The sequence below is a fragment of the Lolium rigidum genome, chromosome 4, assembly GCF_022539505.1.
Source record: "Lolium rigidum isolate FL_2022 chromosome 4, APGP_CSIRO_Lrig_0.1, whole genome shotgun sequence".
Taxonomy (NCBI): domain Eukaryota; kingdom Viridiplantae; phylum Streptophyta; class Magnoliopsida; order Poales; family Poaceae; genus Lolium; species Lolium rigidum.
Genome location: NC_061511.1, coordinates 176,195,434 through 176,266,176, shown reverse-complemented (window position 1 = coordinate 176,266,176; position 70,743 = coordinate 176,195,434). Strand labels below are relative to the sequence as shown.

Sequence of the window (70,743 nt, the reverse complement as noted above, 5' to 3'; positions counted from 1 at the left end):
GTCTTCAGAAAATATAGGCTCGAGAGAAGATGAAGAATCATGCGTACGTAAGGGATGGATTAACGAGCCCAGTTTTACTCGATAGATCGAGACTAGTTAACTACCGGAGCAAAACAACCTTACCCTACATAGATTCGAGTCCCCGGGCTCGAACCTGGATTGTTGGAACCTTCGGGTCCGTTTTTCCTTGGATGCTTTTTATCGATGAGGCTTCCATCTTTTAACCGAGTGCGCGGTCAGCGCTCCCGATGGGAGTAGCCCTCGAGCATGCGGATGACTCGTGAAGCGCGTCATGTATAGGGTGTAAATAGATGAGTGTATCGTAGATATCTTCGAGTTCCAAGAATATTCGGGTGCTCGTTACGGAGGAGCCGATGATTTCAATGACGTCATCAGCGGCGTGGCAAACGCTGCGGCGCAACTGACGGGATGTGACCTAGTGGGCCTGCCCACGTCTGCGCGGTTAGTTAGAAAATGACCGGTCCTTGTGCGTTGACCGAGGCGTTTCCTCGACTCTTGTGCGTAGTGGAGGTAGTGGACCGCCGGTTTCTCTTCCCGACGACACGTGTGGAGCCAGATCTTCATCCATTCTTAGCGGTGCTGATCTGACGGCCTGAATTTATGGTAGAATCTCCTTATAAACAAACCAAGGGTTAATCCGTCCCTTTCTCCGCTCATTGTTCATCTTTCTCCCTGCTTCTTGTTCGCCATTGCCATTGCGCCCCAAGCTTCCAAAGCAAGAAAGAGAGCCTCCAAGTGCCATGGGGAAGAAGAGGATCGATGTGTCCTCCAGCGATGCCGTGAGTGCCACCGGCCCAAAGGCGACCGGCGCCGCACAGAAGTCCTCCACCGCCGCCAAGGATCCCCAGTGTGACTGGACAAGATCCTCCATCACAAAGCGTGAAGAGAAGAAGATGCGCTGCCTAGGACTGATCCCCGACGACGAGAAGGACATCCGCTTCCCAGGTGCAGATTCTCGTCCTAAACCTCCCCTCGGATTCATCGCCATGTTCTCTGCTTTTATGTTCCGTGAGATGTCTCTCCCAGCCCATGAGTTCCTCTGCTGCCTTCTTTCTCCTATGGCATTCAGCTCTGGCAGCTGACGCCAAATTCGATCTTGCACCTCGCCATCTTCATCACTGTTTGTGAGGGATTCCTCGGCATTGAGCCGCATTGGGGCTTGTGGGAGAAAATCTTCTTCGTCAAGCGCCATAGCGGGAACAATTGACCCTACATCGTGGGAGGGTTAGGCTTCGTCGTTCGAAAGGAGGTGAACTACTTCAACTTCCCGATGAAAGAATCCATCTAAGGCTGGAGGAAAAAGTGGTTCTACCTCAGGGACCGACCAGGTTCGGGTCACCGCTCCGACCTACCAAAGTTCTCGGACGTTCTGGAGGTGACGCCTAAGAAGTCCTGTAAGAACATCTTGACTGCCAAAGAAAAGCCGGTAGCCGATAAGTTATATTAAAAGGTCCTAAAGCTGAAGAACTCCGGCGGTCAGACGATGATCGACACCGAGATTGCTGCTCTACTCTTGAAGCGCCGCATCCAGCCAGTGATGTCCAGAGTGCATCAGATGTGGTTGTATACCGGCGCCAAGGACGTGACCCGAATCTATGCCGCGGATCTCTCGAAGAAGGAGCTTCGGGATGAAGTCGAGCGTCTGACGCACTTTAGTGAGGACACCATTCCATTGGAAGCACTTCAAGACCCATACGAGTTTCGTCATCTTCCAGCCGAGGTAATTTTATTGTCTTGGCATTCCATACTCGATACGACGTTTGTACTCAATAATTTGTTTTAACTTTGAACGTCCTTTGTATTGTCAGGCCTCCACTGTTGCAAGGTGCTATCCTCTTGCACCCGAGACTAGCGAAGAATCCGAGGATGAAGAATCCGAAGAAAATGCTGAAGAGACAGTCGAGGTGGTTGAAGATAGCGACGTCACTGAAGCGCAAAATAAGAAGAAGAAGAAGAAGAAGAAGAAGAAGAAGAAGAAGAAGAAGAAGAAGAAGAAGAAGAAGAAGAAGAAGAAGAAGAAGAAGATGATGATGATGATGATGATGATGATGATGATGATGATGATGATGATGATGATGATGATGATGATGATGATGATGATGAAGAAGACGACGAAACCGAAGACGCCAAGGCCTTCACTGTCAAGCGTCGGAAGCCGGCTACCGATGAACTAGCCGATACAGCGGAGTCGATTCCTAGTGGCCAGTACGACGATGATGCTAATCATATTCCATTTGCCGATGTAGCTCCCGAAGCTTCGACTGCTCCACCGGCGAAGCGGGTGTCGGGTGTCTTCACCGATGAGGACAAACTGATGTTCGAATCGTAAGTGTATTTTCTCTCATGCGCCATTGAGTCAGTTAGTAGTTTCATATGTGTTGTTGATGTCGTCGAACTTGTTTAACCAGAGATGAAGGGAGGTCCATCCTCAAGCTCCGAAGAAGGCAAATGTCAGCTCCGAGAAGACGGTGACGACGGAAGTCGAAGTGCCAGTTCTGCCCAAAGAAGCGCCCGTTGTTCCTCCGCCGCCGAATAAACACTAAGGAAGATGAAGGAGACTGCCTCGACAGCTGCTCCCACGACTTCGACTCCCGAGGGACACGTAAGTCCCACGGACGGCGCCAACCGACGAGGTGGCTCCTTGGCACTCGCCCACCATGATGAGCTTAGGGTTGATAGAATCCCGCGAGTTGGCACGAGACATCGGATACATCGAATCATGCGGGTTAGCACGAGACATCGGGGCCCTCGATGAGGTAAAACCCTTTCTCCCGCTTGTCCGATCTTGATTACGGGTGAAAACGATTACAATGGGATAGCTGATGGACTGCGTGGTGGTGATCTCACCGGGAGGCAAGGTCTCTAGGGTTTAGTGCGTGCGTGGTTGTATGCGATTATGAGGGCAGGATCCGGCAGGCCCTCTCCTGGCCTTTATATAGGAGGCCAGCTCCCGAGAGTCCTGCACGGATTCGACTATGATACAATAAGATCTGATATCTCGTTTTCTTATTCGACGTCTCCTTGGCCCGTCCATCAAGAATCCATCACCTTCTATCTTTCCACCGTTGCAACCGACGTATTGGTTCATCTTGGGCTGCAGTGCTTCACATGGGCCCCTTGTAGGGTTAAAGGAGGTAGGCCAATGTCGGGTACACGAAGGGTAATGCCCACATCAAGGAGTTCCCACATGGGAGAGGCGCATGCCTAGTTCTGTCTCATTTCTTTCGTATCTCACATTTGAGGGGGTAGGTACCTATATATAGTCCAAGGCAAATGGCTAGCTAGGAGAGGATAAGGCCAAAATAGTGCACAACTCGAGAGATTTTGGTGGTGAGTTGGCGGGACCGACTCCACACCGACTCGGTCGTTGGCCACTAATCTAGGCACTAGGCTCCACCGACACTATACTCTGAAATTAGTAAGGTTCGGTTGGAAAGTCGGTGGACCGCGTTAGTGGTTTGGTGGGCTCCCGACAATGCTAAAACTCGAATGGACCGAGGTGGTCCAATCGACCATGTGTGTCTAGCGATGCCGCTGACCGCGAGACAATAATCCTCCAAGCATTGTAAAGTTTGGTCAATTATATAAAATAATATATTAATGTGTGTTGACTATCACTGTTGTTGATATAAATGCATGCCTACCAAACTAATGGACCTCACAACTTATAAATAAGCATTTTATTCTTCTACTACCTCCGTCCATAAATAAATATACGAGATTTGTCTACGGAGGGAGTAAAAGAGGTAGGCAAATCACACAATTTTCGCCCACTTGGGTTTTTTCTTTATTAACCGAAAACGTGCTTCCCCTGATGAGATGCATCTTTATGCTGTTTGCATGGATCAGAACGTGAAGGTTGGAGACGTGGCACATCAGAGGCATGAGCTGAGCATGAATCGTCATCGCCCGCAGGCCGCAGCAGCTTCCTATAAATAAACTTGTTGCAAACCCCCCACCATCTCCAACCAAGTCATTAGCGCAGAAACTGCAGCAAGAGCACCAGCAGCAATGGAGGGCGCCGCGCAGGACCCGACCGCCACCACCTTCTACTCCGCCGCCACCGGCCTCTACGCCAGCACCCACGCTCCCCTCCCGCTCCCCGCCGACCCCGCCCTCTCCCTCGTCCCGCACCTCTTCTCCCGCCTCCCTCTCCACCACCACGGCCAGCCTCATTCTCCCCCATGCTTCATCGATGCCGCAACCGGCGCCTCCCTCTCCCGCGCCGACCTCCGCCGCCTCGTCTCCTCCCTCGCGCACGGCTTCCGCCGAGACCACCACATCCGCGCGGGCGACGTCGTGCTCCTCGTGCTCCCGAACTCCATCGCCTTCCCCGTCGCCTTCCTCGCCGTCCTCGCCGCCGGCGGCGTCGCCACCACCATGAACCCCTCCAGCTCCCGCGCCGAGATCGCCGGACGCCTGCGGGACACCAGCCCATCCCTCATCCTCGCCTCCTCCGACAACGCGGCGAAGCTACCGCCCTCCGCGGCCCCGGTCCTCGTCGTGCCGGACACCTTTCCAGCCACGGAGGACGAGTACGCGCCCTTCCGTGCGCTCCTCGATTCTCCCGCCGCCGGCGCCGGCGCGACCGACGAGTTCCCGTCCGCGGAGGTGGGCCAGGACTCGGACGCCGCCTTCCTCTACTCCTCGGGGACCAGCGGCCGGAGCAAGGGCGTCGTGCTCACGCACCGCAACCTCATATCCATGGTCGAGCTCTTCGTGCGCTTCGAGGCGTCGCAGTACGCGCCACCTGCTTGTGACAATGTCTACCTGGCCGCTCTGCCCATGTTCCACGTCTACGGCCTCTCTCTCTTCGCCGTGGGCCTCCTCTCGCTCGGCACGCCGGTCGTCGTCATGAGGAGGTTTGACGTAGGCGAGGCCCTCAGGGCCATCCACAGGTACAAGGTCACGCACTTGCCGCTCGTGCCGCCGATCATGGCGGCGCTGCTCAGAGCCAAGTCCGCAGGCGCCGCCTTGTCATTGGACTCCTTGGTACAGGTCTCCAGCGGTGCAGCTCCGCTCGGCGGCAAACTCGTTCAAGACTTTCTTCAGTCTTTCCCACACGTCGATTTCATTCAGGTACAAAGATTTTTTAATTACAACTCTTTGCATAGTCTACTTTTCTGAGAAACAGAGGTAGGCTGTCCACTTGTCCATGCTCTGAGTATAACATACCGTATTCGTTAGATTGCCTTGTCCACATATGTGAGGAATATTCTATCTATCTACTAGTACTTCCACTCATGTATTCAGGGGCCTTCTCACCTTAATTATAAAGTTCATTCTGCCAATTTTATGCAATTAAAGTTGCAGTTGATCTGACTCTGTTACTTTGAATGGAGTAATCAAGTAGGGATTAACTGGTTTAAAACAAATTTTCCATATGGCAGTGTATCACGTTAGGTAAGCTCTTGGCTCAGTTAAGAAATTTATCCTTGCGTAATGGCGACATATGTATGTGCCACACAACAAATCATTGTGTAGGAGTATTACTGATTTTAAAACATGCTTTGCAAATGGTTAATACTTTTCCAATCAAGGACTGAAAGTTATTACTGCAAATTCATAATTTAGTTGCTTGCAATATGCTGAGTAAACTGCAAATTATTATGCAATTGAAGCACTCGAAGTAGGATACCTGTACTGCTTCATTTTTCTTTGTAGTTTTGCTCTTAGCTTTGCCCTGTTTTTTTATGCTCATTTTTGTCGGGCTTTTTTTTTTCTCTTTGTCTTGTACGGAGTAAGACCTGTGTCATCTTAATGCCTTCTTCTAATACAAAGCGACGCAAACGGCTTGCAGTATTCTGAAAGTCACTGCTCCGACCCCAACTGCTTGCAATATTTAACCCTGGCCGTCTATTGATTAATGGTATATTTGGCCGTATGAGCTCTCTACTAGTGGCAAGTTCTTAATTGCTTGTTATACAGGAAAATTTTAAATGGAAGTAATATATTCCATTTGTAAAGGAACACACCATTTTTATTTTACATACCGCATGAAACGGTTTAGCAGAATTATATTTCTTCTAGAACTATATGATCATTTTTTGTGTGGTGTGCATATCATGTTTTGTGAACTCTTGTCTCAAATAATAAATTTATCCTTGCATCGTAGGTATGTCACGCAATAAATCATATACATGTCCTAGTAGGAGCACTTGAAGTTAAGAAAAAAATGTATTTTCCATGCTTGAAATTAGCATATACTATATAAGTATCTGTTATTAATTTCATGAAAAATAAATTCATTTCTCTTTTTTTTTGTTCATTGATGGCCTATTACCTCCTGAGGGCCGATACTGTTATTACTGGTTGATCACATCAAAATTAAGTCCCACTAGTACTCCCTTAATTTCGCTAAGTAAACTTTCACACTTTGCACAGGGCTATGGCATGACAGAATCGACGGCTGTGGGAACTCGCGGATTTAATACTTCAAAGCATAAGAAGCATGCCTCTGTGGGTCTTCTAGCCCCAAACATGCATGCGAAAATACTTGATGTGGAAACGGGCTTCTGTTTACCTCCAGGCTCTTGTGGGGAGTTGTGGCTCCATGGGCCAGCTATAATGAAAGGTAGCATTTCATGAGCCCAACTGAATCATTTCAGCAAAAAAAAATATTTTCACGTTTGCACTCCGATGCAAACCCTTGTGCAGTTACAGACATATCACTCCAACAGATTTGTATATTTTTAAAGTAAAAATAAAACATGCATGTTACTAAACCTGACAAGCCTAATTTACTTAACTCACTGGTACCTGGTTATTAAGGTTCCTATGAAGACTTGACATGTATGCACTTTCTCTGCTATCCTATTTAGCTCCTTTAGGTAATAGAATGTTTCCTTGTACTTGCACCTGATTTCGTCGTCATCTTAATGGTTACCATCCCTTTGTGTATGTGACATGTGCACTGATTATCATTGTATTTGAATACAATAATTACCTAATTTGCTGCAAAAGGAATTATTTATACTGCACTGTATGGGAATTTTTGTTCCTTTGACAGTTAAACAGAGTTAGCTCTCGGATATAGTCTAGCATCATGTGGCTGCTATCTTTCCCACTTAAATTACACTATACGCGTTTTCTGAGGAGCAACATGAGACTTTCTTTTCCTCTGGCTAGAAAAGAAAGATGTTTCAGTTCGCCAGGTTGTCTCTTGCCTGCTCATGGATTCAGCAGACAGTTCAAAAGGTTGCAGACCAGGATAGCCTCAGATCAAAACCTAAATGTGCCAGGATCATAGAAGCAAGGGCAATAAGTATGATGTATTCCATATTTTGTCCCCTCATTTGTATTTGGGTTCTTGAATTTTCTTCGCAGGTTACTTGAATGATGAAGATACAGGCGCAAGAAGTGATGGCTGGTTGCAGACTGGCGATCTTGCTTACTTTGATTCATATGGGTACATTTACATAGTGGGCCGTTTGAAAGACACAATTAAGTACAAAGGATTTCAGGTATGGCTTTAGCAGTCCTTGAAAATACACTGTTTATCGTCTTATTTGTGACAAATTGTGAATAACAAATTACCATTCTGAATATCAGATAGCTCCGGCTGACCTTGAAGCTGTTTTGGTCCAGCACCCTGAAATTGTTGATGTTGCTGTAACATCGTAAGTTTGAAACCTTTTCGTTAATATGGCGGCAGTTGAATTTACGTGTTGTCATGCAATTGAGCCTTTTTTCTTTCCTTTTCCTTATTGTTCCATAGCGCTGAAGATGAAGAAGCTGGAGAGATACCAGTAGCTTTCGTGGTGAGGAAATCTGGAAGCACTCTGACATGTGTGCAAGTGATGGAGTATGTGGCCAAGCAGGTAAAAAGATGCTACAACACAGCGCATCACACTCTTCTGCTTCCTTCCTTGAAATTGCCGCGTCATACATCCGTTTTACTTGTAATATTGTCAGAACACTCGAACCTTACAAACATCCTGAGAATCTTGAGATATTAGTTGTTGTCAAACAGTATCCATGAGTGATTGCTGTGCATGCTCCCCACCTGTCCTGACCTGCTGTACGGATGGAAATGCATACTCACTAATATGAGGTCAGGTTGTTTGGCACACATACCATTCTTTACTCCAGACTTAGTGTCGTATAATAGGTCAGGCTGGCATGCACTCCTTACCTCCCTTTGTTGACCTATCAATTGGATCCATGATTCCTTCAAGAATGATGCACGGTGCTGAACAAAATAAAGTTGCTCAGCTGTTCCTGGTAGACATTTTCAGGCAGTCAGGAAGGAGGAGGTTCAAGAAAAGCTTGCGTCAAGAATTTGTTGTTTCTTGTTGACCATGTCTAAATAGCATATGATACGAGATATGATAGGACTACTTTATTATACATTGAAATACGATTGCAATTTGTGGACAGTAACAAGAGTTTTCGTCTGCTGAAGCTGCGAACTGATCTGATGATGGTGCGTGCAGGTGTCCCCGTATAAGAAAGTTCGGAAGGTAATATTCGTGGAGGCAATTCCCAAGTCAGCTGCTGGAAAGGTTCTGAGGAGGCTTCTCAAGGACTCTCTGCACCTTGATGCTGCTGCTGCTTCCAACAACAAGACCAATCCCAGTTCAAGGCTGTAGCAAGAGGCTAGCAGCTCCGCAAAATTGATTGAGTGCATGTGTTACTTATTGTGATTTTTCTTTTCTTTTTGTGATATATGGAGTATGTTGGTCCGCCAGGGATTGGGATTTCTGGTAGTTGTTGGATACACCATCATACCATACCACCGTAGGATGAATTCTCGAAAAAAGTACTATTTGATGTTAAGTCAAACAATGGAATGCACCTGTGCTACTCCATCCGTTCCAAATTACTTATACTGACAAAGTTGAGTTAAGTAATTTGGGACAAAGGGAATACTATACACAGAAAGAATTGTTGAAACAACATAATAGAGTATTTATTGATTCTTGTGATGGATGCATGATTTTTCCGGAGACAGTAACCATAGAGCTCTTTATCAAAAAAAGTAACCATGGAGCTACTAAAATGGAACTTGAGGAGTTTCATCATAGCAACAAAAGGAGAACTCTGGAAGAGAGAATATTTGAATGGAATGTGCTGCTGGCATTGTGATGCAATGCTTTGGAATAGAAGAAATGACACATCGGGTAGCTAGACTCATTGTCTATGGAGGTAGATATGTCCAACTAAATAGTTAAACACCAATCAACCAAGCAAGGAACTGCACGTATCCATAGTTCGACACACCTTTGTCTGATTAAATTAGGTAAGCATCTGTTTCGATCTATTCGCATATCTTCTGGAGAGAACATATAATAAATAAGCACTGAAAACAGGGACGCTGGCAGGAGATGGCCATGGAAAAGTCCAAGGACTTGTGAACTTCTGCTTGAATACGTCAGGCAGGTCTAATAAAACATAACAAAACATTTGTTTCATCAGTGTATACATTTATTCTCTCCTGAGATCGGGCTTACTACAATATAAGGGGTTGCATGAAAAAAATCACTGCATATGTTCACAATTGTACAATTTATTCTCTCTGGAAATCTGAATAATGAAGGATATACTACTAAGGAGTTGCATGGGAAAAAAATCACTGTGTTTACATTTTCCTTCGCTTGGCTTGTTTTGGGTCTGAGAGACGACGATCCTTGTGTCTCGTCATATCTTTCTCGTCTCCGGCGGTGCTGCACGCACAATTTACGCACATTGTCTAGTAGTTATTTGTCCTAGTTAATAACTGTAAGCAGGAATTGTGCCGGCTTGCTTCTTTTCCCTAACCAAGCTATGATCATATTGTCGCCCTGGGTCGAAAATGTAAGTGATACCTCCCGCCTTCTGCCCTCTAGGGTCACACAACCGCCAACAAAAGTCGACCCATTACAAGATGTGAAACCTTTATGGTTGAGCATTGGCACAAAGACAACCCCTTCAACAAGGAGACGGTGTACGTGAGTTTAACACATATTTAACCCAAGTATTAAGTGATGTTCTAGTTACCGTCTTATGGTGGATCTTTCAATAAATACTCCACCCATTTACTCTACAAGAATTCTTTGCGGCCACCCTCCTAGATAGCCACCCAGACAATTACTGGAACTCGTCTAGGTCGATGGAGCTCGTCCTGGTCGTGCATCGGCTCGATCAAGATCCTCTTCAAACAAACCGAGTAAATAGTCCTCCACCTCCTCATACAGACCTTCACTTGTGAGCAAAAGGGGAAAGGGGGACAAGAGTGGTGTTTTGTCCCGTGCACGAAACCATTACGTTTCGTTGCATAACAAAAAAAATTATAAAAAGATCCAAAATGTGATGAAATGTAATGAAACTTGGCAGCATGAATGTTAAAACATGAAACATATCTATAATATCTAAATAGGAGCAACCCACTTAAGCGATTTCTCTCAACATGCAAGCCATCCACCTCATCACAATTGCCACATCATCTTCTTAATTTTTTTCAACAATTATTCTGTGTTGATTAAATAGTTTATGAGGCAAAACCCCACCATCAACAACCTTTTGCGACAACTTTCTACCTCCCATCCACTCATGTAACTGACAGCAGATGGCTTTTAATTTACCTTTGTTAAGTTACAGTGCGTGATATTGATTTTTAATTCCCATTTTTGCATTAGCTGAAGACCTCGACATACGTGCGTTCAGTTTCTTGGTTCAGACTTCCCGTTCAACTTCCACCTCTATATAATCTCCAAGCAGTACCACTCCTGCCTACTCCAGTACCACTCCTTCATACTTTATTGGTCTCAAAACCACATTCCTTTGCAAAACATCTCATCCTCTTTCTCATCTCAGCGGCCTCCTTCCAAATTCTCAGCCAATTTTCAAACAATTGAACTAACGTGTATCCCTCAATTTGTTTCCGCAGCTGCCCTTTCTGCAAGCCAAGGAGATGAAGTAGTCATTTCTTGAGGTGGTAGGGGCCGGACACGATGAGGACTCCACTAAGAATTTATTTGCCCTAACTAAATTTCATTTTATCACTTTGTGCAGCAAATCAACACCACTCGGATAGATCAATTTTATAAGGAAAGAAATCATTAGTCTTAGTTAAGCCGTATAAGAGTTTCAGGTCAGCATGATGCCCAAGATTATGTTATTTAAATTGTTTCAGTGTTCGAAGTTCGAGCAGAACTTTTAAGGATGTTCCAGTTGGGCTCTCAACATTCGTTTTGCCCTCTCTTGGATTCTGATGTGAACGATAGCTTATTTCATTTACAAGTTACAATATTTGGTAGTCAGTCCTTGCATCGTTTCAATCAACACTGTTATGCATAAAATTACTTATTTGTTGTAAGAAATACAGTTAGCTAAGATTACACAGTGCACTGGAACGTACAACTCGAGTTGATAAATCAAACGAAGCTTCAGTATTTTTTCCAGGAGGCAAGTTTGTTTTCAGTTCTGTTCATTTGGATATAATATAACATAGTTGCCATCTCATTTATTTCCATGTATAATAAGATTTCATACAATTAGAGTTATACCGTTTTTTCTGTTTTGCATTCTTCTCTGACTAATATGGTAACATGTTCTGCCACAGATTTTTCAGATATTTCTGACTTTTGTAGTGCATAGTTTTGACTCAGCAAATTGTATGTCCTAAAGAAGATTTTCTTATGTCCCGCCGCAACGCGCGGGGTTTTATCTAGTTAAATTAATCTAAGGGCACAAATATGCATGATCAGCTTTTACTCGTATGCACACCTTCGGCGTGCGCGTAGCAAAGACGTAAAACTTCTCCATTGTATTGCCACCCAAAAGGCTGCACATGACAGAGGAAGAGCCACCTCTTACGCCCAAGTTTTCAATAAAGACAAGCAGTTCAATCATTCAATTTTTTATTTAGTTCTAACATTCCAAAATTTGGATTTTTTTTTAGATGTTGCCTCCATGGCATTGTTTGCTTCGCGTAGCAGCATGTGTTGGCGTCGATCGATGCTCCAGCCTGCTTCCCTCCTCGGTTGCATCTCAGAATTAAGGGAGCGACTGGCGCCCCGGTCGATTGAGAATTCGCTTAGCATCGCCTGAATCTCACCTGTAACCCACGAGCAACTCCATGTACCGGTGTGAGGCAACTCGCGCGCAAAAATCATGACCCAATCCAAGAATTGAGGGCATGACACTAGTAGAAAAAGAGGCTTCCATACGCCCCATTTAGTCCCCAAAATGTCCGAACCGCGACTAATAGGGTCTTTAGTCGCGGTTCGGGAGGCGAACCATGACCGAAGGTCTGGACCCAGCGGGCTCGGTCGACAGTTGGTGGACGGGAGGGGCTTTAGTCGCGGTTGGCCAGGCCAACCGGGACTAAATGTCCTCAGGCCTGGCCCGAAGACCTTTAGTCGCGGTTGGCCAGACCAACCGGGACTAAAGCCCATCCCTATAAATGCACTTCAGTCACTTAGCAACTTGGTGTGCCACTTCTATTCACAAGGGGTGGTGGGTTTGCCTTAGGATCCACTTATGCACACAAGGTGTTCGATGAAATGCCCGAGAGCATGAAACAAACATGATATGAAGTGTCCGAGCCACACTTGAGCTTTCTCTTTTTTTTCCTCCTCGATCGTGGTTAGCAACTTGAACCTTTCATGTGTCATTGATAAAATATGCATGTGTGTAGTTCATTGTTTAATTTCTATTATTTCTAGCTAGTTAGTATAAAAAATGCATGATGGTTAATTATATACTTTATATAATAATAACCGACTCTCCGGCGAGTTCATTACGAGTTTGAATGATTTCCTCGTAGTGGCTAATGCGAACAAGCAGAGTGTTTTGTTATCTGTTCATGTACCGCCTGTAGGAATCAGAAGGGTTACTCTTCCTCAAGAGTCGTTCACGTGCACTGATACGTCTCCAACGTATCTATAATTTCTGATGTTCCATGCTTGTTTTATGACAATACCTACATGTTTTGCTCGCACTTTATAATGATTTCATGCATTTTCCGGAACTAACCTATTAACAAGATGCCGAAGTGCAAGTTCCTGTTTTCTGCTATTTTTGGTTCCAGAAAGGCTGTTCGGGCAATATTCTCGGAATTCGACGAAACGAAGACAAAACATCATAATTCACCGAGACGGACCAGGACACCGAAGGGGAGTCAGAGGGGAGGCCTGGGGCCCCCAGACCATAGGCCGGCGCGGCCTGGAGGGGGCGCGCCGCCCTATGGGGTGGGACCCCCAGGCGCCCTCCTGCGCCGCCTCTTCGCCTATATAAGCCCTTTCGACCTAAAAACGCGATACGAATTGACGAAACTCCAGAAAGACTCCAGGGGCGCCGCCGCCATCGCGAAACTCCGTTTCGGGGGACATAAGTCTCTGTTCCGGCACCCTGCCGGGACGGGGAAGTGCCCCCGGAAGCCATCTCCATCGACGCCACCGCCTCCATCATGCTCCGTGAGTAGTTCCCCCGTGGACTACGGGTTCTAGTTGTAGCTAGTTGGTACTCTCTCCCCCATGTACTTCAATACAATGATCTCATGAGCTGCCTTACATGATTGAGATTCATCCGATGTAATCGGTGTTGTGTTTGTTGGGATCCGATGGATTGTTACATTATGATTAGTCTATCTATAAAGTTTGTGAAGTTATTGTTGCTGCAATCTTGTTGTGTTTAATGCTTGTCACTAGGGCCCGAGTGGCATGATCTTAGATTTAAGCTCTATACTTATTGCTTAGATTGTATCTACAAGTTGTTTGCACATGTCTATGTCCGGAACCCGAGGCCCCGCAGTGACGAAGAATCGGGACAACCGGAGGGGAAGGCGTAGGTATGAGGATCACATGTTTTCACGGAGTGTTAATGCTTTGCTCGGTGCTCTATTAAAAGGAGTACCTTAATTTCCAGTAGATTCCCTAGAGGCCCGTCTGCCACCGGCTGGTAGGACAAAAGATGTTGTACAAGTTTCTCATTGCGAGCACGTATGACTATATATGGAAAACATGCCTACATGATTAATAATCTTGATGTTCTGTCTTAATGCTATTTCAATCCTATCAATTGCCCAACCGTAATTTGTTCACCCAACACTTGTTATTGGAGAGTTACCACTAGTGTAGATAGCTGGGAACCCCGGTCCATCTCTCATCATCATATACTCGTTCTATATGTCATTGGAAGTAGTGTCAACTATTTTCTGGTGCCATTGCTCCTGTGTTACTATTACTGCTGCTGTTACTACTGCTCTCATATCACTGCTGCTTTCACATCACCCCTGTTACTAGTGCTTTTCCAGGTGCAGCTGAATTGACAACTCAGTTGTTAAGGCTTATAAGTATTCTTTACCTCCCCTTGTGTCGAATCCAAATTTGGGTTTTACTTCCCTCGAAGACTGTTGCGATCCCCTATACTTGTGGGTTATCAAGACTATTTTCTGGCGCCGTTGCCGGGGAGGCATAGCTCTACTCATAAGTTCACCTGGGGAGTACACTCTACCTCTCTCTCTGTTTTATTTTATTTTATTTTGCTTAGTTTACTTTTGTCTAATTTATTTGTGCTTAGTTTATTTCTGTCTAGTATTATTTTGCTTAGTTTACTTTTGCCTAGTTTGTTTTTGTCTTGTTTTATTTTCCCTATATACCCGAAAATCCATAAAAAATTTAAAAACCTAAAAATTAAAAACTGCTATTATGGGAGAACCTACAACCTATTTGGAGCTTATAGAATTATATAATAATTATAGAGAATCAAGAACGGGTAGAGTTATGAGTGCTGTGATAGAAAAATTGAATGCAATTGCTAAAATCTTGCTTAAACGCCATGATATAAACTGTTGCTCTCAACAGGATACTAAACATCTTAAATTTAAATGTGGCTTTAGTGAGGAAGTTTTAATTAAGAACTATAATTGGAATAGCTATATTCATTTTGGATTCTAAGAAGTAGAACAATTTGTTTTGTTTATGGGAGCTTCTGAGATCGAATCCTTCATTGCTAAAAATTATGAAACTTGTGTTGTTTGTAAGGACCTTAAAGACTATGTCTCTTTTATCCTTAATTTTTGCATAGAAAGCTACAGTGATAATCCTTATATCATTGATTATAAAGAGAGACTCATTAATGCACAAGAATGCACTCACAATTTGCAGGAACCAGTGGAAGAAGAAATTGATAAACCTGAAAGCTCATTGGATGAAAAAGAGGAGGAAATTGATGAACCGGAAAGCTCATTGGATGAAAAAGAAGAGGAGAGTGATGAACAAAAGGAGGAAGAATGGATTAGCTACCCATGCCAACCTTCTAATGAGAGTAACTCTTTATCTCTTACACTATTTGATTGTCCTCCATGCTTACCGAATGAGGATGAATGTTATGTTCCTGTGGATTATCTTGAAATATTTCCTATGAGTAAAACTTGCGAGAATAATCATGCTAATATTATTCATGATAATCCATGCTATTTTGATAAATCTTATGATAATGCTTTGTTTGTGCCTGATGTCGAAATGCATGGTACTAAAGAGTTTTGCTTGGCAAATGTTTATGATAAATCTCTAGATGATGGTCCTATGTTACTTGATAATATTAATTGTACTACTAATGAAAATGGGATTGGAGAGTTCTTGACTTTATCTATGAGTCCCATATCTTTTGAGATTGATCAATCATCTTGTTATATTGTTGATAAAAGTGGGTTTGAAAGTTTTAATCCAACTATTTTTGAGCTTGATAAAAATTATGTGTTTGGAAATCATGAAAAGCATGCTGTATGTGATAGTTATGTTGTTGAGTTTGTTCATGAAGCTACTGAAAATTATTATGAGAGAAGAAAATATGGTTGTAGAAATTTGCATGGTATTAAAACACCTCTCTATATGCTGAAAATTTTGAAGTTACTCTTGTTTTATCTTCTTATGCTTGTCACTTTGTTCTTCATGAATTTATTTGTGTACAAGATTCCTATGCATAGGAAGTGGGTTAGACTTAAATGTGTTTTGAACTTGCTTTTTGATGCTCTCCTTTGGTTCAACTCTTATTTCTTGCGAGTGCATCATTAAAAATTGCTGAGCCCATCTTAATGGCTATAAAGAAAGCACTTCTTGGGAGATAACCCATGTCTTTATTTTGCTACTGTTTTGTTGTGTTTTGGAAGTTGTTACTACTGTAGCAACCACTCCTTATCTTTATTTTATTGCAATATTGTGCCAAGTAAAGTCTCTAATAGAAGGTTGATGCTAGATTTGGATTTCTGCGCAGAAACAGATTTCTTGCTGTCACGAATTTTGGTAGGATTCTCTGTAGGTAACTCAGAAAAATATGCCAATTTACGTGAGTGATCCTCAGATATGTTCGCAACTTTCATTAGTTTTGAGTTTTCTGATTTGAACAACGGAAGTACCTCTTAAAAATCCGTCTTTACTGGCTGTTCTGTTTTGACATATTCTGTCTCTGTTTTTTTTGCATTGTCTCTTGTGGACTTTAAGCAAGGCTTTCTAGACATGGAGAGCTGTAGCTAATGTTTTATTAAGTTCTTGCAATGTGTCACTACAGGACTAAAGTGGATTAAAGTTTTTTGAGTACTAACCCCTCTAATGAAGTTTATGAGAAGTTTGGTGTGAAGGAAGTTTTCAAGGGTCAAGAGAGGAGGATGATATATGATCAAGAAGAGTGAAAAGTCTAAGCTTGGGGATGCCCCCGTGGATCATCCCTGCATATTTCAAGGAGACTCAAGCGTCTAAGCTTGGGGATGCCCAAGGCATCCCCTTCTTCATCAACTTATCAGGTTTCTTCTATTGAAACTATATTTTTATTCGGTCACATCTTATGTGTTTTACTTGGAGCGTCTGTGTGTTTTTATTTTTGTTTATGTTTGAATAAATTCGGATCCTAGCAATCCTTGTTTGGGAGAGAGACACGCTCCGCTTTTTCATATGAACACTCGTGTTCTTCGCTCTTACTTTTAATGTTCAATGACAAAAGTTGGAAGCTATTGCACTTATTGTTATTTGGTTGGAAACAGAAAATGCTTCACATTGTCTTGAATAATTTGATAATTGGCGATTGTTTTGAGCTCTCAAGTAGATCATGTCTCTCTTGCATCATGTAGATTAAACCTATTAGTGGAGAACTACCGTAGAGCTTGTTGAAATTGGTTTGCATGATTGGTCTCTCTAAGGTCTAGATATTTTCTGGTAAAAGTGTTTGAGCAACAAGGAAGACAGTGTAGAGTCGTATAATGCTTGCAATATGTTCTTATGTAAGTTTTGCTATACCGGTTCATACATGTGTTTGCTTCAAATAACCTTGCTAGCCAAAGCCTTGTACTGAGAGGAAATGCTTCTCGTGCATCCAAAACCTTGAGCCAAAACCTATGCCATGTGTGTCCACCATACCTACCTAATATGTGGTATTTTCTGCCATTCCAAGTAAATACTTCATGTGCTACCTTTAAACAATTCAAAAGTTATTATCTCTTATTTGTGTCAATGTTTTATAGCTCATGAGGAAATATGTGGTGTTTTATCTTTCAATCTTGTTGGGCAGCTTTCACCAATGGACTAGTGGCTTCATCCTCTTATCCAATAATTTTGCAAAAAGAGCTGGCAACGGGGTTTCCAGCCCCAATTAATTAACTTTCATTAATAATTCTCTTCACATGTTTTACCCTGATTCATCAGTAAGCAACTTAATTTTGCAAATATACACTCCTCCATGGTATGAGATTGTTGGAAGGCACCCGAGGATTCGGTTAGCCATGGCTTGTGTAAGCAAAAGGTTGAGAGGAGTGTCAACCATAAATAAAAACTAAAGTACATGTGTAAACAAAAGAGAAGAGGAGTGATCTACCTTGCTGGTAGAGATAACGTCCTTCATGGGAGCCGCTCTTTGAAGGTCTGTTTGATGAGGGGGTTAGAGTACCCACTACCATTCGTTGACAACAACAAACACCTCTCAAAACTTTACTTTTATGCTCTCTATATGATTTCAAAACTTAAAAAGCTCTAGCACATGATTTAATCCATGCTTCCCTCTGCGAAGGACCATTCTTTTACTTTATGTTGAGTCAGTTTACCTACTTCCTTCCATCTTAGAAGCAAACACTTGTGTCAACTGTGCATTGATTCTTACATACTTGCTTATTTGCACTCATCATATTACTTTGTGTTGACAATTATCCATGAGATATGCATGTTGAAAGTTGAAAGCAACTCGCTGAAACTTAAATCTTCCTCTCGTGTTGCTTCAATGCCTTTACTTTGAATTTATTGCTTTATGAGTTAACTCTTATGCAAGACTTTTGATGCTTGTCTTGAAAGTACTATTCATGAAAAGTTTTGCTATATGTTATCTATTTGTTAGCAACTATAGATCATTGCCTTGAGTCACTGCATTCATTTCATATGCTTTGCAATAGTATGATCAAGATTATGTAAGTAGCATGTCACTACAGAAATTATTCTTTTTATCGTTTACCTACTCGAGGGCGAGTAGGAACTAAGCTTGGGGATGCTTGATACGTCTCCAACGTATCTATAATTTCTGATGTTCCATGCTTGTTTTATGACAATACCTACATGTTTTGCTCGCACTTTATAATGATTTTATGCATTTTCCGGAACTAACCTATTAACAAGATGCCGAAGTGTCAGTTCCTGTTTTCTGCTGTTTTTGGTTCCAGAAAGGCTGTTCGGGCAATATTCTCGGAATTCGACGAAACGAAGACCAAACATCATAATTCACCGAGACGGACCAGGACACCGAAGGGGAGTCGGAGGGAGGCCTGGGGCCCCCAGACCATAGGCCGGCGCGGCCTGGAGGGGCGCGCCGCCCTATGGGGTGGGACCCCCAGGCGCCCTCCTGCGCCGCCTCTTCGCCTATATAAGCCCTTTCGACCTAAAAACGCGATACGAATTGACGAAACTCCAGAAAGACTCCGGGGCGCCGCCGCCATCGCGAAACTCCGTTTCGGGGGACAGAAGTCTCTGTTCCGGCACCCTGCCGGGACGGGGAAGTGCCCCCGGAAGCCATCTCCATCGACGCCACTGCCTCCATCATGCTCCGTGAGTAGTCCCCCCATGGACTACGGGTTCTAGTTGTAGCTAGTTGGTACTCTCTCCCCCATGTACTTCAATACAATGATCTCATGAGCTGCCTTACATGATTGAGATTCATCTGATGTAATCGTTGTTGTGTTTGTTGGGATCCGATGGATTGTTACATTATGATTAGTCTATCTATAAAGTTTGTGAAGTTATTGTTGCTCGCAATCTTGTTGTGTTTAATGCTTGTCACTAGGGCCCGAGTGGCATGATCTTAGATTTAAGCTCTATACTTATTGCTTAGATTGTATCTACAAGTTGTTTGCACATGTCTATGTCCGGAACCCGAGACCCCGCAGTGACAAAGAATCGGGATAACCGGAGGGGAAGGCGTAGGTATGAGGATCACATGTTTTCACGGAGTGTTAATGCTTTGCTCGGTGCTCTATTAAAAGGAGTACCTTAATTTCCGATAGATTCCCTAGAGGCCCGGCCGCCACCTGTCGGTAGGACAAAAGATGTTGTACAAGTTTCTCATTGCGAGCACGTATGACTATATATGGAAAACATGCCTACATGATTAATAATCTTGATGTTCTGTCTTAATGCTATTTCAATCCTATCAATTGCCCAACCGTAATTTGTTCACCCAACACTTGTTATTGGAGAGTTACCACTAGTGTAGATAGTCGGGAACCCCGGTCCATCTCTCATCATCATATACTCGTTCTATATGTCATTTGAAGTAGTATCAACTATTTTCTCGGTGCCATTGATCCCGTGTTACTATTATCTACTGCCGTGTTATCGTTACTACTCGCTCTCATATCACTGCTCGCTTTCACATCACCCCTCGTTACTAGTGCTTTTCCAGTGTACTGTATTGACAACTCAGTTGTTAAGACTTATAAGTATTCTTTACCTCCCCTTGTGTCGAATCAATAAATTTGAGTTTTACTTCCCTCGAAGACTGTTGCGATCCCCTATACTTGTGGGTTATCATGCACCTACTTCGACACGATTTCATGTTAGGCTATAATTGTTGGACCAAGCATGAGTGAAACTGGAACTTATGGTGAACTCCGAATTGGCATATCCTAAAATGAAAGAAGAATATTCAATAGCAAGAAAAGGCGGGTGACAATGGTGAGGCATGCACGTGGTATTACGCGTCTGCAGTCCACAGAAATCGTTAGCGTTAGATACGAGCAGGTATCACGACGGGGCCGCTTAACCAAAAAAAATAAAAAACCGAACGTGAACGCAAACGAACCAGATGGCCACCGCGGAGACGGATTTGGGCCCACGCGATGACAGCACTGTTCGCCAGCGCCAGCGAGTGACGACCCCGTCCCCGTCCAGTCCCTCTCCCTCCCGCCTATTTAGCGCTCGCCGCTTCCTCCTCCCCTCCCCTCCTCAATCGCCATCCGGACCGCGCGGAGCCAGCGAGAGCGAGGAGCCATGGCGCGCGTCTCCAATTCCAAGAAGCGCACGCTCAACAACCGCAAGAAGGAGGAGGACGCCACAAACGCCACCGCCAACGCCAACACCGGCGCCGCGGGGACCGTCGACGGCCGCCCCGTCCGCGTCTACGCCGACGGCATCTTCGACCTCTTCCACTTCGGCCACGCCCGCGCCCTCGAGCAGGCCAAGCTGCTGTACGCCCTTACTGTTTTTTTCTCCTACGAATTTCGCCCAACATGTAGATCTAGGCCTGTTTTGGATCTGGGATCGCGTCGTCCCGCTCGAACGCGACGTCTTGGTCTCGGTCTCGGTTTCGTCGCTTCGAATCGATACTGTTTTTGTCCGCCCTCTGCCCCGCCGCAGCATGCTCATTTCGATCTGCAATTTGCCCCCGCAGGTTCCCCAACACGTACCTGCTGGTGGGATGCTGCAACGACGAGCTCACGCGCCGCTACAAGGGCAAGACCGTCATGGACCAGGACGAGCGATACGAGTCCCTGCGACACTGCAAGTGCGTTATCACACCAACCAAATTCATCCCCCCCTCTTCAATTCCAGAATGTTCCGTTTTTCTTACTACTTCAGTTATTATTACGAGATGCAGACACGCATCACTGCTACTATGGCAGTTACACATCACTTTCGATCAGTTATCAATTACCGATGCCAATCTGATCCCGTGAACGCCACAAAAACTAGTTGAATTGCAAAAAAGAAAATCCTTTCTTGTTATGCTCCTGGCAATCTTATGCACTGCCAATACAATAGCAGTATGAATGTACGATGATATTCATTCCCAGTGGCCATGCTTATCTAGATACACCCTTCATTCAGTTAGTACGAGATGCAGACACGCATCACTGCTATAGCCGTTGCACATCACTTTCGATTGATCAATTCGCACTGGCATTCTGATCCTGTGAACGCCACAAATTATGAGTTGGGAAAAGTCCTCCTTTCCTTTTATGCTCCTGACTCTTATGCACTGCCAATAGAATAGTATGAATGTATATGATGATATTCATTTCCAATGCCCATGCTTATCCTATGGCTGTTACACATCACTTTCGATTATCAATTACCACTTCGAATCTAATCCCTTGAATGCCACAAGTTCTGAATTGCAAAGTCCTTTCCTCTTATGCTCCAGAGCACCTGCCAATACAATAGTATGATGATATTCATTTCCAATCTGCATGCTTATGTATTTCGCAAAAAAAAGAAGATACATGCTTATATACATACTTGGCACATTTAGCTCGTTTTTGCCTTGTTTTAAAAACCAAGTAAATCACCCGATCCGGTAAGTGTAAGCATGGATGTTCTATGATGTTCAGCTTCAAATGATCGTTTAACTATATATCTGCCTTGCTCGTCCTCTTAACTATTTATCTGCTATTTTAGGTGGGTTGATGAGGTTATTCCTGATGCTCCGTGGGTTCTCACTCCAGAATTCCTTGACAAGCATAAGATCGACTTTGTTGCGCACGACGCTCTGCCGTAAGTCATACCCACGCAAACGCTAGCATTTCAGATACACCCTTCATAAGCTCTGCTAACTATGCATTTTCCTTTCTACTCGTTTCAGTTATGCTGATACTAGCGGTGCCGCAAATGATGTCTATGAGTTTGTAAGTCAGCATCTCCACAGCCAGTTTATGTTGATTGAAGGTGTTATCTGTACTAGTGTTTGCTTATTCTTATTGTCATATCAGGTTAAAAAGATCGGGAAATTCAAGGAAACAAAAAGGACTGAAGGAGTATCGACATCCGACCTCATAATGAGGATAGTGAAGGACTACAACCAGTATGTCATGAGGAATTTGGCACGAGGATACTCAAGGAAAGAAATGGGAGTGAGCTATGTTAAGGTTAGCTACCTATCCTTTTTTTTTGGGGGGTGGTAAGCAGAGTTTTGCACATGGCTTGTTTTTGGTTTTCAGAACATACTGTTGTTATTCGTATGGTCTCCCAGGTAATAACTTATGTTGGTTATTTTGTTTTCAGGAGAAACAACTGCAAGTGAATATGAAGATAAATAAACTACGCGAGACTGTCAAGGCACAACAAGAGAAGGTAGCCATCTAAAATCGAATCGTACTTGTCGGCACTTCACATATGAATTGTTCCTTTCACATGCTACAGTAAACTTTTTCAGGCTCTGCTGATTAGTTGTGCTGATCTCTTTGCCTGCTGCGCAATCTGTGTTATGTAGTTGCAAACGGTGGCGAAGACGGCTGGGATAAACCACGAAGAGTGGCTGGCAAACGCGGATCGCTGGGTGGCCGGCTTCCTGGAGAAGTTTGAGGAGCACTGCCACGTCATGGTACATTATGCTTTCCTTAGAATCATCTGACTGGGTATTCCACGGAAAAGGGATATATACTGATGCGTCTGTAATAACTATGAACTCAGGAAACTGCCATCAAGGACCGGATACAGGAGAAGCTGGGGAGACAGGCAAGCAAAGGCATAGCCGGTGGTTTCATGCGGCAGCCTGTGGCGGCAGCCTGATGCTTTCAGACCCAAAGTCAGGATATGCGAATCGATGTTTGGGTGGTAGTGTGAGAACCAAGAGAAGTCGCTAGTGTGCTTGTGTCATGGAATGTGATGCTTGTGCGAGTAAAAGCAGTTGAGAGTTAGCTGGGCAAGATCTTTGTATTATTCTTTGTTTTTGTAAGGTGGAGGAGGATGGATGTGTGTGTTGTTGTTTTACACGGTTCTGTACGCAAATGTCTATAGCAGAGGCGTTTGGTGTCGAGCGTCTGCCTACTCTCTGGAGAGAGTTTTTGTTATATTATGTTTTGTAGGTTGTACCTTTTGTAATGAGATGAATATGTGTTATTTTTAGCAGAAAGTTGAGCACAATTAAAATCAATAACTTTTTTTGCAACATGACCAATCAAGAATGTTTGGTGTTGAACACTGCCTTAGAGAGTACTGACTGAAACCTGCCTGTGAATGGTAACCCAAGGATCCCAATCCGGATACATCCTGGCCTCCGATTTGTGGCCACATACACCCGCATCGAACAAAAACACTGACAAGTCGGCTGGGCATCATCATCAGCAACGAAGCAAGAGAGGAAGGGGGCGGCAGACTCTGCTTCCGTTCTGGTCTCCGCTTCTGCTCTGCTCGGCTTCCAATCCCATTCATGGCAGCAGCGATGATTGGGATTTCCGCTTTACGTTCCCTCCACCCGCTCCCTCCCACCTTCTCGGGCTCGGCCACGGCTCCTCCCCGCGCCACGTTGCGGCCGCGGCTGCCGTTGCAACAACCCCGCTCCTGTACGTCTCCACGATGCCGATGCCGACGACAAAGCCTTGCCTATTCTACTCCCCGCGGTGCCACGGCAGCTGCAGCGGCAGCTTCTTCGGTTCCCTCAGGTGCCACCGGCTCCGCTGCCTTCATGGCATCGGCTCCCGACAATGCCGCCCTCCGCCACCGCCTCATCGCCCCCAACGCCACCGCCGGCACCGGAGACGGCGCCGCTTCCGGAGGCCTGTTGCCCAGCGTGAGTCTTCTTCTTCTCTCGCTCTGACCCCGCCTCTCAAACTCAACACGGTAGCCTCCAACTATCCTCTTTGATATACGCGTAGATTCTTGGGATCGCACAACTGGCAGTGTCGCTGGGCCTCGTGCTGGCCACGGACAAGTACCTGAAGCAGGCGTTCGTGGCCGCCTCCATCAAGTTCCCCAGCGCCCTCTTCGGCATGTTCTGCATCTTCTCCGTGCTCGTCGTCCTCGACCTCGCCGCGCCGGCGCTCGCCAAGGGGTTCATGGACTTCTTCGAGCCCGCCACGCTCTTCATCCAGCGCTGGCTGCCGCTCTTCTACGTCCCCTCCCTCGTCGTCCTGCCGCTCGCCGTCAGGGACGTCCCGGCTGCCGCCGGCCTCAAGATCTGCCTAATCACATGTACGTACTTATTAGCTCGTTCAGATTCAGCAGTGAACTGCGATCAGAGGTTCTACAAGGTTTACATTTGTGTTCCCTTCTTATGTAGTGGCTGGCTGGTTAGCTTCGCTCACGGTGGCGGGATACACGGCGCTAACCGTGAGGAAGATCGTCAAGACCGAGCTCATCGCGGCGGAGCCGATGGGCAAGCCGTCTCCATTCGCCACATGGGAGTTCTGGGCATGGGGCGCCGTCTTTGTGGCCTCGTTCGCGACGGCGATTGTTAACCCCACGGCGCTTGGCAACACGGCGAGGACGTGCCTTCCGTTCATGCTCGCCTCCACTGTACTGGGATACATGGTTGGTTCTGGGTAATCAATTATGTCTTTCTGCTCATTCGTGTGTATTACACTTACACTTAATGTACATAGTTTAGTTGTACCAGTACCACTGTATCTGTGTCTGTCTGAACAGAATGGTGTTCTTCAGGCTGCCATCTGGTATCAAGACAGTGTTGCATCCGATCATCAGCTGCGCGCTTTCTGCTAACTTCTCGGCGGTAACATACGGGTACCTCTCCGGCTATGGAATGGATGCCGCGCTAGGTCTGGAATTTCATAGTATATCACTCTGAATATCTGCAGTTTCAGAACAGTTACATTACAGCTGCAACCATTGCCATGACTCATACTTCCTTCCAAACAAGTGGTTGACCAGGTGATTACCTGACAAAGGTGCCATCGAATCCTGGAGCTGGCGACGTCCTGATGGGTTTCCTTGGGTCTGTCATCCTATCGTTTGCATTCTCAATGTTCAAGCAGAGAAAGGTAATACACATCTATCAGTGTTAACTTTTTTTTTGCGGGGTATCAGTGTTAACTTGCAAGATAATTAGCTCTGTTTTGTTCTCCACGTTTGTGTCCTTGTCTAATGATTAGCTTGTGTTGCTGTGAACTCCAGCTTGTGAAGAGGCACGCGGCAGAAATTTTCACATCGATCGCCGTCGCGTCGACATTCTCTTTGTACTCGACTGCCATCCTGGGACGCCTGATCGGGCTAGAGCCAACATTAACCATCTCAATCTTGCCAAGGTGCATAACTGTTGCGTTGGCATTGAGCATAGTATCATTCTTTGAAGGTAAACCCCCAACACATTCTCTGGCTTCCCTGTGTCTGTGTGTGATTTATCATGCATTGCCCAATTTGCATGTGCATCTTAACTTCCTGAGCAATGGTTCCCGGTGTGTGCACGCAATGCAGGTGCAAATACTTCGGTAACAGCTGCCGTGGTCGTCCTCACGGGCCTGATCGGTGCAAACTTTGTGCAAGCGGCCATGGATAAACTTGGCCTCAACGACCCCATCGCTAGAGGAATCGGAACAGCTTCCAGGTAATTAACCAGATGAAACTTTCGGCCTGTTCTTGCTTTACTCTGAAACCATGGCAAAATGTGTGATGATGCTCTGTTGCTGCAGCGCTCATGGTCTGGGAACGGCAGCGCTGTCGGCCAAGGAGCCTGAGGCGCTCCCTTTCTGCGCCATCGCCTACGCGCTCACCGGCATTTTCGGCTCCCTGATTTGCTCCTCTTCGGCCGTCAGGCAAAGCCTTGTGTTCATAGCCGGCTGACAGACATGTATACACAACGACAACAACCTGTGATTAGTTTCTTTTTTCATATATATATATAAGAGAATGGGGAGTGATCAGGGAACAAAAGTGCAAATTTTGGGTCGACATGTACAGATTGATGGTTGAAACAAGTGAAGATGTCACCGTGCGACTTGCTTTTGTGCCTGCAAATATTCAGCGATTGCATTCCTCCGTTTTTTTTTTTGCAATGGAAGGCTTCGTTGTTCTAGGTTTCTGCAGTACAACCTAGATTAGAGCACAAAAAGTTTACCGTAGCTTAACACAAAAGGTTGCAATAGGCCACACAATGAAAAGTGATTAGTGCAATAAGAAGTTTAAGCGAAACATGCGATCAAACCTGAACACTGATGAGCCGCTTCAGCTTCTTGCCGCCAAGCTTCATCTACTCTTGATGTGCCTTGTAGTGCAGCCTACGATCTCAGACTCTATGCATAGAAGTGCTACGATACAAACACAGACGCTTACATATATATATGTACATACACTCATCCTACAAACACACGCAGATTCTACCCATTGGCACCTGTGATAGACTAAAGATTGGCCAAGTCGCCATATGCATCTAGCTGTCAACGAAAACATCACCTCCAAGTGAAAGAAATTTTTGCCTTTTATGAGACACCAAAGCATTAAACCTGGGAGGCCAAACAAATAACAACACTACGTTCTGAAAGCTAAACAATATGAGAGATCAGACCACTTTCCTCCTAACCATCCAACTACAGGTTAGTTCTCATGCATATGAGTTAGGGGGGAATGAACTATACAACAAAGGGGGAAAAAAGAACCCCAGGCCCTCATGCTTCGTGATAGTTTCTCATCAGACTACCACTAACCTATGGAAAAAAGTCTCAAACAAAAAGAAATTACGCAACTCCTAGGCAAAGCCATCAAGAAGGAATCACCCCACGCGCGTTGATGCTGGCGAGTTCAACCATAGGGCAATCTCGGGATTTTTATCCCCAAAATCGAGTTTCGAGTCACTACCTTCCACAAGGGCACGACACATGTGCAGATCGATATTGCCAGATCATAATCAAGTGTTTTCCACCGAATTGTAAAAACTTATTGTTGAAACCGCTTCTACCATCATCATTTGTCCAACTACCAACTCCTTGCTAACAGGATGTCGTTGGTGGAGAAGCTAGAAGTCGATGAAGTCCCATGCCTCTAGACACTGTCACACCATTTTCGATCGAACATCAGAAGGCGTGACTTGATGCCGCGGGAAGAGACATAGTGCATATATAGCACCTACCAAGATCAGACAATGACTTAACGTCTCCTCATGGGACATCTTGCATAGCCACTACCGGCTAGACTTGACTTGCTACATCTGCCAAAGATGTCGTGTGTAGCACCTACCAGGTTGAATCGAACCCAATCTCAAAGTGGAGGGGGCGTCCCATTGGAAATACATCTAGTCTCTAATGTGGTTTTGTCAATTAATGCCACTTCCTACGGACTAATGGTTTTATTGAATTGTTTATGGATGAATGTTCTATGGATGACACATGAAGACCATGTGTTGGATTCAAGGTTGTATACCATGAAGATAAGGGTATACATTGAGTATTGGCATGTACAATGTGTTGGATTCAAGGTTGTATGCCATGTAGATAATAATATACATTGAGTATCTGCGTCTATATAATTGAGTTGAAGAGATGAATAAGACATGAGCAAGAATACGAAGTTGAATAGAACATGAAGAATGAAGCAAAGGTAGAGGTTGATCATGCAGATGCGACAAGGAGTTGGATTCTTGAAGATCAACACTCAAGTGCAACAATGTACCTGTTGCCTACCAAAACCCACCGGCGAGCAGCGACGGGCAACACGGAGAGCCGGGAGGCTCCCAGGACTGCTGGTGGGCCCTGGTCCCTCGGGCAACGGCCCGCAATGCTCTGGCACACGTCCTAGCTGGTGCAAGGGCGTGCCACCTGACCTATACCTGGTCAGGAAGGTGATGGATTGCTTCAATTAGTTTCCTGCATGGCAAACACGTAAACATTAAATACGAGCCCCGATCGGCTCTTAGGTTACTCTGTGAATCGGCTCAAAGAGCCGATTGACCCATGATTCACGATTTACGATAACATGGGGATCCTGCTTAATCAAAACCAAGATAAATCAATCTACGACAGTCTAGGGTTTTCACCGCATAACCGGAACATCCTACGCGTAGTTGAGCCTAGCAGATACGTAAGATAATAGAAAACTAGTCCTAAAGAGGCCTAAAAACCAACATAACGTCGATTCCCGGAACAATCCCTCTAGGATTAGCAGGACTATACCTTACGCACTACCGGATCGTTCAACCCGTTTGTAAGGCCTAACCATGCGGATATCAAATTAATCCTTGAAGAACAAGGAACGACTATAACAGATCAGATCTACTAAATAAAGACTAAGCAAGATGCTGCCCTTACACCCAAGATAGGTGCAAAGGCAGCTAGATATTGAGGGGCAGCATAGCTAAGCAAGCAGATCATGAAAGTATCGACGTCAGCCCCAAAACATCTATGATAAGGGTGTTACTCGCCATCAACAAGGCTTCAGCACGAGCAACACCAAGCAACGAATAAACAGATACTGCCAAGATCGCAAGATGCGATCTAGGCAGCATGACGCTTACCCGGAAGAAACCCTCGAAAACAAGGGGTGGCGATGCGCCTAGATTGGTTTGTTGTGAACGTGATCGTCCTGCTTTCTCAATAACCCTAGGTACATATTTATAGTCCGTAGACTTTCTAACTTGGGAAGTAAACCTAACTTCATACGAACTAAACTCTATCTCTTAATTCTAAATCTACCATAATATACAAATACACGGGCAGTCTAGCCCAAATTCTCGTACGAGGCCGATTCAGAAATATTTCGTATGCGTGTCCTCTAAACCCATCTCAATCACGGCCCATCTCCGGACTTGGTTAAAATCTGGTGATAACACATGCCCCCCTGGTTTTGGTAATGATAATTTCAAAACCACTCTGTTTTTTTCTTCGTCGGGTCACGTCGTGGTAGAGCAGAACCGTCACAGTATCCTTTCATCATGATGCCTTGCCTTCTCAACTTCTCTGCACGATTTGACAGTTTTGGCACCACGTCCTCGGAAACCGCCGCAACATTAAATCTCCACTATATCCCCTTTATTTAACCGCGTCGAGCAGTTCGCTTCTTCATCCTCCTGCTCCGTACTAGCCATCGGAAAGCCCTCCTCTGCACCATGGACTCCTCCTCCTCCTCTGCCTCATCGGGTCTCTCCTCCCTATCCTCTTCCTCTCGTGAGCCGACGCCGGAGTGGGACTCGATGGCGGCGCACGACGTCCTCGCCCCAACGACGTGGGACAAGGAGGATCATGATTCCTTCGTCTGGTCCGAGGATGACAAGTCCTTGACCGACGGAGAGGACGACTTCCAGTTCCTCGTCGATGGGGAGCTGGAGGCGGAGAGCGAGGACGACCTCTTCTCCTGGGACGACTTCACCTCCTCCGACGAGGAGGAGGAAGAGGAGGATGACACCTCCTCCGACGAGTATCCGCCGGCGAAGCGCTTCCGCGCCGGGTCGGATGACGACGACGACAACGACGACGAGGAGGAAGAAGCCCCTGCCGAGGGCTACGGCAGCAGCGACGAAGAGCTCGCCGGCAGCAGCGCCGACGGCAGCAACGACGGCGACGACGAGGGCAGCGACGGCCCTTAGATTAGGGACTACTAGCATAGGACTAGTAGTAGTAATCGGCTCTTCTTTTGTTCTTCCTTTCCTGAGCAATCGGCTCTTCTCTGTAAAAATCCCCTTTCAATCAATGAAGAAAATGTTTCTATGTTGATTTTGTTTTCATATCAATTTTGCCGATTGTCAAAGAAAGTCAACGCGCAAAGAGCCGATGGCAGCGCATCGGCCTTTACCATAAAACGCGAGTAAGGCCAAATCAGTTGCCTATTCAAACGGTAACCTGCAACCCTTATCTGAAAGAGTAAACTCAGATCCCCAAATCGCCGCTCGAACAGATCCAACTTACGGCCACGCGAATCTCAGATCTCAATCGCGCAGATTCAACACCGCAGCGAATCCAATGGCGGAATCATCCAACACCAACGCTACGGTCTCTGGCCTGAAGGTAATCCTCAACCGCTCCTCGCTATCCGAGCATAGTGTTAGAATTAACAGCAAACATCTGAATTAATGTCTCATTCCGTCATTAATTTTTAGGTATCGTACATTCTGCTGCCGCATCCTTCTCTTCCAAATTCCCTCTGTCTCGGCCCTCGTTCTACCGAGAGTCCCGCCCATTTGATTTCATGCGAGGCCAATAGAATTCCCTTCGTGAACCAGAATTTAGATCTAACTTCTTGGGCCGACTGCTTACGAGCCTGGCCTAATCCTCCCGAAGATTGGGTTTCATGGTACAATAGAATATCCAAAACTCACCAAGCCACCCGGGAAACTACGGGAATAGCCGATGCTTTAGCTTTATCACTCGCTCCCCTTGAGAAACATGAAAACCTTCCGAAAACCATCGGCTACTTTTGGTCCGATGCTTTGAATTGCTTCATGTTTGGCCATGGCCCCATGACACCAACCCTACTAGACGTGGCCATGATCACTCGGTCTAGACATTGCATCCCCAAGCCCCTCGGCTTTTATGCTGCCAAAGGTCCCTTTCACACTCTCTTCCAAAACGAGTGCACAAACCGGGGTGCTTATCTTCGACGCCACATGAAAAACAAAGGCCCCGTAACAGAGAAAGAACACACGGCCTTCCCGAATTTCTGGTTGGAACACTTCATATTCTGTGGCCCTTCACTTGCTCCAACCAAGAATTACCTTTCCTTGGCCTATGAACTTGCCAGAGGCACTCAGCTTGGCATTGGCAAACTGTTCCTTGGAGAGGTCTATCGATATCTCCAGCTAATGTCTGTTAAACTGTTTTCCCAAAAGACAGTCAAAACAGGAGGTCCCTGGTGGTTTATTCAGCTATGGGCTCACCTGTACTTCCAAAACCAGCATCCCAAACTTTCCACCTTTGGCCACTTGCACCTTCCCAGATACTAATGGGAAGCAGATCCGATGCACTAGCTACGGCCAAGCTCTATATAGCCTTCCAGGCAGCAAACTGACCCTCAGGGAAGCATCAGAGTAGTTCGGAACTTTCTACCAAGGCATGGACAATCCTCTCTTCTTTCCTTATACGGAGTCTAAAAATTTTGAAAATCCAGTCTCCTTCAGGCTAGACAGTTTTGCCGATGACACCAGCACTCGGCAATTGTATTCCATCATGATCCGTCCCTGCTTCCTTCCAGTTGGCATGAGCACCTCAAACAGGATCATCAAACCTGGTTATGAGTCTTATCGGCCCGGTCGTAGCAGCCCGGCAGCTTGGTCTTGGGCAGGTATCTCCCCATTTCTTCCTCCACCACTTGACGAGAGTAGAGCTGAGCTGCCCGATGTCCTCACCGGTCAGAGGTGTTACTCTTTCTTTGATGCTCTAGCCATCCCGAGTTCCTCACAACCTCTCTTTTACCTCATCAACCGATGGTTTTGAGACCTGGTGGTCAATGTGGAAGACTCATGCCTTCCGGAGAGCTCTGGGACCATTGCTGAAACAACTTGATGCTGAATATGATATCCCTGCAGAACAGGTACCATTACTCACGAATTATCTTGAAGTGGCTTACAATGATTTCCTTTCTTTTATAACCTTGCTCTGTCTCCTTGCAGCAACAAGACGGTCCAGAACATGTACATGATGAAGGCTCCCCCTTCAGATTCCTCCCACCAGCTCCGGTGGTCCTCTTCTGCAAAAACTCACCACCCTTGAAAAAGGTTGTGATGCAGAGCTAGCCGATGACGGCAAAATCGGCTTCCAAGAGCAGAGTATCTTCTGGGCCAGCTGCCCTCCGAGCCTCAGTCAAGGCGAGAACAGCAGTGAGGAAAGTAGCTGCCAGGAAGACCTTGAAACGCCAAAGCCCTACTCCAGCTCAAGAAAGTTTGCATGTAAGCTGATCCATGCCTTGGCTGATTCCATCTATCCTTCTAGGCTTCTGTAACATGCTTGTATTTCTTTTACAGGCCTCTACTGAAGAAAACTCCAGCGAGGAGACACAGTCCAGTCGTAGGGACTCGAGTTCGGGCAACTCTGGGAAAACCACCACGCAGAGCCAGCCAGACTTGCCATCGTCGGCTTCCAAGAAAAGGTCAGCTCCTGACCCTGCTGCTTCCCAAGCTCCAATCAAAGCAGGGCAGGGCGGTCTACGCACAAAGAGCCGATGCATCAAGAGAGCTCGCAAGGAACCGCAAACCTCTTCATTAAACCAGGAGATTTCGAATGTAATTACCCTCCATACTCTCCTTGGCTCATATTCATGCTAACCCATTGCTGTTCTCATCGGCTAACCACTTCCTTTGCAGACTGACAACACCTCTAGTGGGGAAGTCGAGGAGGTACTGATGCCATCCGCCACCCTGGACCTAGCAACTTCTAAAAGTGCAGCTGACAAGGTTGCCAACTTGGCCAAGCCCACAGCTGAAACACAAGAGCCGATCACCTCTTCATCGGCTGTTCCTCCGGTCTTAGGAGAGGTACACTCCCTTCCCTTAGCTCTACCCTTCTCTTTCGCTGTATACTGACGTTGTTCTTGTTGTTTGTCAGGGTTATGACCTCTCAAGCTTGCTAACGTTTGACCCTGAATCCATCGAACCAGCTACTTCTAAAGCAAGTGAGGAGTCAGGACCCAGCGCTACACATGGTCAACTCCAAGCATCTCAAGGCCCTGCTCTCCTCCTCAATTGAGACATTGGTTGAAGACCCCGAGGAAGTGAAGAGCATTCTTGAAGACATCCAGCCTCATCTCCCGGTGACGTTGCGGTGAAACTCTGGCCGCTTGTGACTCGTCCGCCTACGAGTCAAGGGTGAAATTGGCTCGTCAGCGAATCGACCTACGCCACGCCCAGCTTCCGTTGAAAGCCGATATTGCAGACAAATGTCAGCGGCTTAATGAGAAAAAGGCAGTGATGGCGTGTATTTCACACGTTCGTTGGGCAACCCCAAGAGGAAGGTATGATGCGCACAGCAGCAAGTTTTCCCTCAGAAAGAAACCAAGGTTTATCGAACCAGGAGGAGCCAAGAAGCACGTTGAAGGTTGATGGCGGCGGGATGTAGTGCGGCGCAACATCAGGGATTCCGGCGCCAACGTGGAACCCGCACAACACAACCAAAGTACTTTGCCCCAACGAAACAAAGTGAGGTTGTCAATCTCACCGCTTGTCTGTAACAAAGGATTAACCGTATTGTGTGGAAGATGATTGTTTGCAGAGAAAACAGAGAAACAAGTATTGCAAAGCAGATTTGTATTTCAAGTATTAAAAGAATGGACCGGGGTCCACAGCTCACTAGAGGTGTCTCTCCCATAAGATAAAAGCATGTTGGGTGAACAAATTACAGTCGGGCAATTGACAAATAGAGAGGACATAACAATGCACATACATGTCATGATAAGTACAAGTGAGATTTAATTGGGCATTACGACAAAGTACATAGACCGCCATCCAACCGCATCTATGCCTAAAAAGTCCACCTTCAGGTTATCGTCCGAACCCCTCCAGTATTAAGTTGCAAAGCAACATGACAATTGCATTAAGTATGGTGCGTAATGTAATCAACAACTACATCCTCGGACATAGCGCCAATGTTTTATCCCTAGTGGCAACAAGACAAAGACAACCTTAGAACTTTCGTCACTCGTCCTGTGTGTCAATGCAGGCATGAACCCACTATCGAGCATAAATACTCCCTCTTGGAGTTAAGAGCAAAAACTTGGCCGAGCCTCTACTAGTAACGGAGAGCATGCAAGATCGAAACAACACATATGTAATAACTTGATAATTAACATAACATGGTATTCTCTATCCATCGGATCCCGACAAACACAACATAGAGTATTACAGTATAGATGATCTTGATCATGTTAGGCAGCTCACAAGATCCAACAATGAAGCACAATGAGGAGAAGACAACCATCTAGCTACTGCTATGGACCCATAGTCCAGGGGTGAACTACTCACTCATCACTCCGGAGGCGACCATGGCGGTGTAGAGTCCTCCGGGAGATGAATCCCCTCTCCGGAAGGGTGCCGGAGGAGATCTCCGTAATCCCCCGAGATGGGATTGGCGGCGGCGGCGTCTCTGGAAGGTTTTCCGTGTCGTGGTTTTTCGCCTCAGGGGTTTCGCGACGGAGGCTTTAAGTAGGCGGAAGGGCAGAGTCGGGGGCCTGACGAGGGGCCCACACCACAGGGCGGCGCGGGCCCCCTTGGCCGCGCCGCCATGTGGTTTGGCCACCTCGTGGCCCCACTTCGTATGCTCTTCGGTCTTCTCGGAAGGTTCGTGGCGAAATAGGCCCCCGGGTCTTCGTTTCGTCCAATTCCGAGAATATTTCGTTACTAGGATTTCTGAAACCAAAAACAGCAGAAAACAGAGAATCGGCACTTCGGCATCTTGTTAATAGGTTAGTTCTAGAAAATGCACGAATATGACATAAAGTGTGCATAAAACATGTAGGTATCATCAATAATATGGCATAGAACATAAGAAATTATCGATACGTCTGAGACGTATCAAGCATCCCCAAGCTTAGTTCTGCTCGTCCCGAGCGAGTAAAATGATAACAAAGATAATTTTTGAAGTGATATGCCATCATAACCTTGATCATACTATTTGTAAACATATGTAGTGAATGCAGCGATCAAAACAATGGTAATGTCATGAGTAAACAAGTGAATCATAAAGCAAAGACTTTTCATGAATAGTACTTCAAGACAAGTATTAATAAGTCTTGCATAAGAGTTAACTCATAAAGCAATAAATCAAAGTAAAGGCATTGAAGCAACACAAAGGAAGATTAAGTTTCAGCGGTTGCTTTCAACTTGTAACATGTATATCTCATGGATAATTGTCAACATAGAGTAATATAACAAGTGCAATATGCAAGTATGTAGGAATCAATGCATAGTTCACACAAGTGTTTGCTTCTTGAGGTGGAGAGAGATAGGCGAACTGACTCAACATAAAAGTAAAGGAATGGTCCTTCAAAGAGGAAAGCATCGATTGCTATATTTGTGCTAGAGCTTTTATTTTGAAAACATGAAACAATTTTGTCAACGGTAGTAATAAAGCATATGAGTTATGAAAGTTATATCTTACAAGTTGCAAGTCTCATGCACAGTATACTAATAGTGCCCGCACCTTGTCCTAATTAGCTTGGACTACCGGATCTTTGCAATGCACATGTTTTAACCAAGTGTCACAATGGGGTACCTCCATGCCGCCTGTACAAAGGTCTAAGGAGAAAGCTCGCATTTTGGATTTCTCGCTTTTGATTATTCTCAACTTAGACATCCATACCGGGACAACATGGACAACAGATAATGGACTCCTCTTTAATGCATAAGCATGTGGCAACAATTATTATTCTCATATGAGATTGAGGATATATGTCCAAAACTCGAAACTTCCACCATGAATCATGGCTTTAGTTAGCGGCCCAATGCTCTTCTCTAACAATATGCATGCTCCAACCATAAAGGTGGTAGATCTCTCTTACTTCGTACAAGACGGACATGCATAGCAACTCACATGATATTCAACAAAGAATAGTTGATGGCGTCCCCGTAAGCATGGTTATCGCACAACAAGCAACTTAATAAGAGATAAAGTGCATAAGTACATATTCAATACCACAATAGTTTTTAAGCTATTTGTCCCATGAGCTATATATTGCAAAGGTGAATGATGGAATTTTAAAGGTAGCACTCAAGCAATTTACTTTGGAATGGCGTATAAATACCATGTAGTAGGTAGGTATGGTGGACACAAATGGCATAGTGATTGGCTCAAGTATTTTGGATGTATGAGAAGTATTCCCTCTCGATACAAGGTTTAGGCTAGCAAGGTTATTTGAAACAAACACAAGGATGAACGGTGCAGCAAAACTCACATAAAAGACATATTGTAAACATTATAAGACTCCACACCGTCTTCCTTGTTGTTCAAAACTCAATACTAGATGTTATCTAGACTCTAGAGAAACTAAATATGCAAACCAAATTAGCAAGGTCTAAGTATTTCTTCATTAATGGGTGCAAAGTATATGATGCAAGAGCTTAAACATGAGCACAACAATTGCCAAGTATCAAATTATCCAAGACATTTTAGAGTTACTACATGTAGCATTTTCCAATTCCAACCATATAACAATTTAACGAAGAAGAAACTTCGCCATGAATACTATGAGTAGAGCCTAAGGACATACTTGTCCATATGCTACAGCGGAGCGTGTCTCTCTCCCATAAAGTGAATGCTAGGATCCATTTTATTCAAACAAAACAAAAAACAAAAACAAACCGACGCTCCAAGCAAAGTACATAAGATGTGACGGAATAAAAATATAGTTTCAGGGGAGGAACCCGATAATGTTGTCGATGAAGAAGGGGATGCCTTGGGCATCCCCAAGCTTAGACGCTTGAGTCTTCTTATAATATGCAGGGGTGAACCACCGGGGCATCCCCAAGCTTAGAGCTTTCACTCTCCTTGATCATATTGCATCATACTCCTCTCTTGATCCTTGAAAACTTCCTCCACACCAAACTCGAAACAACTCATTAGAGGGTTAGTGCATAATAAAAATTTCACATGTTCAGAGGTGACACAATCATTCTTAACACTTCTGGACATTGCATAAAGCTACTGGACATTAATGGATCAAAGAAATTCATCCAACATAGCGAAAGAGGCAATGCGAAATAAAAGGCAGAATCTGTCAAAACAGAACAGTCCGTAAAGATGGATTTTATTAGGCCACCAGACTTGCTCAAATGAAAATGCTCAAATTGAATGAAAGTTGCGTACATATCTGAGGATCATGCACGTAAATTGGCTTAATTTTCTGAGCTACCTACAGGGAGGTAGACCCAGATTCGTGACAGCAAAGAAATCTGGAACTGCGCAGTAATCCAAATCTAGTACTTACTTTACTATCAAAGACTTTACTTGGCACAACAAAACTTAAAACTAAGATAAGGAGAGATTGCTACAGTAGTAAACAACTTCCAAGACACAAATATAAAACAAAAATACTGGAGTAAAAACATGGGTTGTCTCCCATAAGCGCTTTTCTTTAACGCCTTTCAGCTAGGCGCAGAAAGTGTAACTCAAGTATTATCGCGAGATGGAGCATTGACATTACCTTGGGTTTTACCCTTACCTTTCTTGTCCTTACTCTTTGGCTTAGGGAATATATGACTACCCCCGGGTGTAGAGGTGAATTTTATGGTGCCTTCTCTCACGTCTATGACTGCTCCCAATAATTTCAGCAGGGGATCTTCCGAGTGTGATTTGTCCCGTTCCTCGCGCATTCAATGACAAGGTAATCAATGGATATTGTTATCCCAAGAATGGTTGTATGCACACCCGCAGCTATCCCTTTAGGAATTATAACAAAGTTATCAATAAGAGTTATTCCTTCTCCCCTTCAGTGAATTCCCAAAGTTTCAAAGATTTATGAATACCCTTAGGCATTAGGCAAAATTCAGTCATAATATCACAATTAGCACGAAGAGTTTGGTCACCTATGACAATTTTAATAGTGGGTTTCCACAATGAAGGTTCAGAGTTCACTAAAACTTGATCAGGACGGTTACGAATGTATCCATAATTTTCATTTAAGCGAGATGCACTTGTCTCAAGAGTGTTTAATCTATTATGAATGCTAATAAGGGCTGAATCAAAATTATTAGATGAATCATGTGATGCAACCAACTTCTTTATGGCATTAAAAGCTTGATCCCCATTACAATGAAGGAAATCTCCTCCCACTAAAGTATCCAAAGCATATCTATAGCGAATCATAAGACCAAAATAAAAATTACTAAGGAGCAAACTTAGAGTCATTTGAGGTTCAGTTTTACGATAAGAAGTAAAAATTCTAGACCAAGCATCCTTAAAACTCTCCTCATCCCCTTGTTTAAAAGTGAAGACTAATTCTTCAGGCGAAGAAGTAACAGGTTCAGAGCTAGACATGGTAACAAAGGTAAATTTTTTTGTATTTTTAATATAGAGTGCAAGACAATAATAAAGTAAACTAGATAAAGTAAATGCAAGTAAACTAAATTTTTTGTGTTTTTGATATAGCAAACAAGACAGTAAATAAAGTAAAACTAGCAACTAATTTTTTTGTGTTTTGATATAATGCAGCAAACAAAGTAGTAAATAAAATAAAGCAAGACAAAAACAAAGTAAAGAGGTTGAGAAGTGGAGACTCCCTTGCAGCGTGTCTTGATCTCCCCGGCAACGGCGCCGGAAAAGAGCTTGATGGCGTGTATTTCACACGTTCGTTGGGCAACCCCAAGAGGAAGGTATGATGCGCACAGCAGCAAGTTTTCCCTCGTAAAGAAACCAAGGTTTATCGAACCAGGAGGAGCCAAGAAGCACGTTGAAGGTTGATGGCGGCGGGATGTAGTGCGGCGCAACACCAGGGATTCCGGCGCCAACGTGGAACCTGCACAACACAACCAAAGTACTTTGCCCCAACGAAACAGTGGAGGTTGTCAATCTCACCGGCTTGCTGTAACAAAGGATTAACCGTATTGTGTGGAAGATGATTGTTTGCAGAGAAAACAGTAGAAACAAGTATTGCAAGCAGATTTGTATTTCAAGATTAAAAGAATGGACCGGGGTCCACAGCTCACTAGAGGTGTCTCTCCCATAAGATAAAAGCATGTTGGGTGAACAAATTACAGTCGGGCAATTGACAAATAGAGAGGGCATAACAATGCACATACATGTCATGATAAGTACAAGTGAGATTTAATTGGGCATTACGACAAAGTACATAGACCGCCATCCAACCGCATCTATGCCTAAAAAGTCCACCTTCAGAGTTATCGTCCGAACCCCTCCAAGTATTAAGTTGCAAAGCAACGGACAATTGCATTAAGTATGGTGCGTAATGTAATCAACAACTACATCCTCGGACATAGCGCCAATGTTTTATCCCTAGTGGCAACAAGACAAAGACAACCTTAGAACTTTCCGTCATCGTCCCGTGTGTCAATGCGCATGAACCCACTATCGAGCATAAATACTCCCTCTTGGAGTTAAGAGCAAAAACTTGGCCGAGCCTCTACTAGTAACGGAGAGCATGCAAGATCATAAACAACACATATGTAATAACTTGATAATTAACATAACATGGTATTCTCTATCCATCGGATCCCGACAAACACAACATAGAGTATTACAGATAGATGATCTTGATCATGTTAGGCAGCTCACAAGATCCAACAATGAAGCACAATGAGGAGAAGACAACCATCTAGCTACGGCTATGGACCCATAGTCCAGGGGTGAACTACTCACTCATCACTCCGGAGGCGACCATGGCGGTGTAGAGTCCTCCGGGAGATGAATCCCCTCTCCGGCAGGGTGCCGGAGGAGATCTCCAGAATCCCCCCGAGATGGGATTGGCGGCGGCGGCGTCTCTGGAAGGTTTTCCGTGTCATGGTTTTTCGCCTCAGGGGTTTCGCGACGGAGGCTTTAAGTAGGCGGAAGGGCAGAGTCGGGGGGCTGACGAGGGGCCCACACCACAGGGCGGCGCGGGCCCCCTTGGCCGCGCCGCCATGTGGTTTGGCCACCTCGTGCCCCCACTTCGTATGCTCTTCGGTCTTCTCGGAAGGTTCGTGGCGAAATAGGCCCCCGGGTCTTCGTTTCGTCCAATTCCGAGAATATTTCGTTACTAGGATTTCTGAAACCAAAAACAGCGAAAACAACAACCGGCACTTCGGCATCTTGTTAATAGGTTAGTTCCGTAAAATGCACGAATATGACATAAAGTGTGCATAAAACATGTAGGTATCATCAATAATATGGCATAGAACATAAGAAATTATCGATACGTCGGAGACGTATCAGGCAGCTTTGGACGCCAAAACTGACACCTCTGTCAGCACTGCTGCACTTGAGACCTTGCGAAAAGAGTTGGAGGATCTTGAAGAGAGGGTCCGGGCAACCAAACAGCTCATCCAGGATAAGGAAGCTCTTATTGCCCACTCCCACGAGGAAGCAGAAGGCCTCAAAGCTGAACTGAAGACTGATCCGGCCGAAATACGTGCCCCGAACAAGCAGCCGGTGACGAGGCAAGGACGAAGATGATGAGGCCGAGATCGCCGAGGTGGATCGTGTTCGTGCTGACGCCCTCCATGCCCTTGAGGCATTCCTTCAGTAGAGCCTCTCTATGTAACCCGATATCTGCTCAATTGAGCTTGTACCTCTAGAGTCGATGGCTGTGCATCGACTTTTTAGTCTGAAGTCGATGTCCGTGCATCGGCTGTACTTGTATCCTGTTGTTTTGTATGTATTTTTTTTACTGGCCGATTTCGTGCATCGACCCCATATTTCATTGTCCGTTATCCCATATTAGGTGCCCCCCGAGCCGAATCTTTCAAGTAATTGAAGATATCGGCTCTCCAGTTATCCGATTCCAGGAACTGTACCTGAACATCGGCTCATCAGATGCGGATATAACTTTTGCTGATAAATGTTGGTCGTGGCTTATCCCCAGGACCAATGTCACTCTCTTCTAGCTCATCAGCCGATGTAAACCCATATCCTAGCTTTCCGTCGCCTGCTAGATCGATGCTGAACACAGGAAGAACGTATGGTGAGGATAATTTTGGCCGATTTCTGGAATCGGCCTCCTTTTTGATTGTATTGCTCAATGAAGGTTTACAACTTATTTGTGCTCTCCTACAGGAGGAAGTCTCCCGACTACGACTACGTGACATGCTTGAAGTGAGATCCTTGCTTTTTATTTTTTGGGGCCGATCGCAGGGATCGGCCTTGCCACGTACGTCGATCGATGTTGCTCTTGCTACTCTGTCAGGCCGGTGGATAAGACCAGCCTCACCCCGTTTTTTGTAACTTCGATGCGATCACAGCCGTCCAAACTGACTCCAGAGAGCGGCTCTTGGTCTTCCGAGTCCCAAATATTCATGCCGGCTATTGAGACCTCGATCGAGTCATCCGCATGCACGACTTCCACTTCATCTCCATCCCATTGTATCGAGCACCGGTGCATTGTAGATGGAATGCAAGTAGTTGGCGTGAATCCAATCCCTCCCTAGCAGGACAGCGTAGGTGCTTTTGCTGTCGACGATGAAGAATGATGTAGGGATGGTTTTTCGGCCTACGGTTAGCTCCACGTTCGGAACGCCTTGAGTCTCCGATGCTTGGCCGTTGAAGTCGTTTAGCGTGACGTTGGTTTTGATCAGATCTGCGCTAGAGCGTCCCAAACGCCGTAGCATGGAATATGGCATTATATTGACTGCCGCTCCCGTATCAACCAACATCTTGCCGACAGGCTGCCCATTGATATAACCTTTTAGGTACAGGGCCTTCATATGTTTGTAGCCCTTCCCTCGTGGCTTTTCAAAGATAACTGGCCGTGGACCGCAGTCAAACTGTGCTATCGGCACTTCTTCGGTTCCTGGAGCACGAAACTCCGAGGGAAGTATGAACACCATATTTGTGCCAGCCGATGTACTCGCATCGGCTTTTACTTGCTTGGGGCGCCATTCTTTCTTCTGTGGATGACTCTCCTCGTCCAAAGTTTGCCGAATTTTCACGGCCAGATCGGGCCGCGCTTTCCTCAACGTGTGCAGGTATTGCGCCTCGGCTTGCTCCAAGCTACGTAGCCGCTGAACCCTACGCTTTTGGGAGTGGCTGAGTCCATCAGGACACCACCTTGGCCGGTGGTACTTATCCTCTTCTTCATCTTCTGACTCCTCAAAGTTTTCTTCTTGAGATGACTCAGCTCGTATGTTCTGAGATGGGAGAGGCCCTAGACGCTTGAAAACTGAAACTTCTCTTGCGTCCTTCTTCCGCTGTCTACACTCCGGGCAGTTATCGATTGTAGGCAATCGGCTCATTCTCGAATCCCGGCCAGTTGCTTAAAGAAAGGACAGTCCCAGTGTCTATCCATGTCCTCCTGCTCTCTTGATTTTCCTTTAGCGCGATGCTCATATCCTTCGTCGTCTCTATCATACCGACGATATCTTCCATAGTCTATGTCAGAACGACGATGTCTTTCGTCTTCTCCGTCGTAACGCCGACGTCGGTCATACTGACGCTCATACTTGTTAAGGAGATGCGCGGAGAGTGGTCGTTGATATCGCACGCTTCTCACTTGTTTTTCAGTGAGGTACCGTCTGTTGTCATATCGGGGCCGGACGCGTGGGCCGGCCTCCTCCTTTTCCTTACCACGGGAGTGACTGCTTTCTTCTTTATCCTTGCCATGGTGGTATACAGGCCCTGCCATGTTAACATCGAACGAGAAATCTAGCCGACGCCTCGCGGAATGATTGAGTTCCACCATGTTGACGCCAGGAAACGGATGTGTGTCCACTTTCATGGCAAACTGGCCAAAGATCAATCGGCCTTGTTCTATCGCCGTTTGGATCTGCCGACGAAACTATTCGCAGTCATTGGTGGTGTGGGTGAACGAGTGATGCCACTTGCAGTACGGTCTCCCGTTCATTTGTTGCGCCGTATGGATTTTATGGCCTTCGGGTAACTTCAGCTGTTTTTCCTTAAGCAATAAATCAAATATCTGCTCAGCTTTGCTCACATTGAAGTCAAACCCTTTTGCAGGCCCTTGTGGTTTCACCCATTTGCAGGACACGGGAGCTGCCCCCCGAGCCCATTCAGCCACGGCTACTTCCAGGTCTTCTGCAGAATCCTCAGCTTCTTCCGTCTCGACTAGGCCTACCGGACGCTTAAACTTGTCCTGGTACAATTCAGGGTGGCGCTGCTCATACGATGTTAGTTTCTGGATCATGTGCGACAGTGAACTGTACTCTACTTGGAAAGCCAGATCCTTGATCGGCGTTGCGAGGCCCAATGCCGCCGGATCGATCGCTTCTTTCTCGCTTAAACGAACCGAATAACATCGGTTCCCGACAGCTCCCGAAACGTTGAATGTATTCCGACACCGTTTCTCCCCGCTTCGCCGCACCTCGCGTAAGATCGGCAATGCCAGCCTCGGTAGCTTCTGAGTGATATTGAACATGAAACTGTTCTTCCAGTTGCTTCCACGCCCGGACTGAGTTTGGTGGCAACGAGGTGTACCACCCAAAGGCTGATCCCGTGAGAGATTGTGCAAAAAACCTTACACGTAACGGGTCCGATGCTGAAATCATGCCCAACTCGTGCCAAATATCGGCTCACGTGCTCAATTGAGCTAGACCCTTCTCGCTCCATTGAATTTTGAGAATTCAGGGAGCCGATACTTGGGTGGCAAGCGGGATCAAATCATACTCGTCGGGGTACGGCTTGGAATAGCCGATTGTTTTCCTCTTCGGCAGGATGCCGAACTGGTCTCTCAAGATGGTACTGATTTGTTCCATGGTATAAGCTGCAGGGACCGAGCTCTCATGACTCGTTCCGGTGGCATATTTCGCTAGCCATGCCTGTTTATCGGCGTCCGCTCCGGTAAATCCCCGCCGGTGCAATCCGGTTCGTGCGCGCCAAGGTATTGCAGTCCGGCACGTATGTGCACACGTATCCATGTGGGATCTCTTTAGGCGGCTCATACAGGAATTGGCAATCGCCAGGATCGCCTCCAACCTTGTAGACGACGTACGCCGGTGAACCCTGTGGCTCTGGAGCTGTAAGCGCGAATGGCAGCGGCGGTCTGGTCTGGAACGGTATTTCTCCCTGGTGAGTCCCTAGGGTAGGTCCCGACGGAGAGTACTGATGCTTCATGATTTCCTCGAACCACGCGAACCGCAACGCGCTCAAAAGCGTTCACCAGGCTCTCAGAATGACGGTGTAGGGAATGAGCCACCATGTAATTAATTTCCTGGCGTAGAGCTCTGGTGCGTTCCTCTGAAGAGGTAGACATGTCTACTTCATCAAGAGCGCCTTCGGGTGAGAACCCTTTCCACCTAATGCCATGTGAACGGGTCTTCGCGAAGGAGCCGATGAGATCGGCTTCTAAGAGGGCTTTAATCTCATCATATTTCTTCTTGTGCTCCTCAGGCAGATCTCCGTACGTGACTGGTTCGTCCGCCACCTCATCTGCAGATTTTGACATAGTTGCGGCGGATGTCGACGTAGTTGTTGTTGCAGAATGTCCCACCGGGCGTGCCAGAATGTGTTTCCTACCAAAACCCACCGGCGAGCAGCGACGGGCAACACGGAGAGCCGGGAGGCTCCCAGGACTGCTGGTGGGCCCTGGTCCCTCGGGCAACGGCCCGCAATGCTCTGGCACACGTCCTGGTCAGGAAGGTGATGGATTGCTTCAATTAGTTTCCTGCATGGAAAACACGTAAACATTAAATACGAGCCCCGATCGGCTCTTAGGTTACTCTATGAATCGGCTCAAAGAGCCGATTGACCCATGATTCACGCTGGATTTACGATAACATGGGGATCCTGCTTAATCAAAACCAAGATAAATCAATCTACGACGAGCCTAGGGTTTTCACCGCATAACCGGAACATCCTACGCGTAGTTGAGCCTAGCAGTATATGTAAGATAATAGAAAACTAGTCCTAAAGAGGCCTAAAAACCAACATAACGTCGATTCCCGAACAATCCCTCTAGGATTAGCAGACTATACCTTACGCACTACCGGATCGTTCAACCCGTTTGTAAGGCCTAACCATGCGGATATCAAACTAATCCTTGAAGAACAAGGAACGACTATAACAGATCAGATCTACTAAATAAAGACTAAGCAAGATGCTGCCCTTACACCCAAGATAGGTGCAAAGACAGCTAGATATTGAGGGGCAGCATAGCTAAGCAAAAAGATCATGAAAGTATCGACGTCAGCCCCAAAACATCTATGATAAGGGTGTTACTCGCCATCAACAAGGCTTCAGCACGAGCAACACCAAGCAACGAATAAAATGATACTGCCTAGATCGCAAGATGCGATCTAGGCCATGACGCTTACCCGGAAGAAACCCTCGAAAACAAGGGGTGGCGATGCGCCTAGATTGGTTTGTTGTGAACGTGATCGTCCTGCTTTCTCAATAACCCTAGGTACATATTTATAGTCCGTAGACTTTCTAACTTGGGAAGTAAACCTAACTTCATACGAACTAAACTCTATCTCTTAATTCTAAATCTACCATAATATACAAATACACGGGCAGTCTAGCCCAAATTCTCGTACGAGGCCGATTTAGAAATATTTCGTATGCGTGTCCTCTAAACCCATCTCAATCACGGCCCATCTCCGGACTTGGTTAAAATCTGGTGATAACAGTACCACATGTGGTAAAGTGAACCCGTGATATGGTAAGATATTGTCAATTGTGCTCTGTAACTAAGCCACGAGCTATGTGTTTGATATGTCTACGGTTAGGTGTAACCCATGGGCTTCATCAAAAAGGAAGAAATCATATAAATCATGATAATATGGCATCAAGTGGTGATTGTCATCATGTTTGAGAAGCGCAAGTTAGTTTAAGATGTACATCTCGAAGATATCACATGATTGGAGCTTGCCATCCACTTTATGATAATGGACATGTGAAGATATACCAAAGTGAGGCTTACCCGTAGAGGAGTATGGGCACAAGCAAACCTAAAAGACCTTGCCGACCAAGCGCTTGCTTAGGATTTTCTACTTAGAGCATCAAGCCCTAGAACGTTTCCAGCCATGAAAAATTGGACATGAATGAGTTAGTTCGTTTGGATGTGCGTCTGTGCCCAACGTAGTGGACATCGAGACCTTGGCCGTGCCTTGATTAAGCAGCGACTCAATCTGCACTATGCCAACATCATTTATTTATAACAACATGTTGGGGTAAGAGAAGGTGAGACGAACCTCGATGATGTGGGAGGCGGCAGGAGCATAGATCTGGAGCTTGGGAAAATGAAGGGCAGAGAAACTGAAGGAGTATGCCATGTTACTAAGGTCATTCTCACTTAAGGAATGCCCGCAGTGCCAGTGGGTCAATTTCCCCGCCGCACTCGATGGTGACTACTTATTGCTTCGCTTCGGCCCGTGGCGTTTTAATCTGTCGCAAGGAAATGAAAGAAATCCTAACAAAATATTAATTAACCTTTATAACTTTCTTCAAGATAAGAACCACACTGCTAAAAAATCCAATATAAGGAAGATAAGTGAATTGGGGAAGTCCCTCGTGACTTCCGGTTCACCTCCAAGTCCATGGCGCCTGAAGCATGGTTTGATGCTCCCATCTCGCATCGACGACCGTTCCACTGGGCATGATTGAGACTCCACTTCTCCTTGCTCACGAAGATCACGGGGGTGGGGGGGGGGGAGCGGGCAAGATCATGGTCCCGAGGTAGGCCCATCAGGAATAAAGACTGACCACTCGACAAGGGGCTTCTCGACACAAGTACTTAGACGCTCGGCCAGGGCCCTCTCGATGATCAGTTCAAGCCAAAATTATATCAGGCCGAGGATTCAACATGATGCGATTGTAACTGACCAAGATTGGATCCAAGGTATCTTGCTAGGGTTTTCATCACACCGGTAGATCGTCTCAATACTTGTAACCCTAGACCACCATGTATAAAAAGGATCCAGGGAATTACCGAGCAGATAAATCACATCAAACTTTTAATAATATCGGCTTGAACAAATGTGGGATAAAACTAGTGTTTAATTTTCCAAGCACTAAACCTATATAAAGTAGGCTTAGATAGGAAACAAGGTAGCAAGATACATAACTTCAATCACAAAGGCTATTACAATGTAAAATGTATAAGTAAGGAGCTTGGGTATACAAATAACCGAGACGCGTAGCGTTGACAATGTATCTCGGAGTTCACACCCTTGTAGGTGCTACTTCCAACTGGAGCAGTGTGGATGCAGAATGCTTCCCAAGAGCCACAAAGGCCCACCGTATTCTCCTCGAGCTTTCCCATCAAAAGGTAAATCCTCGATTCTCGTACAAGTTTTTCTCCACAACTTAATTGGAGCCTATGAAGTAATCACCACAATGGACATAAGCTTAGAGCAATCTCTGAAACTTAATTGGGGGCTCCCAAGTAATCACCACAAAGGATAAAATCCATCTAGGGCCTAAGGAACCAAAAGGGACAAGCTCCGTCTCTCCCAAATTGATACCACCACAACGACAACTAATTCTATGGATGAATAAGAGAGGAAGAACAAATAAGGAGAACGCCAAATTTCTCCAAGATAAAGATCCAATGGGTTCCCCTCACATATAAAAGGGATTGATTAGTGGAGATATAGATCTATATATCCTCTTTCTCTTCCCTCAGAAATATGTGGGAATCATGGTAGGAATAGGAAGATGAAAAGGTCAAGAGGTTCAACAATGGAAGTCAAACCAAGCTCAAGGACTGGGAACCTTTGGGGAAGAAGAAATAATAAATAGGCCCCCATCCAACCGCTAAATGTAGAAACCCGAGAGGCTGGATTGGCCGTCCTGGCCCAGACCAGTCCGAGGCAATTAGTCCGACTAAGGACTATTTTGCTACTGCTAGTTGGACCAGTACTCCAGGGCCAAATTTAGGGGAAACCAGGGGCGCCCAACGACTAGTCGGACTAACATGCTCGGCCAATCAAGTCCTACTGGATGGACCACTCCCGAGACGTGGTCCAGTCTCCTAGATTCCACACTCACAAAGGCACAACGGTAAGTCTCCTTCATGATAACATTAGGAGAAGACAGAAACGGCTGAGACCAAAATTGCAAGAACTCTTGCATCTGAACTATAAAGGATGAAACCAATTTTGTTCGAAATATAACAACCTGAAACATCAAACAAAAAGCGAAAAATTTAAGATACACTGTGCAAGAAAATACCAAGTAGATAGAGGTGGAACCTACCTAGACGAAGAACCAGCAAAAAAATCTTCAATATAAAAAAACACGACAAGTTTTTCATACGGAACCTTTTTTTATGAACTAGAGCCATTCACAAAAATAACGGCAAGCTCTAGATCCACACATGAAAATGATATAAATAACAACCAAGAAATATGAAGCCAGGGATGCAAAGTTTTGAGCTCTCTATGAATGATACGATTAAGTTAGTCGCTCGAGAGCCCCTCCCCTTGATAGTATAGCTATCGATCCTATCACCTAGTCTCCCAACTAACATCAAATACCGGTACAACAAAAAACCTATCAAGGACACACAAAATCCTTGTGTGTTACACTTGAACTAGATAATGATGATCTTCACCTCCTCAAACTAGAACTCTTTCTTGATTGTGCTTTCTTAGTCAAGTCTTGTGAAGTGCTCCGACCCAATACTCCACTATGAAAGAGCCCCTCTTTGGGAATATACTTACATATCCATGATCACACATTAGAGGTCCATGCTTCGAGCATATGGTATCTTCTAGATGCTCACATTTAACTTGCACTTTGAATTTATCAACCTTGAATTATTTCCTCTTTCTTCACAATGATGATGTATTGAAGGTACACATTAAATTCTTACACAAATATTTGTATTCAAGACATCATTATCATTGGCTCAAGTATCACGTGAGCAATCTTCGGATAACTCCTTGATTAAACTTCATCCTCACTTGATCTTCTTCACTCTCTTCTTCTTTTTAACCTTGAAACCAACATATGGTTCATGCAAGGCCTACGAACAAAAGCTTCAAGTACAACTCAGTGCAAACATTATTCCATCTAATTTGTCATTAATTACCAAATCTACACATGGGGCTCACTCTTCACCATCCACCATACATGAGCTTCAGACATGAGTTCATCTCCGAGCACACAAAGGGATAATCACTCTGCAATACACATGAAGTAGGGATCTTACCATACATTGTACGTTGGGTCTTGAACCTACAAAAACCTCCAACTAATAGTGCCAACATGCTTCCCAGCGGACAAAATTTTTACTGACGGTAAAATTCCATGACACACCCCTTTTGATGATTTTGCAACTAGACATCAATTGAGTTGAGGGTCACACGAAAATTGACCAGGATGTTACCCTGTTGTGGCCTAGAAAAATTGAAACAGTGTCTAGGAGGAACAAGAACACTATTGATATAGTAGAAGTATGACTTGGCGTGACACTTCCAATAATTGGTCCCTAACAGAGATCGAACTATGGTCGTTAGGGTGAGCCACTGCGACCCCAACTACTGGGCTAAGCCCACGCCATCCTAGAAAAATTAATGACTAGTTTATAGCATGTAAAACCAAACAATTGTATTTGGTTAAAGGAACATAGGTCTGGATCTATCAACTAAGCAACATATACGAGATTCAAACCCAAAGATTTGATATGCATGGTGTTTGCAATAGAGTTGCTCTTGGATATGGCCACCTTACCCATGCTTAGAACTTCACCCTTGAGTTATCTCCTAAGGTGATGTACTTGCAACGTGAGAAGCTACGTACAAACTCATCAAGTATCAATTCTTCCACGATCGTAATCAGTACGTCCAGTCTCAAGCACCCATTCTCTACCACCGATGTTGTTCCCTTAGAAAATATTGCCATGATACACATAGAGGGTACCTCTTCATCACTCGAGGTGTGAATGTCATATATTGAAGAGCCTGATGAAGCAACAACAAAGGTTGCCATGTTCTTATTCTATCTTCTAATTAGATTGTGCAAATAGCCCAGCTTATACGGTTCGGTGACCATCCTCAAGGTTCCATAGTGGATCGAAGATTTCCCTTTCAGTAGGAAGATCGAGGAGAATACGGCGAGGCCTTCGTGGCATTTGAGTGCTTTCGCATCCACACGCTCCAACGGATAAGAGCACACACAAAAGTGTGAACTTCGGGATATATCGTCGTCTCTCCGTCACCTCGGTTATTCCTATACTCCGTGTTAGCCTTCATGCTTGATGTTAGCTTAAGTTGTTGGTGCACACACGTGAACTCTAGTTGATATAGGTTTTGTGCTAGACAAATTAAATCCTATTTTTATTCCGCATTTGTTAAGTCCGTCTCATTAAAGTTTTAAATCACCTATTCACCTCTCCCTGTAGGTGACATGTGTGTCCTTTCGAGTCCATTTTCATTCCTTCTCCTTCTTGACATAGGCTTTTAATTTACGAAAGGCAGCGGAGTTGCTTTCATTGCGATTAGATAGGAAAAATTTACAAGCCAGATACAATCCGCAAGTACAAGAAACGGAAGCCATAGCTGGCTAAAAAAACAAAGCTCAAAGAAGAAACAAAAGAAAAAGGTGGACCCCGAGTTTTGCCCGAGGTCACCGACAGACATAAGCTTCAACTCAGCAAAAAACACAAAGAACGGTCAAGATATAAGAATAGAGATGTATGGTTAGGGACGGAAGAACTTGATTGTTCCCTGATGTTCAAGTTGTTGCACCCAAATCTGTCATAATCGACCGCAGATTCGCTAGCATTACCCGCTGGTGCACAAGCATCACCGAGTTGTAGAATTATCCTTGTTCTCAGTTAGCAAAAGCTTACCCGCTTGGCCCGATTGCTAATGGTAGATCTTTGAGGTGAATGTTAACACGGGAAAAAATTGGATGCTTGATGTCAACAACTGACTATCTATGAGATGCCAAATATCCAAGAGTAAAAAGCATATCTTGTGGATAAAACTCACTCTTGTTTGGTTCCCAACCAAACTCAAACTCCAACTATCAAATTATTTCTCTTAAAAATAAGTGAGAGAAGAAGGGGAAATTTTGACAAAATAAATCACAAATATCTAGAAATCACCTCAGCTCGCCAACTTTACCATCCTATGTTTGGGTGCTATTTATAGGCGCGTTACACTTCTAGCCGTTATTGCTATATATTTGCGTAGGAAGATTGTAACAATCTAGGCTTCAACTGAGGTTGCCCTCGACCAAGGTTCTCCTCAACAGGTATTGCATAGAACTTACGTCAAGCACCTAGAGCTTCAATCACGACTAGAAGCGGAGCTAGCTGGCTATAGGAACCTCGGCAAAACCAGCGTGTGTGTCCACCTGATTGGTGTTTCCCCAACAAAACCAGCTTTTCGACATGCAAATATGCACTATTTCTAGTGGATGCTAAGTCGCCGAGCCCAGGCAGCTACAGGGGTCGTTAGGAGCTGGCTCCACCACTCATCCCGGCCATGAAGCTCCAACTCATTGGAACTAGCTTTTCACACATGAGGAGCTAGATTTAACATGTGTTATACTTAGATTGCGACCTCCCTTCAATCATGTATTCGAGATAAGGTCTCAAACAATTGAAGCTTGCTTGATTTCTTCATAGAATTGTTGCGAAAAGGATTTTGAGTAAAATTGTTCACACAAAAAAATCACGTTTACCTTAAAGATCTAACCCCTTCAATAATATGGTTGTTCCTATTTGACTCAAAGCTATAAAAATACACTATATATGGTCTTTAACCTTGTTCAGTCTTGGAGTCCTCAAGCACGCCAGTACAATTGCTTGCTTCAAGCTAGCATATGCATCCGTAGTCTTCAATCCGTACTTGCTTCAAAAAAATTTGGTTGGTCATCTTCACCATGATTAAACCAACTCCTCGGACTAAGTTCCTAAATAAACTAGATAAACTTGTTAGTCCCTTGGCCGTATTGTCATCAATCATCCAAATCCCACCGGAAGGTACTAGATAAACTTTCACCCAACCTCGAAGAAGTTGTCTAAGGTGGTGAGCTCGTTTGCCAGACCTCCATACAAGTTTTTTTTTGAGTACCTCTCATGTTACCATCGTGTTGTTGTCGTTGGTGGTCGATGCTAAAGTTTGTTACAGACGTTTTGTTGCCAGCTTTTTCATTTCTTTTATAATAGTGTTGTGTGCTCCTTGATATCTTGACTATATCTTGACATGTGTTGGTGCAAGAGCGACGCGTAATTGGTACAGTCTTTATATTAGTATATTTGTTTTAACAAAAAAGTCAAGACACCGATATCATCACAAAAAAAGAAAATATAAAGAGGAAAACAAAAAACCTCTTCCCTCTATTGCGACCAACGAGACTAATGCTTTACCCGTTCTGGTTTCCTCTTGCGGTCCATTTCATTTCCATTCAGACCAAACCTCCAATCCGCACTTATACTTCTTAAAACATGTTTGATTGTAGTGTATTGAGTCATTTTATCCCCATATTCTACAGGATTCCATATATCTTAATGCATTTTCTCCTATATCCAAATACTACCTCCCTAATGAATTAAGGGTTATCTCGATTTTTAAGATAAAAGATAAGAATTTCATTCAGAGAATTATCCCCAGTAATTCTCCAAACTGTGCGCTCCCACCACCCGCTCCTTCCCTGGCCGCGGCTCTCCCCCGTTCCAGGATGTCGACACAACCTTCCCTTTTCTACTTCCCATGCCTGAGCAGCGGCAGCACCTTCATCGCTCCCGTCAGGTGCAACCAGATCCGTTGCCTACATGGCACTGCCTACCGACAGTGCCGCCCTCCGCGACCGTCTTGTCCCCCCCAACTCCACCGCCGGCACTGGGGACGCCGCCGCGTCGACCCCTTCCGGAGGCCTGCCCAGGGTGAGTCTTAATCTCTAGCTGTTCCTCCTCGCAATTCGCAAACTAAGCACGATAACATTCAGTTCCTTCTTTTTTTTTTGTTGAGAAAAGGGGCTTTCCCCCCGATTTCCATTAAAGAAATCAAATGTCTTTTACAACTACAAAACAAGAGAAAGCAAAAGAAGAGAGAAATAAAGCAGAAAAGTAAGCGATTCTTTTTTGCTCTAAAGCTATTACACACCACCAAATGTTACAAATGGCTGCAAGAGCTAAAACACCATGCAACATGCCTAAAAAAGGAACCAAACGAGCAACCTACAGATGGGAGACTAAGCATCAGTTCATCAGTCTTCGGACCGTAGGCCGCCATCCCTTCGATGCATGAAATGCCTCATTTGACAACTGCACGAACAACTTGGCTCCCCAAATGAGTGCATCGCGATTTTGTTCCTTTACCTACAGAATGGCCCATGAAGATATCATTTCACCAATCAAATTAGTAACAGCGATAGGATCCGCAGGTCTGATTGACCGGAAACACGCATTATTTCTCGTTCTCCAAATCAACCAAAGAATTGCAGAAGCTCCAACACAAATAGATGGTCTGTGTTTCACAGGAAAACTCCTGATCCAGCTCCCAAACATGTGTTGCACCGATTTTGGTTTATGTCGAAACCCAAAGGCACAAGCTGTGATGTTCCAGATATACCAAGCAAGTGGACAACAGAAAAGTAAGTGTGTAATACTCTCACCACAGCCACAAAATTGGCACATATAGTCTCCTTTCCAGCCTCTTCTATGTAATACATCTTTTGTCAATGTACTTTTCTTGATTGCCAGCCAAAGGAAAACTCTGACATTCAGTTCCTTCATGTCATAGGTTCTTGGGATCGCGCACCTGGCGGTGTCATTGGGCATCGTGCTAGCCACGGACAAGTGTCTGAGCCAGGCGTTCGCCGCCGCGTCCATCAAGTTCCCTAGCGCCCTCTTTGGCATGTTCTGCATCATCTCCGTGCTCGTCGTCCTTGACGCCGTGGCGCCGGCGCTCGCCAAGGGCTTCATGGACTTCTTCGAGCCTGCCGCGCTCTTCATCCAGAAGTGGCTGCCGCTCTTATATGTACCCCCCATCGTCGTCCTCCCACTCGCCGTCAGGGACATCCCGGCCTTATCCGGCCTCAAAATCTGCCTCGTCGCATGTACGTCCACATGGTGTGCTTCAGAAGCTAATGGGCAATGGCGGTCAGAAGATAGTCTTCATTTTTGTTGCCCTTTTTTCTGTAGTTGCTGGCTGGTTTGCTTCGCTCACGGTAGCGGGATACACAGCGCTAACCGTGAGGAAGATCGTCAAGACCGAGCTCATTGCGGCCGAGCCGATGGGCAGGCTGTCTCCCTTCGCCACATTGCAGTTCTGGGCGTGGGGTGCTGTCTTTGTGGCCTCGTTTGCCACGGCGTTTGTTAGTCCCACGGTGCTTGGCACCACGGCGAGGACGTGCCTTCCATTCATGCTCGCCTCCACTGTCCTGGGATACATGGCTGGTTCTGGGTAATCAATTACTATGTCTTTCTGCTCATTCATGCGTACTACACTTACAGTTAATGTACAGACTTTAGTCGTAGTACTGTATCTGCATATGTCTGGCTGACAACAACATGGTGTTTTTCAGGTTGCCATCTGGTATCAAGACAGTGTTGCATCCGATCATCTGCTGCGCGCTTTCCGCAAATTTATCGGCGGTAGCATATGGGTACTTCTCTGGGTCCGGAATGGACGCTGCTCTAGGTCTGGAATTTCATACATATCAGACTCTGAATTTCTGTACTTTCAGAAATCATAATATTTACATTACAGTTGCAAACATTGCCATGACTCATAATTATCTCCAAACAAGTGGTTGACCAGGTGATTACCTGACAAAGGTGCCATCGAATCCCGGAGCTGGTGACGTCCTGATGGGTTTTCTTGGGTCTGTCATCCTATCGTTTGCATTCCCAATGTTCAAGCAGAGAAAGGTAAATACACCTAGCAATGTTAACTTGCAAGATAATTAGCTCAGTTTTGTTCTCCACGTGTGTGTCCTTATCTACTGATTATCTTGTGTTGCTGTGAACTCCAGCTTGTGAAGAGGCACGCGGCAGAAATTTTCACATCGATCGCCGTCGCGTCTACATTCTCTTTATACTCGACTGCCATCCTAGGACGCCTGATTGGGTTAGAGCCGACATTAACCATCTCAATCTTGCCAAGGTGCATAACTGTTGCGTTAGCATTGAGCATAGTATCTTTCTTTGAAGGTAACTAAACCCCCAACGCATTCTCGATCTCTTGCTTTCCTCTGTGTTGTTTATCATTGCCCAATTTGCATGTGCATCTTAATTTCCTAAGCAATGGTTCCCGGTGTATCATGTATGTACTGCAGGTGCCAACACTTCGGTAACCGCTGCGGTGGTTGTTCTCACGGGCCTGATCGGTGCAAACTTTGTGCAAGCGGCCATGGATAAACTTGGCCTCAACGACCCCATCGCTAGAGGAATCGGGGCAGCCTCCAGGTAAATTAACTTGATGAAACTTTCAGCATGTCCTTTTTAGCTTTTTTACTCTGAAAGCGTGATAAAACTTGACGGTGTTCTGTGGGTGCAGCGCTCATGGTCTGGGAACAGCAGCGCTGTCGGCTAAGGAGCCTGAGGCGCTCCCTTTCTGCGCCATCGCCTATGCGCTCACGGGCATCTTCGGCTCCCTGATTTGCTCCTTTGCGGCCGTCAGGCAAAGCCTTGTGTTCATAGCCAGCTGACAGACATGTATACACAACGACAACAACAACCTTCCATGAGTTTTTATACATATATATAAATGAATGGGAAGTTCGGTTACTCTGAAACCATGACCAATGCAAACTCAAAATTACTCTGATTCACGCTGTATTTGGCAAAGGTAGCAAGTTTGTCCAAACATTCGCAAGAATTACACACACATGGGGCAAACCTACCTGTGGTGTCAGTTTGTGGCCCTGCATGGAAGCGCGTGTTTGGTGGGTCGCATGACCTCCAGCAAGGAGCGGGGAGCAGAATTCAGCCTGATTGATTGCCCAGAAAGCATCCATGTTGTGGCTAACGTGGTTCTCAAAGCATCCTTGAGTCAGGTCCTGAATTGACCGTTCTTCTAGAGTCATCCTCGTCTCATGCTCTGCCGATGCAAAAAAAGGCATCTTTGCGAGCGTGACCGAGGTTGGAGATGGTTGGAGCACAAGCGCGCTGTGGTGAAAAGGAAAAAACGGGTGGGGAGGATTTTGTCACCTCCTGCCCAATACACTCCACTCTCACCGTCTGATTTCAAACCCTTCATTTTCCCTCATTTTCGAGTTCCATCTCCGGTCCTAGAGTAGGTAAGTGGCGTACCAAACTCCGGTCGGCGACTGTGGTGGCGGCAAGACTACTTCCTCTTCTTCCTCGAGTCCTCCTTCACCTCCCCTGATGACTGTGAGTTACCACACTGCTAGCTTGGTCGGCTAGGGTTAGATGTTGTTTTGCTAGGATAGATGTGGCTAGGTTTTGCATGTGCGGTGCTTGTTCATCGGTGAGGTAGGGTTGGCAGTGTCCAAATGTACTACTACTTGATGAAATTTCACTGACATTTCCAATTACTTGTTTGTAGCGATGTAGATTCAGATATTTGGTAGTGGATTAGTGGTTGCGCAATTTGTGTACTGTTAGACCTACTAGTTGTTGCATTGATCTGTGATACGTGGTGATTGTAGGACTCCATGTCTGACAAATTTAGGCAGACCATGATCTATGTTGGAGAGTCGTAGATCCCCACACAAATTCCTAATTCACAACCCACTCCTGAGACCAGATGTCGGATATGCCATTGTCGGAGGGCCATGTGGATAGCCTCGTCGCTAAGGTGGCGGCAAGGATTACCACCACAAAGAATACGAAGGTCAAGAACCGCACTGCCGCACAGAAAGCGATGAAGATTGCACAGAAGGAGGCGATGAAATGGCTTCCATTTATGGTCACCTTTCTTCTAGAAAAGATGTGGGAACTCATCAAGGCTCAAGAGTTTGCAAACTAACAAGAGCATTAAAGAAGTTCATCTAAGTATCGTGGCCAAGGTCGTGCTAACGTTAGCTAAACTCCTATGCGGAGGCAGCTCTCTTATATTGTACGGGTCTGGTTTTCCTTTTTCAGTTTCTTTTCAAGTAGCACTAACAATCTGTACTTGTAATGCTGCTATCCTACTGAACTATACGGCTCAGGTTTTTGAATCCACCGTCCAAATCAATCTTTGTAGCTGAATCCATGTATATCCCAAAGTGAGCACATGAGTTCTGTTTTTCATCTGTGGTTTTGCCCACTGAGCCGCAATCTGCAACACTGCTGTCCGAACCATAAAAATTCTTTGCATATGACTGAATAAAGAAATTCATTTGGGACTGTTCATAGGTTATTTTGTTTACATCGATGTTGTCTGTTCGAGGGAAACAAATTGGTCCACTATTTTCTGTCGGAAGGGAGCACTGAGAGTCTGAGAGCCGTCGAAGGGGGACGGAGGGGCCCTTCGGTGCCGCTTCCTCAAGTGGCTAGCGCGACTACCGGCAGGCAGTAATGCTGAGTCAAGGAAGACCAAGAGGGTCGCTGAGAGGGAGCAGCAGGGCCACATGGCGCGGGAGAGCGGGTGGAGAAATCGGAGGGACTCGTCGCCAGATTTTTCTCGAGGTGCAGTTGCCGGAGATTCCCCTTCCCTTTCCGGAGCTCCGCCCGATGATCGCGAAGCTCCTATGTTTCCCTTGATCCGAGTCTGCCCGTTCTAGTTATTCTGCCTACATATCGAGCCGAATGGCATTGAGTGATTTTATCCGTTGGATCTACATGGACGGTGGATGGGAGGGGTTGAGGCACGTTTGACTATAACCGAGGTACCAGATCCCCCCCCCCCGCCCCCATCAACACCATGTAGATCTCTCTATCTCATAAACCGCCACAAGCAAACCATACATAGTACCATGCTTGCCCTCCAGCTCAGTGTCAAAGGCCACCAACGATTATGTGGACCAATCCAGCTCCAGCTGTCGCCGCACCAGCCTCAAGGAGGGGGTGAGTTCATCGTTGGATCCAACCACAACCGATACGTGTTACATCATCACCGCGACCAAGTCCATGATGAGGGTCGGCCGCACACTAAGCTTCAGCTAGTACACCGTCGTTGTTGTTGGCGAAGGTGCCCTCCCGTCAACAATGCACTCGTGCGACTCAGGACCATAAGCAACATCGGCACCACTGACCGCAGGGGTGCCCTCGCGTAGGATATGTTGTTCCCCTGCATTGTCTAGAGGAGGGCCTTTAGAAGCCAACATCAACATGCTAAGAGCCGCCACATGCATGTCCACACAGACGTTAGAAGGAGAAAAAGGAGTGTGGCCATGCAGAGATCATCGGTGGTTGAGCCGTGACCCGCAAGAGGGCTTTGTCGACGAAATTGCATATTCAGGGCGAAAAGAGTGATGAGAGGTGGAAGCCCTTGTTGTCGAAGCAAGAGAAGATCATGATCGAGAAGGAGAGAGTCGCCGTGAAGAAACAGAATGACGACTTCATGATCCTGACCACCGACACTTTGAGAATGGATGACGAGGTGAAGGAGGTGCACATGTTCTACCACGACATGATCTTGCAAGAAATTGTCGCTCGAAGGGAGGCGGTGGCATCAGCAACAATGTCTACGACATCGACATCAACATCGGCCACCACACCTACGACTGCAACAACGACAACAACTTCTGTGCCGATCGACATGCCAACTTCATGGTTATGGACCAGGCTAAGCCGCCGTCGACATCGGGAACCAACCCGTTCTTCTAGGCTTAATTTGCCCTGGTTCTGTAATGATTTAACCGCGTACACGATGATCTGTGGCGGGAACTTTTTTTTTTTTTGAAACGGAGGCAAAAGCTTTGCCTCATCCATTAATTAAGAAGAAGTTTCTCAGTTTTTAGGAGAAAACCGAGCGAAAACCTACAACAACAGGGCCAAGCCCAAACCAACAGCACACCCATAAGAGAGAAAACATCGAAAGAATGCAACCTCTAAACCAACTAGAACCGACACCCAATAGCACAACGTCCCACTACAACTAATCACCCGGCCCTCTTCCTTCTTATGCTCCTGATAGATACTTTCCTGAGAGACTTCTCCACCCTCCTAATCATATCCTCTGAGGCCTTTCCCGCCAGGACGCAGTCAATGTCCTTGCCATATCCAGGGCTAGCCGCCTCCAAACTAGCGAGCAAGCCGCAAAGCTCTTTAGCAAAAAGAGCCTCAGAACTAGGCGCCAACACTGCTCCACAGTCCAAAGAGGCGAGGGACTGGCAAGGCTCCAACTGTGGTGGCGGGGGTGTCATGGCCACCTCCAAGGTCTCAAAAGAGCATAAAGCCAGTGGAAGCACCGCAGGAGAATCCCCACGCAACTCATGTCGCTCTGGCGTGATCTGCAACACCGGAGCCAAGGTCTTGTCTATGCCCTCGCTCTCCGAGGCAGCCGACACAACAGGATGCAGCGACTGGCCGGGGCTGCCACGAGGAGAGAAACAGCTGTAGAGATATTCTTCCTCGACCACAGATGACTTCTCCTCAACGGAGCCAAGTTCAAGTGAAAGCTGCACGGTGGCGAGCTCATGTCCACGTGAAGAACATGCCTCGGTCGGCTCCAAAGAATCACCAACATGTGCCAACAACAACTTGAGGCTTGCCACCTCCTCACGGAGGGGGCGAGTCACCTCCTCGACGCGCATGGCAACCAACTGGGTGAGCTCCATGTGTAGCAAGGAAAGCTGGCACTGAAAGCGGGAGTCCAAACTGGCGTTGACATTGAACTCCTCACAACACCTTGGGGAGGGCGCTGGCGGCGATGCTGCAGGAGACGACGAGTGGCACACGACCTCGACCCAACTCCGGGACGCCGATGGACGATGTGGCTGTGCGGGCGGAGAGCAGCGCCGCGAACAAGGAGCACGTGCGTCCGGAGAACGAGCACGACCGTCCGGAGAGCAAGAACGAGCGGCGGGAAACCGCGCACGGCAGAAACGCTCTCGATGACCAGGACGGCGACAACGGATGCATCTGAAGGGCGCACGACATGAGTTGACCTGGTGGTCACGCTCTAGGCACTGAAAGCATCTCCCACGAGCCCAACGCTTGAAGGCGAGGCTACGCTCGAGGCCCTCCTTTCGAAGCAAAGACGATGGCTCACGGCTGGAGGTGCGGCCCCAGCCCGCTTGTACCAAGTCTTCCTCATCTCCACGAGCGTTAGCGGCAGGAGCGAGGTCTCCGCATGACTCCGTTGGCGCCTCCGCAACATGGCGTGCATCGGTGGTGCCGCGAACCAAGACAGAAACAACGCCTTTGGTGGAGGCCATCGGCGACCGCGGAGCCAACTCTTTATCATCGTCGTCGTCATCGTCTGAGCACAAAGAAGCAATCCAAAGCAAGCTCGGAGATATCAGTGCATCACCAGCAAGATGGGGCACGTCGGCAGGGTCACACGAGGCCACCGGCGGCAGCGACAAGAACCCGAGCCCCTCAACCAACACTCCAGGATCGAAGAGCACATGGGGCGACAGGGTCGGAGCTGGAGGTGGAGGACGGATCTTCAAAGTCCTAGAAGCAAAAGCCTTGCGACGAAGGCTCCGCCTAGATAGGACGAGCTCCCAAGACGCCTCCTCACGCCCTTCACCGCTCTTGGTTGCAGCAGCTGAAAGAGAAGACAATGATGGCACATACGTCGTGGTTGTCGTTGAGAAGCTTGCAAAATCGCTGCACATCTCCACTGGAAGGGCCGAGGCGGACTCAGTAGTTGTGGTCGAATCAGCATGGCGTGGTTCTGGGGAGCTTGTCGCAGGGTTGAACTCATCAACAGAAACATCGCTCGGACGTGGAGCAGCAGGCAGCTGCGCTTGGGATGCCGGGAGCGGGCCAGAGCAGGCGCCGACGAGAGGTGCCGGGTCGGCGAGTGGCGGAGCCGGAAAGGCCTTGGAGAGGAGCGGCCGCCTCACCATCAACCGCCCACGAATGGCAGGATCAGACCTGCGGGAGGCAAGGACAGCCGCGGCGAGCTTGACGGACGGAGCCAGGGCGGCGGCCGGCGAGGCCAGGCTGGCCACCGTCGCAGGCATGGGGACGGCTGAAGCTCCGAGAGCTGCAGCTTCGCCGTGGCATGTGCAGACCCCGCCGCTACATGCCACAGGGAGGGGCGGAAAGAGGACGATGAGAGGAGGTCCGATCTGGTCACGGCGGTCGGAGAAGATGCGCGAGGGAGGAGATCAGGCCGGCGGCGCCACCAGCTCGCCCCTGGACGCCATGGTCGCGACCTGTTTTTTACCAGCTCCCCGTGGCGGGAACTTTAATCTCTAGCTTTAAAACGTGGCGGTCCTATTTTTATTAAGTGTGGCTGAGAGTTTAAAAGCAATAAGGTATGGCAAAATTTAACAAATACAAAGTGTGGCAAGCTAATGCACACCAAAATGCAGCCGAACATAAGCAGCTGGTCCAGGGCCTCAGCCCACATCAGCGGCTGTGACATGCCTCAGCCGGATCCCGGCGCACGCCACCGTCGGTGCCATAGTGAGGCAGCTCGTAGTCCAAGTGGACGACGATTGTGAGTTCGGCGTCCAGTACCGTGGCTTTGAGCGATCTGTGCAGATTGCAAAAGACCATGGGAAGCTAGGAATGAACTGGGCTGGAGAAATCAACGACAAAGCCGGCAATGATCGCGACTTCGGGACAGGAGAAACTGTTGATTAGGATAACTGTCAGGCGAACGGGGCTACGGCAGAAAAAAATAAATTTGGTCTGCTTTCATTGAGAGTTGAACTCAAGACCTCCCGCTTACTAAACGGGTGCTCTAACCAACTGAGCTATGAAAGCTGGTTGAAACAAAATTATTTCAAATTATATATAATAAATGTAACAAGAGAACAAACAAAACAAGATGGAAACATAGCTGATTTGCAGAGGAAAAGAAACTGTTTAAACCTTCAAATAATATAATACTGTATATGATATGATATATGATGGTCCACTTATTGTTCGTTGTACATTCTCATGGTCTCGTATCAACGAACTACATTCAACAACACCTGAAACTTTCAGGCGGGGAAGCTGGGGCCGGTGTGGCGACGTCAACGACGGTAAGTACGAGCTTCATGCCCTGAACACAGTGGTCGCTCACGCCGCAGACGAACCACCTCTTCCCGGATTTGCTGAGCGTGATGGTGTCGCTGCCTGAGTTCCAGATGCCCTTGTTCCCCGTCACGTTGCAAGCCATAAACTCCGCGCCGCCCACTTCGACCACCGTGTGCGCGCCGGCGGGGTACATGAACACTGCAAACGAACACCAATATATTAGCGATTCCGACATGGGTACTGGCTAGGGGTTGAGGATGGAAGGTGCGTGCACGTAGGTATACTTAGGCTGTCGCCAACGACGAAGGTTTTGCCGTCAGCCCAGGTCGGAGGGTATTTGAGGGTCCAGCCGGCGGCGTCCCCGACCATGAAGACCTCCGCAGAGGCCGGCGCCAGGAGGACCATGACGCCGACGGCGGCGGCGGCCAAAAGCAGCACTTGCCGGGAAGCCATTGGGTTTTACGGTGATCCTCTTGTATATGGCAGCTTCCCTGTTTTTCCTAGTTCGTTGCAGACTTGTAGCTGTAGCTATATGGCTTGGCAAGATTAGCGCCGATCAGACTGTATTTATAGGGACAGAGATAGTGATCTAGCCGATCCGTTCCATCATGTGGTGATTACTATGCGGAAGCAGCTGCTGGCTCATGGCTGCATTAGCTGGTAAAATACTAAAATGACAGAGATGTTTATACCATCAGAAAAGACAACGTTTGCCACATTGTTGTTTCCCTGCCGGCGATGATAGCAAAGATCTACAGAGCAGAAACTGGATAGGAGAACATCACGACGGCCCCGGAAAATCACCAGTTTCATCGAGCGTTTGAACATCATTCGAGACGTTCAGCTACTACCACGCCCGGTTTCTATCACTTGGAGGTGGACATCTTCAGGAGTGTACACGGCCGCATCGGCCTACAAATGCCAATTTTCTTGAAGCCATGCGTCTTTTGATACACGCAAGATTTGGAGGGCTCATGCTGAGCAAAAATGTGCAAACTCTTTTGCGTGGCTTTTGGTGCACCAAAAGATCCGTAATGCTGACAATCTCACCCTGAGGGGATGGCCCCATTGCCACATTGGCAAGCCGCGCCGCAATCAGGTGCAATACCTATGCCACGAGTGCTCCTTCTCCATGGGCGTGCGAGATTCGATCCTCGCATCTTTTGACCTATCGGTACGTACCGCAGCATCCATGACGGATAGTTACTTTGACAGAGGGTCGCTTCACTACATTGCCACCTTCTCCAAGAGGGTCTTCACGAATATGGCACTCTCCATGTTAGACGTGGTGCGCCTTGTGCGTAATGAGATAGAGCAGAGGGCTTTCACCTTCACCGATAATCCTGGAGACCAAAACAACTAGTTTGTTGTTGTATTTCCTTTCTTTTTTGGAACCCCTAGCCATCATTTTTCTTCCCCTGTTCTCTTTGGAGGTTCGTCTACATAAACTTGCTTTCCTTATCTAATCGAATGACAGAGCGTCTACCTTAATCCTAGAAAAGAAATGACACACTCAGCCAGGGTCGACGTTTTCTTGGATATGAGCTTTTTTACGAAGTTGAGAAAGTATAATGAGCCTGTTCTGCTGAAATCAAAGCAAAAGAAACAAAGCGCATATTATTTTCCTAGATAGCGTGTATGAAACCACGTCGCTTTGGAGGGGTGGCCTCAGGAAAACTCTTGCACCGCTTTCACATCCACCCTCCTCCCCTGAAACGGTCGGCCCTCTTTGAAAGGATAGAGATGGTAGCCTTGAAGAAGGAATAGGTTCTAAAAAAATTCTTTAATTTCTTTTGCAGTTCTAGGCTTTAGGGAAATGTAAATAAGCCTAATACAAACTAGGTGATAAAATCTATATAAAGATATAAGGTACTTTCATGAAAGCTATCATAAATGTAAAAGCACAAGTAAAAGTAACCGAGGCACGTGGAGACGAAGATGTAATCCCGTGTTCCCTTCCTCAAGAGGAAGGCACGTCACATTGAAGAGGTGTGGGATCCCACGAAGGATTTCCCAACGTCTCACCTTCTTCTCCGAGACTACCCCATTAAAAAATAGCTCTCTCACTTGTGGTAGGCTTTTAAGGTGACCTCCAAACCCTCACAAATGTTTCCCGAAGCAAATCCACAACCCGGAAGCTTATGGGCCACCTTAGCACGCCTAGGGTTTCCAAATAACCCAAGAGTAACAAGCAACTTGATGAACTCGACGGGGAATCACGATTTGGTTTGGTGGAAGTGTAGATCCAGATCTACTCTTTCGTTTACTCAAAGGGACTCATTTTCGTGTGAGGGGGTAGGTAAGTGATTGGGGAAAAGGGGTATATAAAGGTCCACCGGAAAAATAGTTATTTGGACGAAATTCGTGAAACCCGAAATGGGTTAGGAATTCTGTACGAAATTCTTGATGGTCCGGAATGCTCCGGGTCAATTCCGAAATTTATTCCAGCCTGGACATAGAAGGTTTCTAGAAACTCGGAATCAACCTGGAATCAGTTCGGAACATTCCGACACACTGGTATTCTGTTCAGAATTCCGGATCTATTCCGATTTATGCGAATTCGGCGAAACTTCAAGTTTTCTAATGAAACTTTTGCTGGAAATTTTTTGCAAGCATGATCAACCCCTCGTGAGCATCAAGTGACCCCTCTTTGTATTGTTTCAAACCTATTACGAAAGATATAAAAAAAACATCGTCTTCATGACATTCCAACACTTTTCTACTCTTTTAAATGGGGGTCTCCTTTCTCATCCTTCAAATACTTCAACTCATCCCATGGCCATCTTTAAGAACTAAAACATGAGTACAACTTTCCAAAGCTCATTAGTTCCCTAAACCTAGTGTCATATCATCACTAAAACATAGATAAGGGCACTCTTTCTCGTGCTGATGCGTTGCAGCGGTCCTATATGATGCAGCACACTCAGCGAAGCACATACGCTCGAGAGGCGGCTCCTAAATTAGTGGAGAATGCAAGATTATAGGATTGGTGTGAAGCGGGAAAGGCCGTGACAACTCACCGATACTCCACTAGTCTTCATATCCATTTTTTTTAAGTAAAGTTGGATATCCATTTTAAAAATATAAAGGAGGTGGAGTTACCTACTACTCCCTCCTTCCCAAAACTGGACCCATATAGTTTTTTGTTGAAGTAAAAATAAGTAAAGTTTGAGCAACTATATAAGACAAAATGTAAATATTTATAATTCCAAAGCAATGTTGTTAGAACCATGGTGAAATACACTTTCATGATGTGCACTTGGTATTGTAAATGTTTGTGTTTTTTTTATATAGTTAGAGCATCTGCACCGACGCGCCGCATAGCGACCTCAATAACGATTTGGGGGTCCATCGCCTTTTTGGGGCAACATCGGGTAATGTGTCGGCACCATTTGGAGCCCAATACAATCTCCGACATGCCCTTGCTGCTCCCTACGTGTCGAGCGCGCCGGAGCCTCACGCCACGTCAGATTCGTGTTGTGGGACCGCCCTAGCGGTGAGAGAAAGCGACGGTCACATTTTAAATGACCATGCGCACAAGTTCAGTCATCGTCTTCAATGGGCGCGCTGGTTCCCGAGGCGGCGACGCGAAAGAACGCCGCCCGCCAGATCCATGCGCGACGGATGAGCTACCTGCGTCATCAAAGCGTTGTACCAATGTCCTTTATAAACCACACCGACGTTGCCTTCTCCACCCATTCCCCTGCGCTCCGCCACCTCATCCTGCACCGCCATGGCGCACAACCATGAAGCCGGCGGCTGCGGCACCGGCGCCGAGGACCTCCCGCACAACTTCCTCAACGAGGCGGAAGTCCTCTTCCGTGAGCGTCTGCTTGTGCCGCCGAAGTATAGGCTGCCGCATGGCTGGCACCTCTCCAACGACGGCTACACTATACCACCGACGCTGGAGGGCGAGGAGCTCCACACCCTTATCATGGAGCGGCGAGCACAACTACCAGCGGACAGCCCAAAGTGGCTAGCTGCCTTCTAGCGCGAGCGGGAGGCGGAAGCCACGCGCTTCGCCGGCCCCGGCACCGGCTTATTCAACATAAGCGGCCGATGCTCTTGGTGCAGCCAGAGGACGCGTCGGGGCAGCACCTGCTGGTGTACCGGTCGATCGACGAGGACGTGCCGGCGGCGTCGCAACGATAGGCGATGTGGTGGTCGGCGTTGGACATCAACAACGTCATCGACCTCGACGCCCCTTCACCAGCACCAGCACCCGCACCAGCGACAACGGTAAAGAAGGAGGACAGGGAAGAGAGCAGCGACTTCGACTTCGACTCTTCGTCCAAAGGCGACAACGGTGACAGTGCCAGCAGCCTCAACTTCATCGCGTTCGACCGCCATTATTAGATTAGGATTTACTATTTTTATTTTAAATTTGTCAAACTTTGTATAAATTCTAATGAAAACCGCCGAATTTTAAATTTAAAGTTTTAACGGTTTTGCTATGTCTCAGTCAACTGAGATTTTCTTAAGTCTAAGTCAATTACAAAAATGTGCTTTGAGTTGCACTTTTCTGTTAAAAAAGTGCAATTGCACTTTTCTGACAGAAATGTGCAACTGAACCGAGTTGCACTTTTCTTTAAACTGTAGTTGCACTTTTCTAAGTTGACTGAGACTTAAGAAAATCTCAGTCAACTTAGACATAGGCACACCCAAGTTTTAAAGTTGCTATTGGGATGACCGTCCTCTCTCTAAATTGGAGACCAGGTGGAGATGCTCTAGTCAAATTTAAACTAGATTTAGATGTGCGCCTTGGCGCACGACCCCGTGAAATTCACTATGATTTATATTTGGTATAACAACCGTGAAAATAAGGTGAAAATGGTAATACATATTTTAGGTTTTACAAAACAAACTTTCTATGATGGAATGAGGGTAAAAAGCACACGAAATTGTGAACACATTGGCTCTAAGAGCAACAGAAGTAAAGAAGTAAGGAAGGAACGTTTTTGTAATACGTATATAATAAGATATAAAATGAAGAGAACATCAGAAACACACTTACTGGAACCATACACAATTTCAAAGATATCAATTTAATTAACCTACCACACAAGTGTGATAACAGAGTCAAAAGCAATAAAATTGATAAACTGAAGAGGCTATAAACAACCTAACACTACATGAGTGCATAACCCTTGCAAAGTTTAGGAATATGAATCATCATTTTCTCCAAACAATTACATGCTAGCAATTAAAGTTGATCAATTCACAGGAGATTTTGTGTTGGGTCCAAATTAGTCGGCCCCAATAAAATAAGACAATAAAATTAGGGGTGTGCGCATCCACGGTCTTTAGCATTGGTGGTTTGGAAAACACTATACTGAACATTTATACAAATCGTACATATGATTAAACTAAAAGATGTCATATTATCCTTTTAAGATTTGCTGCGAATTCTATGTAGAAACACAATACAAAGATACAAGCCTTTGAAGCAGACTCTCAATTGCATACATCAAAGAATTGTGAGATTAATCTAGTTCACAAATGGTATATGTGCCACGTTGATCCCAGGCAGATCTTCATTTACATACAAACGAAATGCAGCAACCCTGCTCAAAACCCTACGATTTCTAAACAACAAATGGAAATGTTTCTAAGAATTCCTTGGCTGCAATTCTAACCATTATTGTTTGACCAGAGTACAAACAAAGGTGGCTACAACAGATCACTTTCCACAAACCGAAGTAGTCTTTTTTAACCACCGTGATCATACAAATAATACCATCGCCTCAAGCATGAGAATGGTTAAAACCTCAACAACCTGCATCATACAGGTGTGGATCGTATGAGAATGAAAGCACATATATGAGAACAAAATTTGAAAGAGCAATCTACAATATTAAAAAAAGCCATGCGAGAGAAAGATATAAAGAAACTCAAAATAATAACCTTTAAAGACATTCTCACATTAGAAATACCATAGCCTGAAATATCAATAAAAGAGCTGAACCTTCTCTGTTGCCGGGTTATGAGCAAACTCCACCCAACTGAATAATCAGAGGTTAAAGTTTACCAAGAATATGGAAGATAATAATTAATCAGTAGAAATCTGCACTATATATAGGCGTGAATCCTGCAAGCTAATAGTTTGCCTAGTCATGACCAATGCATACATAAGTATTAAGATCACAGTACAAAATTCAATACTGCAAAGCAACCATTTTTGTATAGACTTACACAAATATAAAAGATCAATTATGTTTGTAATAAGCCGGAAGTAAATACAAACCCCCTACGTGAGTACAGAGGACAAAAATACAGATACTTGTAATATGCATATTCGAGTAGAAAAGGTAGCAAATGAAAAAAAGGTTTGCCTTGAGCACCTGGCTATCAATGGGCGGGCGAAGTTAGATTTTGCAATATGTGATGCCATGCTCCAAATAACACAACCCGCTTTACCATCATGCATATGATAAATCAATTGCTCTAAACTGAACATGAAAAGAAGAAGTGCATACATAGGCCATAAACAAACTATTTTAGTGATAATGCGATGTACTACAATTTCATGATAAAATATATTCATGTTGTGTAGTATAAAAACACTTGGGCTGGAGGGAACCAATTGATAGGTGCTAAAGGTTGTTGATCAGTATGCAGCATGGAACGCTTCCGTTGACCAGTCTGTCACTTTGGCTGGCACAACAGTATACCGTCACTTATATTGCAAAGTGGGATGCTACATCAAGATACACATGTGAAATACACAGATCAGTCAAAACATTTTTGCTTGGCACACATTCCCATCCCATGGTGCGGCTGATGCCATGTCCGTACAAATAATCAATATCCATGCGACCATATGAGCAAGCTCGCCATAACCCACCCCTAGATTCTACACTTAAACTCTGAAAATATAAAAAAAAATTAAACAAAATCGGTTGGAGCCACGGAACTTGGTACACTATCTAGTTGCAGTAACCAAGCAACCCAACAAACCTCATATTACTTGATTAGATAGGAAGTTCATCAAGCTAACTAAGCAACAAACTAAAGTAAACGATCAAAAAAGATTGACACATTATCCAACATCAACAATGATTTCACTGTGTGTGCTTAGATTTAGAAAGCATGGAATTAATCCTCTACTGGTTTCTCTCATTCTGAACTCAAAATAAAAGTGAAGGCTAATTATTTATGTCCACCAGACCCAAAGAACCGATATGATTATTCATAGTCAAAGTGGCATTAATGTGTTGTATACAAATAAGTGACTAACATGGAAGGGGGAAGGGAGCGATGCCTTTTAACTATGGGATGTTGAGAGTTCATACAAAGGAGAGCGAATTCAAAAACTAAACTTACATCTGTATTTCTGGGAATTGGTGGTAAGAGTGAAGGTCATTATAAGAATTGAACACAGCCAATTGTCAATTGAGTCCAAATATTAACGGTTTTGCTACCCACTCTACCTAGAAATATTAGATAACCAAGATGTCTTCAATTCAGGTGGAAACTTAGTCAAAAAGAGGCAGCAAGTTAGATCCATGGCCAACTTAGATTCGAACTTCACAAAGGAGACCTGCCAAATAAATATGTATATAGTAAATATAATTTCACATAGCAGTCTAGACGAAGAAATCACATGACCAAAGGCAAGAGAAATAAATAAATGAAAGTCCAAACCACAGGGGAAAATATCTAGCGATCCAGCTAAAGAACCACATGACCAAAGCCAAGAGAAAAAACAAGGGCAAACCACACAACGGGAAATACCTTCTCTTGCACATATTGATGGACTGTGAAGGTTCGATGGGAAATTATCAACTATGAGTACGGTATCATGTCCTATGCAAGTGAACTGATGATCCAATATGTGCTTTCTTATAATGTTATCATGCATATGCAAATTCATTTCTCTGTACATTCATATATAACATTGTTTACAATTGTGAAAGGAGGAACTCAGATAAAGAGCTATGCTGACCTTCTCGGTGCTATATGTATTCAAAGTAAGATATCTTATATTCACGTGCCACTTAAGAGAGAGATATTAGTATTAGAGTTCAGAATTCTTCTATTAATCAAAATACTCACAATCAACTTCCTCAACTGAGCTTGAAAATAGATACAAAGAGCTTCCAATAAATGTGACTTACAAAGAGTTCGGCATATACAAGAAATTTTCTAAATACGAAAGGTTATTTGAAGGAAGGATAGCAAGCTTCCGTGCTAGTCTCAGGTAGGCTGCAGCTGCTACTGTTGGCGCCTTAACAAAATATTCAGACAGAAGGTTAAGCAACATGCATAACAAATATCATAATGAACATCAATTTAATTTTCACCATGAGATTACATGCAAAATCCCCTCATATTTTGGCATCGCAAACAAAATTTGATTATCTAAATTAGTAGTACCCTAAAAATTACACTAAACAAACAACTGCAACATTGGAGAAATCCAAACACGACCAATGAAAACCTGAATGAGCTAGAGCTAAAACGCCTCACCAGACTACACCCGGGGCCAAGTCATGCACAAAACACCTTCGACCAACAGGATCACGGCCATGGGCAGAGCCCCTGCGCACAACCATGAACACTACCGATTCCACCAGCAAGACAACCACCTTGAACACCCAACGATCCACCTTGCCCACGCCCTCTACAACCACCACCAACATGACCGAAGCCACCACGACCACCCACAGCCACCATCCCACCACAGATTTCAGCACCAAGTACAGGCTCTTGCTGTACAAGGTCCGATTCTTTCTACAATTTTGACCAAAGGTGTCCATCATCCTACGATCCAAATAAAGACAATACAATCAATTAGCGCACTAAAGAACACATTCTACAATAACCTGAATGATAATTCAACAAAAAAATACAACTTAGTATGGAAGGTTTCAGTAAAAAAGTTTAGCATTTATGCACAGGTTTCAATTCACCTTCTCAAGTAGTCATCCAGAGCAGGTAGCACATAATTCTAGAACTTCGTGAATTTGGAGACCATGATGTACTTTCACAATTTAAAAACAAGAAACTTGGGAGCGTGAAGTGCACAAAACACACATAT

General features: G+C 45.7%; 4 protein-coding genes, 1 long non-coding RNA gene and 1 other non-coding gene across 7 annotated transcripts in view; 4 read left to right on the top strand and 2 right to left on the bottom strand.

Annotated features, from left to right (window-relative positions):
- The first annotated feature begins 4,032 nt into the window (after window positions 1-4,032).
- LOC124649774 (4-coumarate--CoA ligase-like 3) lies at window positions 4,033-8,731 on the top strand. The gene is made up of 6 exons (XM_047189350.1): window positions 4,033-5,100; window positions 6,406-6,595; window positions 7,348-7,484; window positions 7,573-7,640; window positions 7,739-7,841; window positions 8,457-8,731. Exons 1-6 carry the CDS (start codon window positions 4,033-4,035, stop codon window positions 8,610-8,612), a joined length of 1,722 nt encoding a protein of 573 aa, XP_047045306.1. The 3' UTR covers window positions 8,613-8,731.
- Window positions 8,732-20,428: 11,697 nt separating this feature from the next.
- Window positions 20,429-23,318, top strand: LOC124646436 (choline-phosphate cytidylyltransferase 2-like). The gene is made up of 8 exons (XM_047186547.1): window positions 20,429-20,659; window positions 20,863-20,976; window positions 21,870-21,965; window positions 22,054-22,096; window positions 22,181-22,336; window positions 22,473-22,541; window positions 22,681-22,791; window positions 22,881-23,318. Exons 1-8 carry the CDS (start codon window positions 20,463-20,465, stop codon window positions 22,977-22,979), a joined length of 885 nt encoding a protein of 294 aa, XP_047042503.1. The 5' UTR covers window positions 20,429-20,462; the 3' UTR covers window positions 22,980-23,318.
- A 243-nt stretch (window positions 23,319-23,561) lies between these two features.
- LOC124706396 (plastidal glycolate/glycerate translocator 1, chloroplastic-like) lies at window positions 23,562-26,139 on the top strand. Its single transcript, XM_047238062.1, has 8 exons — window positions 23,562-23,979; window positions 24,065-24,380; window positions 24,469-24,730; window positions 24,849-24,964; window positions 25,077-25,186; window positions 25,320-25,497; window positions 25,620-25,749; window positions 25,835-26,139. Exons 1-8 carry the CDS (start codon window positions 23,620-23,622, stop codon window positions 25,983-25,985), a joined length of 1,623 nt encoding a protein of 540 aa, XP_047094018.1. The 5' UTR covers window positions 23,562-23,619; the 3' UTR covers window positions 25,986-26,139.
- A 26,245-nt stretch (window positions 26,140-52,384) lies between these two features.
- Window positions 52,385-55,405, top strand: LOC124706397 (plastidal glycolate/glycerate translocator 1, chloroplastic-like). Of its 2 annotated transcripts, XM_047238064.1 has the most exons (9): window positions 52,441-52,550; window positions 53,147-53,260; window positions 53,410-53,725; window positions 53,811-54,072; window positions 54,194-54,309; window positions 54,430-54,539; window positions 54,644-54,821; window positions 54,947-55,076; window positions 55,168-55,405. In XM_047238064.1, exons 3-9 carry the CDS (start codon window positions 53,524-53,526, stop codon window positions 55,316-55,318), a joined length of 1,149 nt encoding a protein of 382 aa, XP_047094020.1. In that variant the 5' UTR covers window positions 52,441-52,550; window positions 53,147-53,260; window positions 53,410-53,523; the 3' UTR covers window positions 55,319-55,405. The 2 variants fall into 2 exon arrangements, with proteins under 2 accessions (XP_047094019.1, XP_047094020.1); XM_047238063.1 differs by lacking the exon at window positions 53,147-53,260 and having other exon boundaries at window positions 52,385-52,550.
- Window positions 55,406-61,371: 5,966 nt separating this feature from the next.
- On the bottom strand, window positions 61,372-61,445 carry TRNAT-AGU. The gene has a single exon. It is a non-coding gene; the product is annotated as a tRNA-Thr (tRNA).
- Window positions 61,446-70,221: 8,776 nt separating this feature from the next.
- The window catches only part of LOC124705561, a 1,806-nt gene continuing 1,284 nt past the window's right edge, over window positions 70,222-70,743 (bottom strand). The window contains exon 3 of the long non-coding RNA XR_007004063.1: window positions 70,222-70,466. This is a non-coding gene — a long non-coding RNA (uncharacterized LOC124705561). The remainder of the gene's footprint in view (window positions 70,467-70,743) is intronic.

Excerpts from the sequence above, each read along its gene's own strand:
- LOC124649774 (XM_047189350.1), top strand. The coding sequence starts at position 4,033 with ATGGAGGGCGCCGCGCAGGACCCGACCGCCACCACCTTCTACTCCGCC. Across the intron at positions 6,596-7,347 it reads TGGGCCAGCTATAATGAAAG|GTTACTTGAATGATGAAGAT; the intron begins GTAGCATTTCAT and ends TTTTCTTCGCAG. Across the intron at positions 7,641-7,738 it reads GTTGATGTTGCTGTAACATC|CGCTGAAGATGAAGAAGCTG; the intron begins GTAAGTTTGAAA and ends ATTGTTCCATAG.
- LOC124646436 (XM_047186547.1), top strand. The coding sequence starts at position 20,463 with ATGGCGCGCGTCTCCAATTCCAAGAAGCGCACGCTCAACAACCGCAAG. Across the intron at positions 22,097-22,180 it reads CAAATGATGTCTATGAGTTT|GTTAAAAAGATCGGGAAATT; the intron begins GTAAGTCAGCAT and ends TTGTCATATCAG. Across the intron at positions 22,337-22,472 it reads TGGGAGTGAGCTATGTTAAG|GAGAAACAACTGCAAGTGAA; the intron begins GTTAGCTACCTA and ends TTTTGTTTTCAG.
- LOC124706397 (XM_047238063.1), top strand. The coding sequence starts at position 52,440 with ATGGCACTGCCTACCGACAGTGCCGCCCTCCGCGACCGTCTTGTCCCC. Across the intron at positions 52,551-53,409 it reads CTTCCGGAGGCCTGCCCAGG|GTTCTTGGGATCGCGCACCT; the intron begins GTGAGTCTTAAT and ends TTCATGTCATAG. Across the intron at positions 53,726-53,810 it reads CAAAATCTGCCTCGTCGCAT|TTGCTGGCTGGTTTGCTTCG; the intron begins GTACGTCCACAT and ends TTTTTTCTGTAG.
- LOC124706396 (XM_047238062.1), top strand. The coding sequence starts at position 23,620 with ATGGCAGCAGCGATGATTGGGATTTCCGCTTTACGTTCCCTCCACCCG. Across the intron at positions 23,980-24,064 it reads CCGGAGGCCTGTTGCCCAGC|ATTCTTGGGATCGCACAACT; the intron begins GTGAGTCTTCTT and ends ATATACGCGTAG. Across the intron at positions 24,965-25,076 it reads TGGAATGGATGCCGCGCTAG|GTGATTACCTGACAAAGGTG; the intron begins GTCTGGAATTTC and ends GTGGTTGACCAG.